At 46.1% G+C, this 72,089-nt stretch overlaps 2 protein-coding genes across 5 annotated transcripts; both read left to right on the top strand.

Annotated features, from left to right (window-relative positions):
- Nucleotides 1-19,769: 19,769 nt before the first annotated feature.
- Nucleotides 19,770-27,988, top strand: LOC100383807 (uncharacterized). 4 transcript variants are annotated; one of them, XR_004857608.1, is made up of 9 exons: nucleotides 19,770-20,238; nucleotides 22,275-22,405; nucleotides 22,736-22,918; nucleotides 23,006-23,118; nucleotides 23,411-23,524; nucleotides 23,651-23,765; nucleotides 23,855-24,070; nucleotides 24,280-25,002; nucleotides 25,140-25,525. XR_004857608.1 is itself a non-coding variant. In NM_001362147.1 (8 exons), the coding sequence occupies exons 1-8, from the start codon at nucleotides 19,952-19,954 to the stop codon at nucleotides 24,912-24,914; spliced, it is 1,794 nt and encodes a 597-aa protein (NP_001349076.1). In that variant the 5' UTR covers nucleotides 19,818-19,951; the 3' UTR covers nucleotides 24,915-25,344. The 4 variants fall into 4 exon arrangements, 2 of the variants coding, with proteins under 2 accessions (NP_001349076.1, XP_035822950.1); XR_002268642.3 differs by having other exon boundaries at nucleotides 25,249-25,486; NM_001362147.1 differs by having other exon boundaries at nucleotides 19,818-20,238; nucleotides 24,280-25,344.
- A 17,585-nt stretch (nucleotides 27,989-45,573) lies between these two features.
- On the top strand, nucleotides 45,574-46,936 carry LOC100193030 (CCR4-NOT transcription complex subunit 8). Its single transcript, NM_001138198.1, has one exon. The coding sequence runs from the start codon at nucleotides 45,961-45,963 to the stop codon at nucleotides 46,801-46,803; it is 843 nt and encodes a 280-aa protein (NP_001131670.1). The 5' UTR covers nucleotides 45,574-45,960; the 3' UTR covers nucleotides 46,804-46,936.
- Nucleotides 46,937-72,089: the final 25,153 nt, after the last annotated feature.

The following is a 72,089-nucleotide window of genomic DNA, read 5'->3' as shown; positions in this document are numbered from 1 at the left end:
ATAAAATAGGTAAAAAGAAAACCCTAGTGGTTAAAGAATATTTAATCTTATGAGATTAATAATTTGTATTACATGAATTTGTCTCTGGTGTAACTTTTATTTCTCATTAAAATGAATAGAATCAGATTATGTAACCATGGAGATAGACATCACTTAAGGAGTAATCAACTACTTAGTGATTTTAGTCTACCCTATAACTTAAACTTCCTTTTGAGTTTATACTTTTCTATTTGAGATGTGTTCCCATGTTTGTACATGATTGATGTGTTGTTTATTTGTCATTTACCAAATGTATTGAATGCATGATGGCACAGCAGTTCCTCGGCGGCCCAGCACGGTGGCGCGGCCAGGCACAGCAGCCAGCCCGCATAGCCAGCGCGGCTCGTAGCCCGCAGTGCGGCGCGTAGCCAGAGTGCGACCGTCGCGGCCTGCCCACGACTAGGTCCCAGCGCGGCTCGCCTGGTGCGCCTGGCGCGGCCCTCACGCGCGTCGGCGCGACCCACTGTCCGCGGCCAGGTTGTGCTCCAGCGAGGCCCGTGCATGTGCCCCCGACGCGGCCTCACGCTCGCGTTCGGCGCGGCCCGTGCGTGTGCCCTCGGCACGGCCTGCGTGTGGCTGGCGTGCCCGACGCAACCTCGCGCGCATCCTGCGTGGCGTAGCGGCAGCCTCGTCGTCGCTTCGCATCGTGCGCGCAGCACGTCCTCGTGCTTTGCCACGAGCTCGTCCGGCCGTCCGCCGTCGTCGCAGGGTGAGCATTGTCTACGTGTGTCGGGTACAGTAATTAGGGGTACCCCCAATACTCCTAATCTCGGCTGGAAAACATCTTCAAAACAGACCGTGATGACTAGCAAGCACAGCTCAAAGTTAAAGCCTCATCTACCAAGGGACGCGACCTCTTCTCGCCCAAGCCCGGCCTCGGGCAAGAACAGTAGTCTCGGACGGATTCACGCCTCGCCCGAGGACCTCCTCAGGCAGTGGGCGCACCCCCGGCTAAGCTCAGGCAAACTTTGTCGTACAGCGACCTCGGCCAAATCACCTTACCAACCGACGGTATCGCATGCGCATTTAATGCGAGGATCGCTTGAAACCTTATCCTGACACGTGCGCCTCAGTCGGCAAGGTCGAAATGACCGCAGTCACTTCGCCCCTTTACTGATCGTTTTGACAGGAAAACAACACTATTCACCCCGTTCCGACTACTGTGTCAACCACCAGGGTAAAACTAACGACATTAAGTCACGACCTCCCCCGAGTTCAGCCTCGGGCGCAACAGGGAGCTCCGCCTCGCCTGACCCCAGGCCTCGGCCTCAGCCTCGGCCTCGGGAGAAGGTCTCCGCCTCGCCCGTCCTCGGGCCTCGGGAGGAGTCACAACCTCGCCCGACCTCAGCCTCAGCCTCAGGAGAAGTCTCTGCCTCGCCCGACCTCGGCCTCGGACCGACTATGCCACAGGGGATACATCATTACCCTACCCCTAGCTAGCTGCCTCATGCTATAAAGGAACAAAACCGGTGTCCCATCTAGATTACTCCGGCAACAGGTAATGATGGTTCCCTGCATGCGTCCATGACGTCGGTTGTTCTCAACTCTCTACGAAGGCAAAGAAACGTCAGTAGGACTCCGGGCCGCAACGCCAGCTACGCTTCTACAGGGCTCAAGCACTTCTTCGCCTGCCACGTTAGCGCACAGCTACACCCCCATATGTACAGCTGGATCATTTCCTTGTATCTATAAAAGGGGATGTCCAGGGCCTTCCCAGCGGGGGGGAGAAGGAGAGAAAAGGCAGAGAAGGCTAACTCAGACGGCTCACCTCAAGGGCACACTCCCTCTCTCTCTCTCTCTCTCGCAACGCTTGTAACCCCTACTACGAGCACCCCGGTGCAAGATAATATAAGCCTCATCCTCCCTCTTGTGTTTCATCTTGCATCAACCCATCTGGGTAGGGACACGCAGCGTCAAATTCACTAGTCGGTCGAGGGTCCTCGCGGGTCCGAAACGTCGACAGTTGGTGCGCCAGGTAGGGGCCCTGCTGCGTTTTGACAAATACTTTCCCGGTGAGTTCCAGATGGACAATCTTCAGCAGCTTCTTCGACCCGGGATGGTGCTCTGCTTCGGGAGTCTCGAGTTCATGTCCCGCGATGGCAGCTACGACATGGTACTCCTCCCCCCGTAGCACGACAACAACGACGGTCGTCGGCTCGCCCGGCGGAGGCGAACTCAACGACGGCATCTCCCCGCGGTAGAAGGGGAACATCCGGGTTTGCCCCGCCACCCTCCTCGCCGGAGAAGGAGAAGACGGAGCAACCGTGGCCAGGCAAGAGGCGGCACCTCGTCAGCTGTCGGACCAGAGCGAGCTGACAACACCGGCACCCCTGCGGGGGACATGTTGGGTGTTGTCCTCGCACCTGAGACAACGACGGGTGTCGGTTCCCAGCAACGTGCCAACCCCAGGCGGACTGATGACGTCGGCACCCTTGCGAGGGACTTGTCGGACATTAGTCTCGCACCTGAGATAACGACACATTCCATCCCCGATGCGACTTCACCACCGCCCATCAACCAGGAGGTACCATCAGTTTTCCACCCTATTCCCTTTAGATTCAGCTTCGATCCACTGAGCGACCCCGCTTCGGTGAGCGCTTTTGCGAGGGCTTATCCTGACCTTTCGGGGTACCATATGTGGTCAACTTGGGACCGAATGACGGTCGTCTCAACCTCCGAACCCGCGGGTTCTGAGGAAGAGGACGACCCCAACTTCGGCTGGGATTTCTCCGGACTCCGTGATCCCAGTGCCATGCGAGACTTCATGTTCGCATGTGACCACTGCCTCTCCAGCTACTCTGACGATGACCATAGCCTTGGCGACGAGGGTCACGACCCAACTTGCGAGTGCTTCCACATCGATCAGGGGGATCACGACGAAGACAACCACCTCGGCATGCCAGGAAATGACGACGCCCCTGCGCCTGTGTCTCGCGTTGAGATCCCGCGGGAGCTAGCTGTGGTCTGAGTCCCTGCGGGGGGTCAGGGCACACAGCTCGGGCAACTCCGCGAGATGCAAGCCAAGCTCGACGAAGAAACGGGACGACTTGTGCAACTCCGACAAAACATCGAGTAGGAGTGGGCAGGCCGAGCACTCGCTGGAGGAGTGCGTCATCGGGCCCGGGACATCCAGCGCCGTATCATTGACGATGCCAGGGCAGGGCTGCCCCCGGCCTTCAGCGGGGCCGGCCAGAACCTAGCTACAGCAGCGATGCTACTTTGAACAATGTCGGAGCCATCCACCACCGAGGGGCGACGTATCCAGGGCGAACTAAAGAACCTCCTGGAAAACGCCGCTGTCCGACGAGCCAAGAGCTCTGCCTCCCGAAGCCGAGGGTGCCCCTCGGAGCATCGTGCAGCGTCCTCCTGACGCATGCGGGAGGCCTCGGTCTACACCGAGCGCACAGGGGATGGGACGCCTGCAGCCCCGGACCGCCTCAGCAGCGAGCAACACCGCCGCGACCGTCGAGCCTGCCTCGAGGAAAGGGTGCGCCGAGGCTACCACCCTAGGCGCGGGGGATGATACGACAGTGAGGAGGATCGGAGCCCCTCGCCCGAACCACTAGGTCTGCGGGTCTTCAGCCGGGCCATACGACGGGCGCCGTTCCCGGCCCGGTTCCGAGCCCCGACTACCATTACCAAGTACTCAGGGGAGACGAGGCCAGAGTTGTGGCTTGCGGATTACCGGCTGGCGTGCCAGTTGGGAGGGACGGATGACGACAACCTCATCATCCGCAACCTCCCCCTTTTCCTCTCCGATGCTGCCCGGGCCTGGCTGGAGCATCTGCCTCCTGCGCAGATCTTCGGCTGGGACGACCTAGTCAAGGCCTTCGCTGGAAATTTCCAAGGTACGTACGTGCGCCCTGGGAACTCGTGGGATCTCCGGAGCTGCTGCCAGCAGCCAGAGGAATCCCTGCGAGAGTACATCCAGCGGTTTTCAAAGCAGTGCACCGAGTTGCCCAACATCACCGACTCGGACGTCATCGAGGCATTCCTCGCCGGCACCACTTGTCGGGACCTGGTGAGCAAACTGGGACGCAAGACACCCACCAAGGCGAGCGAATTGATGAACATAGCCGCCAAGTTCGCCTCTGGTCAGGAGGCGGTCGAAGCCATCTTCCGAAAGGACAAGCAACCTCAGGGAAGACAGAAGGAAGACGCCCCTGAGGCATCCGTCCAGCGTGGCGCGAAGAAGAAGACCAGGAAGAAGGCGCAAGCAAAATGCGATGTCGTTGACGTGGATCTCGTCACTGCTGCCGAGCACAGGAATCCTCGGAAGCCTCCTGGAGGGGCCAACATGTTCGACAAGATGCTCAAGGAGTCGTGCCCCTATCATAGAGGTCCCGTCAAGCACACCCTTGAAGAGTGCGACATGCTCCGGCATTACTTCAATAAGGCAGGACCCTCGGCAGAAGGTGGCAAGGACCAAGGCAACAACAAGAAGGGGGGCGACAAGGAAGAAGAGTTCTTGGAGGTCCACAACTGCTTCATGATCTACGGTGGGCAAGTGGCGAATGCTTCGGCTCGACACCGCAAGCAAGAGCGCCGGGAGGTCTGCTCGGTGAAGGTAGCAACGCCAGTCTACCTAGACTGGTCCGACAAACCCATTACCTTCGATCAAGGCGACCACCCCAACTGCGTACCAAGCCCAGGAAGGTACCCGCTTGTCGTCGACCCCATCATCGACAACGCTAGGCTCACCAAGGTCCTCATGGACGGAGGCAGCAGCCTCAACATCATCTATGCCGAGACCCTAGGGCTCTTGGGGGCCGATCTGTCCATGATCCGGGCCGGCGCAGCACCTTTTCACGGGATTGTCCACGGCAAGCGTGTCCTGCCCCTTAGGCAACTTGATTTGCCCGTCTGCTTCGGAACTCCCTCCAACTTCCGAAAGGAAACCCTCACTTTCGAGGTGGTCGGGTTCCAAGGGACCTATCACGCGGTGCTTGGAAGACCGTGCTACACCAAGTTCATGGTCGTCCCCAACTACACGTACCTCAAGCTCAAGATGTCAGGCCCCAAGGGAACCATCACCGTCGGATCCACATACCGCCATGCTTACGAGTGCGACGTGGAATGTGTGGAGTACGCCGAGGCCATCGCCAAGTCCGAAGCCCTCATCGTCGACCTAGATTGCCTCTCCAAAGAGGTGCCCGATGCGAAGCGCCACACCGGCAACTTCGAACCAGCCGAGGCGGTTAAGTCTGTCCCTCTCGATCCCAGCAACAACGCCGGCAAGAAAGTCCGGATCGGCTCCGAGCTCGACCCCAAATAGGAAGCAGTGCTCGTCGACTTTCTCCATGCAAACGCCAAAGTTTTTGCGTGGAGTCCCTCGGACATGCCGGGCATACCGAGGGATGTCGCCGAGCACTCACTGGACATTCGAGCCGGTGCCCGACCTGTGAAACAGCACCTGCGCCGTTTTGATGAAGAAAAGCGCAGGGCCATAGGCGAGGAGGTCCACAAGCTAATGGTTGCAGGGTTCATCAAAGAGGTATTCCATCCAGAATAGTTAGCTAACCCTGTGCTTGTAAAGAAAAAAGGTGGGAAATGGAGGATGTGTGTAGACTACACTGGGTTAAATAAAGCATGTCCAAACGTTCCCTACCCTCTGCCTCGCATCGATCAAATTGTGGAGTCCACCGCTGGGTGCGAGACCCTGTCTTTCCTCGATGCCTATTCAGGCTATCACCAAATCAAGATGAAAGAATCCGACCAGCTCGCGACTTCTTTTATCACACCTTTTGGCATGTATTGTTATACTACTATGCCATTTGGCTTGAGGAATGCAGGTGCAACATATCAAAGGTGCATGAACCATGTGTTCGGAGAACACATCAGCAGAACGGTTGAGGCTTATGTCGATGACATCATTGTCAAAACAAGGAAAACCTCTGTCCTCCTCTCTGACCTTGAGATAACATTCAGGTGTCTAAGAGTGAAGGGCGTAAAACTCAACCCCGAGAAGTGTGTGTTTGGAGTCCCCCGAGGCATGCTCCAAGGGTTCATCGTCTCCGAACGAGGCATCGAGGCCAACCCGGAGAAAATTGCGGCCATCACCAACATGGGACCCATCAAAGATTTAAAAGGGGTACAAAGGGTCATGGGATGCCTTGCGGCTCTGAGCCGCTTCATCTTGCGCCTTGGTGAGAAAGGATTGCCCTTGTACTGCCTCTTAAGGAAGGCCGAGCGCTTTACTTGGACTCCCGAGGCAGAAGAAGCCCTCGAAAACTTAAAGGCACTTCTTACTAATGCGCCCATCTTGGTGCCCCCCGTTGCGGGAGAAGCCCTCTTGATTTACGTAGCCGCAACCACTCAGGTGGTCAACACTGAGGTCATAGTCGAGAGACGAGAAGAGGGGCATACACTGCTCATCCAGAGGCCAGTCTACTTCATCAGCGAGGTGCTATCTGAGACCAAAATTCGCTACCCGCAAATCCAGAAGCTATTGTACGCGGTGATTCTGACACGGTGAAAGTTGCGACACTACTTCGAGTCTCATCCGACAACTGTGGTGTCATCCTTCCCCCTGGGAGAGATCATCCAGTGCCAAGAGGCCTCGGGTAGGATAGCAAAATGGGCGGTGGAACTCATGGGGGAAACACTTTCATTCGCTCCTCGGAAGGCCATAAAGTCCCAAGTCCTGGCTGACTTCCTTGCTGAATGGGTCGACACCCAATTGCCAACAGCTCCAATCCAGGCCGAACTTTGGACCATGTACTTCGATGGGTCGCTTATGAAATCCGGAGCAGGAGCTGGCTTGCTCTTCATCTCACCCCTCGGGAAACATGTGTGCTACGTGATACGACTCCATTTTCCGGCGTCAAACAACGTGGCCGAGTACGAGGCCTTGGTTAATGGGTTGCACATCGCCGTCGAGCTAGGGGTTCGGCACCTCGACGCTCGTGGCGACTCACAGCTTGTTATTGACCAAGTCATGAAGAACTCTCACTGCCGCGATCGGAAGATGGAGGCCTACTGCGACGAAGTTCAGCGCTTGGAAGATAAGTTCTATGGGCTGGAACTCAACCATGTGGCTCGACGGTACAATGATCTCCCCCGTCTGATCTCTATCGCAAGGCCCGTATCGCGGGATACCGCTTTGCGCATGCGCGCCCTACACCGGACCCACTTGTCGGTCGCCTGTGCCCCTGGCACCGGGCCCGGCCAGTCAGTCCGCCCTCCCCGCCTCGGTCGCTGACCGCCCTGGCCCACTGGTCAGTGCACGCCCGCGCGCTCGCCCGCAGATCTAATCTTAGCCGTTGATTTTAGATCTAATGGTTGAGTGGATCCCATAGCCCTTCGCGTGGTAATTTTGTTAAAGAGACCCTCAGATTTTAGGAAATGAACCCGCCGTCCCTGGTTTTCACACGCAGGTCTCTGTAATCTTGCAGATTGAACCATAGGCTTTTAAATAATTATAGAATTAGACCTATTTTCATATTTTAAACTCCCAAACTTGTTTATTTCATATCTTTTGCATATGAACTCCAAATTTAGTGGTTCAAATTGCAAAATGTTTATAGGAATATTCTTTGTTTAAATAAATTAGTTCCATTCACAATCTATACAATCTAATTTTTATGTTTAACTATGGTTTAATATATGTATTGAATTTTTCACTTAACAAAATAGGTAAAAAGAAAACCCTAGTGGTTAAAGAATATTTAATCTTGTGAGATTAATAATATGTATTACATGAATTTATCTTTGGTGTAACTTTTATGTCTCATTAAAATGAATATAATCATATTATGTAACCATGGAGATAGACATCACTTAAGGAGCAATCAACTACTTAGTGAGATTAGTCTACCCTATAACTTAAACTCCCTTTTGAGTTTATACTTTTCTCTTTGAGATGTGTTCCCATGTTTGTACATGATTGATGTGTTGTTTATTTGTCATTTACCAAATGTATTGAATGCATGATGGTTTTATTTAGACACCGAGCAGTCCGTGGTTCCTAAGTGTGTTGCTGAAGATCTTCCTGAGCAACAACCTGGTGAAAGTAAGTGTCCTCTGACCCATTATGTCCTACATACTTATAATTCACTGTCCCGCATTACATTATTAAAACCTAAGGATTGACTAGTCTATATTTACCTTATCCTTGTTTACCTTTTTGGGGTTATCATGGTTAGCCTTATGCTATTGCTTTAACTTAATCAATGAACATGATGTGATTATTTATGATACGATGATGTTATCCCGATGATGATATTGTGATACTCTAGGGGGCTCAGACCTTTTTCCTGAGTACCTCTCTGTAAGGACCTGTTCGTCGAGTGACCACTCGAGATGATAGTGCAACCATGAGGGTGGAATGGGACGCCCTTAGCTGATTAATTAGATGAACCTGGGGGTGTAGTTGGCTTTGCCTGAGGGTCGTCAATGGGGGCTGGGGCGTAGTGCTCGCTCTGCCAAGACGGGTGCAGAGTTTCATTCGATTTGGTTTTGTTAGTCACCCACCTTGGGGAGGTGTACTGCGTTTGTACGACTGGCAAAACCTAACGAGCAGCTATGCACCAAGGGAGTCTTTGTAAAGGCTACGTAGTGTATCCCTGGCCATTCACCTCGGTAGTGAAGATCGAGTCTGTACAACCAAGGCCGGAAAGGGATCACGACTTGTGGGTAAAGTGTACAACCTCTGCAGAGTGTTAGAAACTAGTATATCAGCCAAGCCTCACGGTTAAGAGTAGCCTTGGGATCCTCTTTGATTAGAAGAACATTGATTACTTTTTGATGATGGTTAAGAATGTTGGTTATAATTCTGATCTCTGGTATTTCCTCTTGGAAAGAGTACTATTGGGTAATAACCGAGTTTATTACTAAAACTTGACTATACTAATAGTAATAAATGTTTGACCAACTAAAAGCAACTACTTAACCTCAACCCCACATACATCTAGTCCACTTTAGCCAAACGGGCATTTGCTGAGTACGTTTGAAAGGGAAATGTGCCCTTGGGCCATTTCTAAGTATTTTGGTGAGCAAGTGCCCAACACAAATGGTTTAAGTGCAAAGTGTGCAAAATGGTGGATGAAGTGCGAAACATCAAGAAGGTATGTTTCTAGACTTAGTACATTGTTTTGAAGACTAATGTATTGTGTCTAAGTGCTAGAAACAGGAGAAAACAATTTGGAAAAGAGTTGGCTGTGTACAGCTAAAGACAGCTTCGGTCTGGGTGCACCGGACTGTCCGGTGGTACACCGGACAGTGTCCGGTGGAGCACCGGACAGTGTCCGATGCGCCAGGACCAGTCTCGGTGAACAGTCCGCTCTTGGGACTCGACGGCGGTGTACGGCTATAAATCACCGGACTGTCCGGTGGTGCACCGGACTGTCCGGTGAGCCATCCACGGCGAAGTCGTCGCTCTCGGGAAGCGATCAACGACGTACGGCTACAATTCACCGGACTGTTCGGTGGTGCACCGGACTATCCGGTGAGCCAACGGTCGGCCGAGCAATCCGCGCGTGACGCGTGGCCGAACCAACGGTCAGATGGGGGCACCGGACTGTCCGGTGTGCACCAGACAGTGTCCGGTGCGCCAACGGCTCCAAATCTTCAACGGTCGGCTGTGCCAAAATAGGAAGGCTATCTGCACCGGACAGTGAACAGGAGATGTCCGGTGGTGCACCGGACTATCCGGTGCACCACCCGACAGAAGGCAAGTATTGCCTACCAAGAATGCCTCCAACGACTCCTAGCTGCCTTGGGGCTATAAAAGGGACCCCTAGGCGCATGGAGGAGTACACCAAGCATACCTTGATCATTCTTAATCATTCACACTCCGTCTTTGCGCACTCGATTGACATTCTTAGTTATTTGAGCTCTATTCTAGTGGTGAACTTTGTGCTATTCATTTGAGCTCAAGTCTTGGATGTGTGTCTGTGTGCGTATTGCTGTGGATTTGTGTGTGTTGCTTCCCTCCCTTACTCTAGTGCTTTCACTTTGATCCTTATTGTAAGGGTGAGAGACTCCAAGTTGTGGAGATTCCTCGCAAACGGGAAAGAGTAAAGAAAGAAGAACACCGTGGTATTCAAGTTGATCATTGGATCACTTGAGAGGAGTTGAGTGCAACTCTCGTCCATTGGGACGCCACAACGTGGAGTAGGCAAGTGTTATACTTGGCCGAACCACGGGATAAATCATCGTGTCTCTTGTGCTTGTTCTCACCGTGTCTATTATGTTTCATAAGAGCTTGGTCCTTAGCCACTTGATTTAATTGTACTTACACTTAATCAAGTTTTGTGGCTTTAAGTTTTAAGTTTTTACAGGATCACCTATTCACCCCCCCCCCCCTCTAGGTGCTCTTAATTGGTATCAGAGCCGTTCTCTTCAAGAAAGGGACTAATCGCCCAAAGAGATGGATCCTAAGGGAAAGGGGATGGCGGTCAACGACAATGAGAAGGAGTCCATCTTCAACGAGCCAAGGGACGACAAAGCCAATGACTCCGGCTCGAGTCAAAAGAAGAAGGATGGAAAGAAGAAGAGGCGCATCAAGAAGATTGTCTACTACGACAGTGATGAATCTTCCTCTTCTCAAAAGGACGACGAATACGAGGAGAAAAAGAAAACGGTTAACTCGACCTTTTCTTTCGATTATTCTCGTATTCCGCATAATTCCAATGCTCATTTGCTTTCCATTCCACTTAGTAAACCTCCACACTTTGATGGAGAGGTCTACAGATTTTGGAGTCACAAAATGCATAGTCACTTGTTCTCTCTTCATCCAAGTATATGGGAGATAGTAGAAAATGGAATGCGATTTGATAGTTCAGATAACTCCATGTTTATCAATGAACAAATCCATAAAAATGCACAAGCTACTACTGCTCTTTTAGCATCCTTGTGCAGGGAAGAGTACAATAAGGTGAGCGGCTTGGACAACGCCAAGCAGATTTGGGACACCCTCAAGATCTCGCATGAGGGGAATGACGCCACCATGCTCACCAAGATGGAGTTGGTGGAAGGCGAACTAGGAGGGTTCGCGATGATCAGGGGAGAGGAGCCAACTCAAACGTACAATAGGCTCAAGACCCTGGTCAACAAGATAAGGAGCTATGGGAGCATGAGATGGACGGACCACGACGTCGTCCGACTTATGCTAAGGTCATTCGCTGTCCTTGATCCTCATCTTGTAAACTCTATTCGTGAGAATCCTAGGTACATCAAGATGACACCCGAGGAAATACTCGGAAAGTTCGTAAGTGGGCGAATGATGATCAAGGAGGCAAGATATGTTGATGAGGCGTTGAATGGCCCAATGCCGATCCACGAGCCTCAAACCGTTGCTCTCAAAGCAACAAGTAGCAGGGAGACGCTACCTAGCAAGGTGGCGCAAGTTGAGGCGGCCGGGCTAAATGAGAATGAAATGGCCCTCATCATCAAGCGCTTCAAGACGGCGCTCAAAGGTCGCAAGGAGCATCCCAACAAGAGCAAGACGAAGGGAAAGCGCTCCTGCTTCAAGTGTGGTAAGATTGGTCACTTTATTGCTAACTGTCCCGACAACGATAGTGACCAGGAACAAGGAAAGAATGGGAAGAGAGAGAACAAGAAGGTTTACAAGAAGGCTAAGGGCGAGGCACACCTTGGAAAAGAATGGGACTCGGATTGTTCTTCGTCCGACTCCGACGACGAAGGACTCGCCGCCACAGCCTTCAACAAATCGTCTCTCTTCCCCAACGAGCATCACACATGCCTCATGGCAAAGGAGAAGGTAAATACTCAAAGTACTATTACGTATGCTTCTTCAAGTGATGATGAGTCTAGTGATGATGAAGTAGACTACGCAAGCTTATTCAAAGGTCTAGATAGAACTAAAATTGATAAGATCAATGAATTAATTGATGCTTTGAATGAGAAGAATAGATTGTTAGAGAAGCAAGAGGATCTTTTATATGAAGAGCATGATAAATTTGTTAGTGCGCAAAATTCTCTTGCTTTAGAAGTTAAAAGAAATGAAATGCTTTCATGTGAATTATCTACATACCATGAATCTATTTCTAGCTTAAAGAGTATTAATGATGATTTAAATACTAAGTTAGAAATAGCTAATAAATCAAGCTCTTGTGTAGAACATGTTGTGATTTGCAATAGGTGTAAGGATTTTAATGTTGATGATTGTAGTGAACACTTAATTTTCATTTCCAAATTAAATGATGAAGTGGCTAGTCTTAATGCCCAACTTAAGACTAGCAAGAATGAATTTGACAAACTAAAATTTGCAAGGGATGCCTTCACTATTGGTAGACACCCCTCAATTAAGGATGGGCTTGGCTTCAAGAGAGAAGCCAAGAACTTAACAAGCCAAAGAGCTCCCATTTTCAACAAGGAAAAGGGGAAGGCTCCTATGGCCAACAGTAGTCAAAAGAATCATGCATTTATTTATGATAGAAAATTTTCTAGAAATATTCATCATGATAGGAGTTGTAATGCTTATGATTCAAATGCCATGTTTGCTTCAAGTTCTTCCTTTGTGCATGGTAGAGATATGCCTAGGAGAAATGTTGTACCTAGGAAAGAAAATAATGAACCTTTTATAATTTACCATGCTTGCAATGCTTCTTTTACAATTTATAGGAAGAATAAGAAAGTAATTGCTAAGAAATTAGGGGCAAAATGCAAAGGTGATAAAACTTGCATTTGGGTCCCTAAGGCTATTGTTACTAACCTTGTAGGACCCAACAAGAGTTGGGTACCTAAAACCCAAGCCTAAATTGCCTTGCAGGTTTATGCATCCGGGGGCTCAAGCTGGATTATCGACAGCGGATGCACAAACCATATGAAAGGGGAGAAGAAGATGTTCATCTCCACCGTCAAGAACAAAGATTCCCAAGATTCAATCATATTCGGTGACGGGAATCAAGGCAAGGTTAAAGGACTAGGAAAAATAGCTATTTCAATTCATCCGAGCATTCCATCTCTAATGTGTTTTTAGTTGAATCGCTCGGGTATAACTTGTTGTCCGTTAGTCAACTTTGTAATATGGGTTATAATTGCTTATTTACTAATGTAGATGTGTATGTTTTAGAAGGAGTGATGGTTCATTAGCTTTTAAGGGTGTACTAGACGGCAAACTCTATTTAGTTGATTTTGCAAAGGAAGAGGCCGGTCTAGATGCATGCTTAATTGCTAAGACTAGCATGGGCTGGCTGTGGCATCGCCATTTAGCACATGTGGGGATGAAGAACCTTCACAAACTTCTAAAGGGAGAACATGTGTTAGGTCTAACAAATGTGACTTTCGAAAAAGACAGACCTTGTGTAGCTTGTCAAGCAGGTAAACAGGTGGGAAGTGCTCATCACAACAAGAATGTGATGACCACATCAAGACCTCTGGAGCTACTTCATATGGATCTCTTCGGACCCATCGCCTACCTCAACATCGGGGGAAGTAAGTATGGTCTTGTTATAGTGAATGATTTTTCCCGCTTCACTTGGGTATTCTTTTTGAAGGATAAATCTGAAACCCAAGGGACCCTCAAGCGCTTCCTAAGGAGAGATCAAAATGAATTTGAGCTCAAAGTGAAGAAAATTAGGAGCGACAACAGGTCTGAGTTCAAGAACCTTCAAGTGGAGGAGTACCTTGAGGAGGAAGGAATCAAGCACGAGTTCTCTGCTCCCTACACACCACAGCAAAACGGTGTGGTAGAGAGGAAGAACAGGACACTCATAGACATGGCAAGGATGATGCTTGGAGAGTTCAAGACACCCGAGCGGTTTTGGTCGGAGTCCGTGAATACGGCTTGCCACGCCATAAACCGGGTCTACCTTCATCGCCTCCTCAAGAAGACGTCGTACGAACTCCTAATCGGTAACAAACCCAATGTTTCATATTTTCGTGTATTTGGGAGTAAATGCTACATTCTAGTGAAGAAAGGTAGGAAATCTAAATTTGCTCCCAAAGCCGTAGAAGGGTTTTTGTTAGGTTATGACTCAAATACAAAGGCGTATAGAGTCTTCAACAAATCATCGGGTTTGGTTGAAGTCTCTAGCGATGTTGTATTTGATGAGACTAATGGCTCTCCAAGAGAGTAAGCTGATCTTGATGATATAGATGAAGATGATGTTCCAACGGCCGCAATACGCACCATGGCGATTGGAGATGTGCGACCACAGGAACAAAAGGAGCAAGATCAATCTTCTTCCTCAACAATGGTGCATCCCCCAACTCAAGAAGATGAACAGGTTCATCAAGAAGAGGCGTGCGATCAAGGGGGAGCACAAGATAATCAAGTTATGGAGGAAGAAGCACCACAGGCCCCTCCAACTCAAGTCCGAGCGACGATTCAAAGAAATCATCCCGTCGATCAAATTTTGGGTGATATAAGCAAGGGAGTAACTACTCGCTCTAGATTAGCTAATTTTTGTGAGCATTACTCTTTTGTCTCTTCTATTGAGCCTTTCAGGGTAGAAGAGGCCTTGCTAGATCCGGACTGGATGTTGGCCATGCAGGAAGAGCTTAATAACTTCAAGCGAAATGAAGTTTGGACACTGGTGCCACGTCCCAAGCAAAACGTTGTGGGAACCAAGTGGGTGTTCCGCAACAAACAGGACGAGCATGGGGTGGTGACAAGGAACAAGGCTAGACTTGTGGCAAAAGGTTATGCCCAAGTCGCAGGTTTGGACTTTGAGGAGACTTTTGCTCCTGTGGCTAGGCTAGAGTCTATTCGCATTTTGTTAGCCTATGCCGCTCACCATTCTTTCAGGTTGTTCCAAATGGATGTGAAGAGCGCCTTCCTCAACGGGCCAATCAAGGAGGAGGTGTACGTAGAGCAACCCCCTGGCTTTGAGGATGAACGGTACCATGACCACGTGTGTAAGCTCTCTAAGGCGCTCTATGGACTTAAGCAAGCCCCAAGAGCATGGTATGAATGCCTTAGAGATTTTCTAATTGCTAATGCTTTCAAGGTTGGGAAAGCCGATCCAACTTTATTTACTAAGACTTGTGATGGTGACTTATTTGTGTGCTAAATTTATGTCGATGACATAATATTTGGTTCTACTAACCAAAAGTCTTGTGAAGAGTTTAGCAGGGTGATGACACAAAAATTTTTGATGTCGATGATGGGCGAGTTGAACTACTTGCTTGGGTTCCAAGTGAAGCAACTCAAGGACGACACTTTCATCTCCCAAACGAAGTACACGCAAGATTTGATCAAGCGGTTTGGGATGAAGGACGCCAAGCCCGCAAAGACTCCAATGGGAATTGATGGACATGTCGACCTCAACAAAGGAGCTAAGTCCGTTGATAAAAAGGCATACCAGTCTATGATAGGGTCTTTACTTTATTTATGTGCTAGTAGACCGGATATTATGCTAAGTGTATGCATGTGTGCTAGATTTCAATCCGATCCAAGGGAGTGTCACCTTGTGGCTGTTAAGCGAATCCTTAGATATTTATTTGCTACGCCTTGCTTCGGGATCTGGTATCCAAAGGGGTCAACCTTTGACTTGATTGGATACTCAGACTCCGATTATGCTGGATGCAAGGTTGATAGGAAGAGTACATTAGGGACGTGCCAATTCTTAGGAAGGTCCCTGATGTCTTGGAGTTCTAAGAAACAAACTTTTGTTGCCCTATCCACCACTGAGGTCGAGTATGTTGCCGCAGGACAGTGTTGCGCGCAACTACTTTGGATGAGGCAAACCCTCAGGGACTTTGGCTACAATCTGAGCAAAGTCTCACTCCTATGTGATAATGAGAGTGTTATCCGCATGGCGGATAATCCTGTTGAACACAGCCGCACTAAGCACATAGACATCCGGCATCACTTTTTGAGAGACCACCAGCAAAAAGGAGATATCAAAGTGTTTTATGTTAGCACCGAGAACCAGCTAGCCGATATCTTTACCAAGCCTCTAGATGAGTCAACCTTTTGCAGGCTGCGTAGTGAGCTAAATGTCTTATATTCGCGTAACTTGGATTGATCTAGAGCATACATGTGTTTATGCCTTTGATCATGTTCTTTATGCATATTGTTGCTTACTTATGGTGCTCAAGTTGTACACATGATCCCCGGACCTCACAAGTCCATTTGCGAGTGATGCACTTATTTAGGGGGAGACATGCTACAACTTGACACTTTGAGACTCACCTTGTGTTTGAGTTTACTTGTTTTAGTCTCAAAAGTAGATTGAAAGGGAAAGGTGGACTTGGACCATGAAAGACTTCCACTGCACTCCGATGAGAGAGTAACTAATTCCAAGTTCATCTCCATGCTCTTATTGCCTTTTTACTCTTAATTGAAGATTTTGGTGAGGCAATGGGGTTAAAGGGCCAACAATGATCCCGTTTTGGTGCTTGATGCCAAAGGGGGATAAATTAAGGCTAAAGCAAATGGATCAGCTACCACTTGAGAATTTTAAAAATAGTAGAGTTAGAACTTTTGTTTTGTCAAAATACTCTAAGTGTCTCTTTTTGTCAAAAGTTGGTCTCTTGTGGGGAGAATGTTTGATTATGGGAAAAAGGGTTTTGAATCTTTGATCAATTTCTCTTGGAATACCTCTCTTTATGTCTCAACAAGTGTGTTTGACTTAGAGATAGGAATTTGAGTTTGATTTACAAAAACAAACCAAGTGGTGGCAAAGAATGATCCAAATATGCCAAATTTGAATCAAAAACAAATCTTGATCTCATTTGCATTGATGTTGCACTTCTATGTGTTGCTTTTTGTTGTGTTGGCATAAATCACCAAAAAGGGGGAGATTGAAAGGGAAATGTGCCCTTGGGCCATTTCTAAGTATTTTGGTGAGTAAGTGCCCAACACAAATGGTTTAAGTGCAAAGTGTGCAAAATGGTGGATGAAGTGTGAAACATCAAGAAGGTATGTTTCTAGACTTAGTACATTGTTTTGAAGACTAATGTATTGTGTCTAAGTGCTAGAAACAGGAGAAAACAATTTGGAAAAGAGTTGGTTGTGTACAGCTAAAGACAGCTTCGGTCTGGGTGCACCGGACTGTCCGGTGAGGCATCCACGGCGAAGTCGTCGCTCTCGGGAAGCGATCAACGGCGTACGGCTATAATTCACCGGACTGTCCGGTGGTGCACCAGACTGTCCGGTGAGCCAACGGTCGGCCGCGCAATCCGCGCGTGACGCGTGGACGAGCCAATGGTCAGATGGGGGCACCGGACTGTCCGGTGCGCCAACGGCTCCAAATCTTCAACGGTCGGCTGCGCCAAAATAGGAAGGCTATCTGCACCGGACAGTAAACAGGGGATGTCCGGTGGTACACCGGACTGTCCGGTGCACCACCCAACAGAAGGCAAGTATTGCCTACCAAGAATGCCTCCAACGGCTCCTAGCTGCCTTAGGGCTATAAAAGGGACCCCTAGGCGCATGGAGGAGTACACCAAGCATACCTTGATCATTCTTAATCATTCACACTCCGTCTTTGCACACTCGATTGACATTCTTAGTGATTTGAGCTCTATTCTAGTGGTGAACTTTGTGCTATTCATTTGAGCTCACGTCTTGGCTGTGTGTGTGCGTATTGCTGTGGATTTGTGTGTGTTGCTTCCCGCCCTTACTCTAGTGCTTTCACTTTGATCCTTATTGTAAGGGCGAGAGACTCCAAGTTGTGGAGATTCCTCACAAACGGGAAAGAGTAAAGAAAGAAGAACACCGTGGTATTCAAGTTGATCATTGGATCACTTGAGAGGAGTTGAGTGCAACTCTCGTCCATTGGGATGCCACAACGTGGAGTAGGCAAGTGTTATACTTGGCCGAACCACGAGATAAATCATTGTGTCTCTTGTGCTTGTTCTCACTGTGTCTATTGTGTTTCACAAGAGCTCGGTCCTTAGCCACTTGATTTAATTGTACTAACACTTAATCAAGTTTTGTGGCTTTAAATTTTAAGTTTTTACAGGATCACCTATTCATCCCCCTCTAGGTGCTCTCAACGTTGATGTGTACTCACCCTTGCTTTACAAACCACCCCCACCTCAGGGTGTCCCCACTGTATTCAGTGCTCAGGAGGAGATGCTGGCAACATGGAGGACTTTGAGGAGCTCCAGGACTACGATGAGTTCTAGTTTTTCTTAGTGGCAAACCCCCAGTCAGCTACCTGTGTAGGCTTATCCTCTACGTTTCGTATTTCCGCACTTTGATATTAATGTTGAAGACTATGGCTATGTATTAGACTCTGTGGATGTCTCGGACATCTTATTGTAATAAAGTATCTTTCCGCTATTTACTTTGAGCATTGTGTGATGATGTCCAATTATGTAATCGTTGTGTACGCGAGTTTCTGATCTTGGCACGTACATGGTTCGCATTCGGTTTGCCTTTCAAAACCGGGTGTGACAGACATTTACCATGTCCATGTTGATTGAACTCTAACGTGGCTAGCGTGTGGCGTACCACATGTACAAAAAATAGATTATTTATTTAAACTTTTCTAATGTAACAATAATGTTGGTCACTTGTTCTCAAATGTTGTGAATCAAGAACAAGGCAACACAATTGTTAAAGATTAAGAACCTTCGTCCTTCGAAACATTATCTCCTTTCGAATATAACGATCTTTGGATGAAGGTCATGAAGGACACACCTTCATCATTCATAAGAATAATAGTTCATAGAGACAATATATGTTGTTCATTCATTCATTCATATATTTATTTTATGATATACATATGAACATTAACAAAAATTTATATTATGTTGATACTTTCGGCTTGTTTGAAGGTGCCAATGCGAGAGCAATTACAATCCAGCGTGAACAGTACGGGGTACTGTTCATCTATTTATAGGCAACCACAATGGTTCATACGCTATTACATTTATGCCCTCAACGATTACATACAGAGTTTACAAAATATCACAAGGTAACATCACCATTTGTATTTAATAACTTGAGCAACACCTCCTTGCATTGTCTCATTGCTTCGTCGTGACGAAGCTTGCTTGATGAAGCGTGCTTCGTTATACTTCTCTTTCGTTATACCGAAGCCACGTTGTCTACCTGTTTCACCGTGACGAAGCTTGTCAGACGAAGTTTATTTCGCTCCTCTTGTGTTATTCCGAAGCTTTTCTGATGATGAAACTTCTGTAATATTCAGTAGTACGCTGAAAGCAAATGGTTAGTCGTGTTTTTGAGAACCTTCGGAAGAGGAAGGCCCCCAACAAATAATATAATAAGCCGTTTGGATTTATTCATTTTGTAGGAATTAAAGTTTACTTAATAAAGTAGTCTATTTGGCATTTTGGCTTGGAATTTAACATTCCATCACTTTCTAAAGCTCAGATATAAACTTATCTTTAATTTATGGGGTGTAGTATGAGAAATGATTGATCATTTATATATCAACGGAATATGTTTCTACTCTGCAATTTATAAAACACTCTTCGGCTCACTCCTCTATAGTAAAAATATAGCAAATAAATATCTCTCACATATTGCTAATAATAGTATATAAATATATTTCAAAAGAATTCATATTAGCTTAAATGTTTTTTTGTCTTAATTATTATTATTAGAATATAATTCAATTCCAAGGATCAAACGGCTAAGGGTAACGGTAGGAGTTATAATCGGAGAGGTAGCGTTTTTTAAAAATAATAACCAGTTAAATTTCCTGAATTTTAGCGAGGGACTTAGGAGGACGGCCCTGAAATTTACGTTAGGCTACAGCCCAACTCTTCTTATGTTCTCTAGTAGAGAGAAAAGCAGCCCAACTCTTCTGCTCTCAATAGAGAGAAAAGCGGCCCAACTTTGTGCGGCCCGCTACACCACTGACTGGCATTCGGCTCGGCGACTCCGAACGCAACGCCGATCGTGCGCCTCCTCCCTCACCGCGCGCCGCCGTCGCTGCCATCGGTTCCTTTCAACCGGTGGATCACCCCGCTTTCCATAACCGTTTATCCTTGGTTGTGCTCAGCGTCTGGTTCCGCCATTGGTCCCATGGCTGCCCCGCGCGCCGCGGCGGCGTCGGCGAAGCAGGTGACGAGGCAGAACTTTGCGGAGGCCGTGCTGGAGCTGAGGGCCCACCTGGAGGCATGCGACTACGTGGCCGTGGCGGCGCAGAAGACCGGTGCCCCGACGGGATGGCGCCGCGCGTTGCCGGTGGACACTGCGGAAACGGCGTATCTCAAGGCCAAGCTCGCCGCAGAGTCCTTTCAGCCACTCCAGATCGCCGTCTGCCCCTTCAGGCAGCGCAACTCTTACCCGTCTACCCTCGTCGCCTACCCGTAAGGATTTCTCTCTCACTCGTCGTCCACATGAAACATTAACAATTGGCAAGGTGGTTTTGCTATTTGTTTGGGCAATGTTTGTGGACGTGTGGTGCATAAACCTATTGTTGCAGGCTCAGCTTGAGGAATTTCGTCAAACACCTTTTGTATCCATATATGGATGCTGCTGCTTTTTCAGATTGTAGTATGAAACTATGAAACATGAATATTGTAACATCGACATTTTCTGAAGTTTAGTTGGTCTGTAGCAGTTAACGAATACTCTCTGGTCACAAAAAACTGTTTAGGACAAGGTTTGGGCTAGGGATGAAAACGGTAATTATTCGGATATCAATTTTTTTGTCTTTTTTCTTTAATTGTGAATAAATAGAATATAGAATCAACTATGTAAATTCATATTATTGTTTTTATCATTGAGCTTGTAAAGATTCATAAAAATTAAACCACAAATTTATCATATATTTCTCTCAAATGATAGATATAAAATTTGGTATGGATTCGAATACAAATTTGGTTATTTTTTCACCGTTTTTGTTGTATGGGGAAAATAATGCATAAAACAATTTATGCAAAATTTTGTTCATATTTTTAATAATGTGCTTGATAACATAAGAAAAGATTAACATCAAATTTTATATATATCTATTTTAAAATATTAAATTTGTTCTAACAATTCGGATTACCACTTTCATCCCTAATTTGGGCAAAACTTAAAAACTACAAAACATCAATTACTATTACATTTTAGTTTTGAAACCTCTGGGTTAAATGTGTAAATTCATACTTGTTGGGTTCTGACACGTGGACCCAAGCACTCAAGCAGGTGAGAGAACAGTGCTCAACAAAACGGAAAGTGGGGGTGCTCAATGTCTTGTCAAGTGTGTCCCATCCGAGAGCTGGACAGGGTATTTCTAGGGTAACTATGGGGCTAGTGCCTAAAGTACATTTGTACCCTTAGTTACCTACTACATCCTTGGAATATACTATACAACGGGGTAATTATGAAATAATAGTAGCCTAGATCTAGTTACAGCAAGTGTTGTACCCACGGGTGTGACTGACGGGTGGGCCTGCCTTGCATGCAGAGGACCCACCAAGCCTCCGCTACCCATCTTAGCCTTCTAGTCCCAAGTCTTGGAGGCCTTCGTCTTAGAGGTCGCTCCGTCAGCCCGTCCTCTGATTTGATGCCGAGGGTAGACGATTACCTTTCGTTTCATCCGGGTCCTCACCTCGGTCTCCGCAGACCGCATCAGAGGAAAGACATGTTAGGGGCGAAGCCCTCGAGGTCTTCGATCTCTTGAGCCCGAAGCCCCAACTGTGGATCTAGCCTTCATTGCCCACAGACCCTGACTAGGATCAGTGGACCCTTCGTGCCTTCGTTGCCCGCAGACCCCGACTGGGATCAGCTGACCCATCGCGCCATAGGAGGGGGACTTCGCATACACGGCGAAGTCCTTGTTCTTGGACTTGTCCATATTGTGTTGATGTCGTGCATTCATAGACAAGGTTAGTGTGCGGTTAGAGTGGGATGATCGAGATCTAGTTCGGCCTTCGTCCCAACGATACTCAAAATACTTGCAAGTCTCTTAGAATTTGAAGGATTTTGAAAACGTTTTCTTAAAGAACGTAGTGGTCAAAGATACACATCAAATGCTGTGCAAAGTCAAATGTGTATAGTATTTTTGACTGGAGGTAGTACATCCATATTATGTCTGAAGAGGTTTAGCTAGATTTGCTATGTGAGAAACTGCTATGCATGGGAGTTGACTTGAGGCCACTAGATTGTGTCCTTTGCTATTTTTTCGTACAATCATATTTTCCTTGTTTCCTGAGAACAGATTCCAGGATGACCAATCATATTTTTTGGTACAATCATATTTTCCTTCTTCATATGGTTTCTTATAGTTTGATGAACAGATGACCAATCGACCTTTTCACTTGATAACATTGATGTATATTTTCTTACTTCAGCCTTATCATTTTTATTTTGTCATCACTGATTCTGTGTGCCTGTGGGTGCTTTGGTTATGCAGGTACAATTTTCACTTATTTCCTAGAGATGAACTACAGCTCGGAATGCCTTCATACAGTTTCTCTTGTCAACCATGTTATTTATCAACTATAGCTAATGATGGTTTTGATTTCAATATGTGCATATATGATGGTGAGTAGTAAGATATGGTGCCAAAACAACTACACCTTCTGTTCGTATTAAGGATTCAATAAAGTCAAACTTCATAAAGTTTGAGCAACAATTATTCAAAATATACACATGGTTTTTAGATAAAAATTGTATCACTAGATTCAAATATCTGTTAATAAGGTCTTTTGTAGCAATTGGTGATTTATTGTAAGAATAATTGGTGGTCAAAGACAAGTACACTTATATTCTAGAGATTCTCCAATTTCAAATATGCCTTATAAAAACAAACTGAGGTAGTAGTAAGGTTGTTTGATATACAAAGGAATAATTTTTGGTTGATTATATTGGCAGGTATTTCTTATCTATCAAGGGTTCAAGAATCCTTAGCAAGGGAAAAGATCTTTACTCCTCGTCCTCACCAATTGTTGTCATCACCAAACACATCAGTTGCTGACTCAGTTTTCATGAATAGAATAAAGTCTAGGATAGTGAACTGGCGAAAAAGATATGCTGACCCAAGTAAAAAACATGATGGTAGTAATACTTTGAGTTTTGACAAATGCTTACAGCTCACCGCCCTTGCATTTCACTTTGATGGCTCTTAGTCTTCTTATTGTGCAGGCTCTTTGGTTAGTTCCCTTAGCAGATTAATATTGGGTGCTGAAACGTATGGTTCCAGGCCCAGTATGAGTATTGATGTCTGCAGTGATCGGCAAGTTCAATTGGTCTTGGAGGTGTGATTGTACAACACAAGTTTGATGTTTTCTCTAGTTAAGGAAGAAATGGTTTTGTACTTAAGGAAGCAAAATATGAGTCCCTAGCTCAGGTTCTTTGGTGCGGTTATCAATCCTGCAAAGAGTTGAATGATCAAAATTTCATGTCATGCTTTTAATATGAAGATGTAGTTGAAATAAGCTGCATTGCTGAAAAATTGTTTGCTCCAAATGTCGCTTTTGAATTACCTCTTCTTTACAGATGAAATGGTAATCCCACTCTACTGGTTTAACCATTTGAGTTATTCTGCAGGCAGTAAACCATATCTCTGATGACCTTGTATCTCTCGTTCCACACAAAGCTGGAGTTGGTAGGGCTGTGCGTGTGATCTTTACTAATTCGAAAGAGGATAAGAATCTTCTCCTGGTTTGAATCTCTGCTTCTCTAGAAATCAGCAGCATTATGTATTTATGTACAATGTATGTATAAAGACAATAAGATGTCAAAAACCACAACTTAGTTAAAGTCCATTATCTGCTGACTCACTTGCAGATGGATATCCAGAAATTAGAAGATGAACAAAACTTTAAATTCCGTGGGTTTCGAGAAGTTATTGATCTACTATCATCTTCACAGAAGCCAATCATATCATACAGTTGCTTGAATGGTAAGTTGACACATAACCAATTCACACAATCATATGGCTTGTTAACCTCTTGATATGTTCACATGTCATTTTTCTTCCTTTTTTCTCAGATCTGACAATGCTGCACACCAAATTCATTGCACCTCTTCCGCCAAACATGCATGAATTTATGTGTTCTCTAAAAATGGTCTTCCCTAATGTTGTTGATATCAGCCACCTGTGGAGGCAAATTGGCCCTTTGAGAAAAGCGAAGAATATACAAGCCGCTCTCAGTTACTTACAAAGACAGTACTTTGTGCCAATTGAAATAGAAATACCACAGCAAGGTACTAGTTCCAGCTAACATCATTCATACATATTGTTTTTTAGTAAACCATGCCTTACAGTCTCCATCATACTTTAGCAAATAGAATGTAGAGTATGTTTTTGGTAATTAGTAACATGAGCATCAAACTTTATCGATATACAGTGTTTCCTCACTAGCTTTTCAATTAAGCTCTCTTTCTCTTTCTCTCTCTCTTTTACTTTTGCACAGATGGTACAAGCAGTATAACAAAAAATGAGCAAAATGTTCTGAGAATAACAAAGTTATTTGCTAAACTAAGCAATTTACTGAAAATCAGTCCTGAGTGCCAACTGCAATCTCGTGAACAGTGCACTGCAGTTGAAGAGTATTGTAACATCTTCTATCCAAGTTGTGTGGTCGGAGGTTCTGACGATGCTAACTTTGCTTTTGAGTCAGACACCACAGAAACTGTGAGCACTGATAACATCATCTTCTTGTGGGGCTTTAGGGAAAAATCTGTGAAGGAGTTAAAATCGTACCTTATTGGCTTACATCAAGCCTTTTCAGAGGATTTTGAGGTCAAGTTGTTGGATAAGACATGCTCAGCTTTGATATTCCGTGATTCTAATACTGCAATGCAGTTACTAAAAGAAATAGGCTCAGAAGGCCCCTCACTAAACAGATTCTTCTCAGAAGGTCTGAAAGCTGCAGGTTTTGAAGTGTACAAAAAGGTCTGCAGGTTAGGACTTTGGGATTCAGATTTAGCTGAGGTCCTCGAGGATGTTTCATCTGAGCTAGGTGTTCCGACACTTCCTGAGTGCAGCACCTCTCAGATATACTGGAATAGTGAATTAATGCTGGATCTGAAGGAGTATCTGGAATGATAGAACATTATATAGCCCTTAATATATTTTTACCAGGTTCTAAGATTAATGAGAGCTCCCCTCAAGAAGCAGTAGCAGGCCACAGCAGGTGAGTGAAGCCAGAGGTGAAGCTTGCATTTTCAGGACATTTGATATTCAGTTTGGGTCAAACTTGATTTTTTTGGCATTGTTACAAGATATGAGCAAGGGTTTCAGCATAATGGTTGGCCTATCTTTGAACTGCAGGCACCTCCATGTTCAAAGATGATTATTGCTTTATTATGATGTTACATGACTGGCTTGAATGTCATCATTTTGGAGTGTCTGACCTATATGCTTCTCTTGCTTTGTGCAGCCCGAATAGTAGCATTGATATTCTGGCATCAGTCCGGCTTAAATGAACAGTATGTATGTACGAGGGCAGTGAGGTACCTTGTGACGACCACGGAGATATAGAGAGTTTGTATTGTATTCTTCATCTGTGTTGGGCTTTGGTTAGCTAAGTCATTAGCAGTAATCTCGTGTATTTGGGCCTAGGTTTAGCCGGCCCAACGTTTTCGTATAAAGAGTCTGTAATAGGGAGGATTTGAACAGAATAGAAAATACAGAAAGAAAAGGCAGTTGAACCTCCATACCTGAGTTTTGTCGGGTCGGTGGATGTGGCTCACGCCTCGGCGACTTCAGCCGGCGGCCAGGGGCGTTACAGTGGTATCAGATTCGGCGATTCTCGGCGAGCGAAGATCGGTGCACGACGGCGCCAGTCATCAAACCGTCGGCGCAAACCCGTTTCATCCTGGAAGCGATGGCGAATCGAGAGAAGGAAGGACTGGATCGATGGGAAGCGATGATGATGAAGGTCGATCGGTTGACGGAGGTGCAGGAACGTCTGGTCATGCAGACGGAGTTGTCGGCGACCATGGCGAAGAGGGCGATGGAGGAGCGGGTCCGTCTCGCGCAGCAGCTCGAGCAGGTCGAGAAGGAGGTGGCCGGGTTTCGTCTAGAACAACAGGCGCGGGAGATGGAACACGACAGTCATGGGCAGAACCGCAAGGATGATGCTCAACAGGAGGCGGAACCAAGTCACAGGTATCGTGACCAGTTATATCAGCGTTCCAGGGAGGAGACAAATCGGAGATCCGAGGAGAGGGAGTTTCAGCAGGCTCCTCTGCCGAGGATGGGATTTCCGAGGTTCGAAGGTGGGGAACCCAAGATTTGGCTCAAGAAATGTGTGGATTACTTCCACCTCTGCCATGTTCCTGAAACAGTATGGGTCATGTCTGCATCACTGCATATGGAGGAAAACGCAGCGCGATGGTTTCAGGTGTATACGCTTCGGAATGGATTGAGTTCCTGGGAAGAATTTGCACAGGCGGTGTTGCAGAAATTTGGGACGGGAGATTATTTTCAGGCCATGGATAATCTGTTGGAATTGCGTCAGAAAGGGACAGTGGATGAATACCTAAAGGAGTTCGAGGTGATTAGGTATGCGGCAGCTATCCACAACCCACAGTTGGACGAGACCATGTTCGTCGCACATTTCATCAAGGGTTTGAAGCAAGAATTACAAGGGCATGTGCAGTCTCATGTTCCAGCTACGGTGGATAGAGCGGCGTTTCTGGCGCGGATTCAACGAAATGTTTTGGAAAAGCAAAGACAGAAGTATCTGAAGTTTGGAGGGCAGGGTAAAATCAATAACTCTGCTGTTCGGCAAGAAAATAAGGCAGTTCTGGCGGGTCAAGATCTGTCCAAGGAGAAACTGGTCAGAGAGTACCGAAGACAGAACGAGTTGTGTTTTACTTGCGGGGACAAGTTCGATCCGGGGCATCAAAACAAATGTCCTAAGAAGGTACAAATGCAGTTGAATGTTCTGTCAACTGATGAACTGAAGATGACTTTGACAGACGAAGTGCTGGACAGATTGGAGCAGGAGGAGCTGGTAGCAGAGGAGTGTTTCAAGTTGTCGTTGCATGCAATCAGTGGCACTACGGCTGAAGATTGTATGGGGGTCAGGGCACTGTTGCAGAACCAAGTGTTACTGATACTAGTGGACTCAGGAAGTTCGGCTAGTTTCATTAGCCAGACTATGGTGGATCGAGTAGGATTACCCACACAACAGTGTTCATTGGCGAAGGTTAAAGTGGCAAATGGGGAGATCTTGAAAAGTGACAGAGTGGTAAAATCGATGGAATGGTGGGCTAATGGCCACACCTATAGAAATGACATGAGGGTGCTGGAGTTAGGAGCTTATGATGCAATATTGGGATATGATTGGTTAAGAAGACATAGTCCTATGCAATGTGATTGGGAAGGGAAGATCATAAGCTTTGAGGATAATGGGGAGGAGGTTCAGTTGATGGGAACTGCTGGTCAGCAGGGAGAGGTGATGGGAATTTCTACGGTGCAATTGGAGAAGATGATAAAGGGTAATGATATTTGGGCTTTTGCAGTATTGGAGACAGTCACAGAAGTGGAGCAGTTCAATGAAGGAGAATTACAGTTTTTACTGGAGGAATATAAAGATGTGTTTGATGCTCCAACATCTTTGCCTCCGTCAAGACCATTCGATCATCATATTCCACTACTTCCAGATGCTATACCGGTGAACTCCAAGCCCTATCGTTATTCACCATTCCACAAAACTGAAATAGAGAAGCAAGTCTCTGAGCTTTTGAAAAGTGGACTTATAATTCCCAGTGTCAGTCCATTTGCTTCACCAGTATTGTTGGTGCAAAAGAAAGATGGGTCATGGCGATTTTGTGTGGACTACAGAAAATTGAACAATATGACCATAAAAACAGATTTCCGATGCCGGTGGTAGAGGAGATTTTGGATGAACTAGCAGGGACTCAATACTTCTCTAGCATGGACATGACAGCGGGATATCATCAAGTAAGAATGGGGGAGGGTGAAGAGTACAAGACTGCGTTTAAAACTCATCAAGGACATTATCAATTTAGGGTAATGCCTTTTGGTCTCACAAACGCTCCTGCAACTTTTCAGTGTGCAATGAACTTGGTGTTGGCACCTTTCCTTCGCAAATTTGTGATGGTTTTCCTGGACGATATATTGGTGTATAGTCCCAGTTGGCAAAAACACTTGGAACATCTCAAACTGGTGTTCGAAACCTTGAGAGAGCAGCAATTCTATCTCAAAAGGAAGAAGTGTGTTTTTGGGAGAAAGGAGTTGACATATCTGGGACATATAATATCAGCAACAGGGGTATCTACAGACCCAATGAAAACAGCAGCCATGAAGGAATGGCAACAACCTACAAATGTGACTGAACTTCGTGGTTTCTTGTGGCTGACAGGTTACTACAGGAGGTTTGTCAAAAATTATGGAATTATTGCGAGACCTTTGACAAATTTGCTTAAAAAGGGAGAATTTCATTGGAACAAGGAAGCTACTACAGCTTTTCATGCACTGAAGACAGCTATGAGCACTACTCCGGTGTTGGCATTACCAGATTTCAGTCTACCATTTGTTGTGGAAACTGATGCATGTGATGAGGGATTAGGAGCAGTTTTGATGCAACAAGGGAGGCCCATAGCATTTCTGAGTAAAGCTCTGGGGATAAAGAACAAACAGCTATCTATCTATGAGAAGGAATTTCTTGCTCTCATAATGGCTGTGGACAAATGGAGACCATATTTGCAAAGAACTGAGTTCGAGATTAGGACTGATCACAAGGCTCTCAGTTTTTTGGGGGATCAAGAGTTACATTCTGAGTTGCAGAGGAAAGCAATGACCAAGTTGATGGGTCTGCAATTTAGAGTGGTCTATAAGCAGGGCAAGGACAACGTAGTGGCTGATGCGTTGTCTAGAATGGCTCATGTGATGGCCATGACTTCGGTTAGTGAAGTACAACCGATGTGGATTCAAGAAGTGTTGAACTCGTACACTACAGACAACGAGGCACAAGAATGGTTAGCCAAGTTAAGCATTCAAAGTCCAGACGAAATGGGATATCGGTTGCAGCGGGGATTGATCAGGAAGGGCAATCTGATATGGGTGGGCAACAATACAACGCTCAGAACGAAGATAGTGGCAGCTATGCATGATAGTGTGTTGGGGGGTCACTCAGGCATACATGCTACTTATCATCGACTGAAGAAATTGTTCATTTGGAAAGGTATGAAGGTGGATGTGCAGTCTTACATTCAGCAGTGCATCATTTGTCAGAAAGCTAAATGTGAAAGACTTCATCCAGCCGGTTTATTACAGCCTCTACCAGTACCTCAGGGTGCCTGGCAAGATCTTACTATGGACTTCATCGAGAAACTACCTAAGTCAGAAGGTTATGACACAATCATGGTGGTGGTTGATCGTTTCTCGAAGTATGCGCACTTTATGCCTTTGAAACATCCTTTCTCGGCTCCATCTGTTGCTCAAATATTTTTGGATCAGGTGGTGAAATTACATGGCCTTCCCAAGTCTATTGTGAGTGATAGAGACAAGATCTTCACTAGTTCTTTTTGGACTCAACTCTTCAAGTTGATGGGTACTCAACTCAATCTGAGTACAGCTTATCATCCACAGACGGATGGGCAAAGTGAAAGAGTAAATCAGTGCGTGGAAATGTATTTGCGATGTGCTGTTCACGCTCAACCTCACAGGTGGAAAGCTTGGTTATCACTTGCGGAGTTTTGGTACAACACATCATATCATTCAGTTTTGGGCTATTCTCCTTTCAAGGTTCTTTATGGATATGATCCACCATTTGCTGCTGCACCGATGGTTCCAGTTGGGACTGATGAGGATGTATCAGCTCTATTAGCTGATAGAGCAAGGTTTACTGAGCTGTTGAAGGGCAAGTTGGTTGAGGCTCGTAACCGCATGAAATTGTATGCTGACAAGCTTCGGACTGAACGACAGTTTCAAGTTGGGGAAATGGTTCTACTGAAGCTACAGCCGTATGTGCAGCATTCTGTGGTGAACAGATCATGTCCCAAGTTGGCTTTCAAGTTTTATGGTCCTTATAAGGTGCTTGAACGAATTGGGGAAGTGGCTTATAGATTGGAACTGCCAGCCGAAGCGCAGGTGCACCCGGTGTTTCACATTTCTCAGCTCAAAGCTTTCACTCCTAACCATGTGCCTGTCTTCTCCACCTTGCCAAGATATGAGGATTTGAGTAAACAAGGTGTGGTTCCTTTGGAGATTTTAGACCGCAGATTGGTCAAAAAGGGAAACAAGGCAGTGTCTCAGGTGCTTATTCGATGGAGCAACATTCCTCATGAATCGGCCACATGGGAGGATTACTATGTGCTCCGTCAGAAGTTTCCGGATGCAAGAGCTTGGGGACAAGCAGGTTCTGTGGAGGGGGCAAATGTGACGACCACGGAGATATAGAGAGTTTGTATTGTATTCTTCATCTGTGTTGGGCTTTGGTTAGCTAAGTCATTAGCAGTAATCTCGTGTATTTGGGCCTAGGTTTAGCCGGCCCAACGTTTTCGTATAAAGAGTCTGTAATAAGGAGGATTTGAACAGAATAGAAAATACAGAAAGAAAAGGCAGTTGAACCTCTGTACCTGAGTTTTGTCGGGTCGGTGGATGTGGCTCACGCCTCGGCGACTTCAGCCGGCGGCCAGGGGCGTTACATACCTCTGTGTGGCTCCATATGAAACACTGACCTTGTTCACGGCATCACGCATGGAATCCCAGTTGGTTTCTATAGCAATCGGGCAGTTGTGAACACCGGCTACTTTTTTCTCCTGCCAAACTGCCTTTTTGTTTTTGTTTTTTTTGTGCTTGGAATTTGAAAGCACGTGATGTCGATAGGGACCTTGCAATTGTATGCAATGTAACATATGCAATATTAAAGTCGCCTTTTGATGTCAAGGGCAGGTTCAGGCAGCCAGCATGGCAAAAGTATGGTTTAATCATGCTTTTGCATCATCACGTCCTTTTGCCATGACACGTATTCGTTATACACCTAACCAGTGGCCTGTTTAGAATTTGACTGTTTCCACGAATGATTTGTCACTTAGATCCATCACAAAAAATGGAACAAAGAGTTACATGTGCTGAGCAATATATCTAATAACCACAACCTTTCCTGGTGCTACTTCCATAGATCGAGTAGTTTAAATATAAGATATCAATACCATATGGGTTTAACCAAATCCTAACCCCTTCTTTTTCTTTTTCTTTTTGAAAAATATTCTATTACTCACGCAACAGAAATACAAAGAGTCCAGAAGTATCGGACAGAGACAGAAATAATAGAAGCTGCTAGGCAGATTTACTCTACGGCAGTGACCTGATTCAGATTTGCCCAAAAGGAAACCCAGCAAACATCAACCATAGTTTGCCAAGGAATGACCAAGGCGACCAGAATTACAATAGGAGACTGTTCACACTAGACCATGATATACCCACCAGAAGGTTCAACTCTCGTAACAAACAGACAAGGATCAACCAAAACCCAGTCCGCCATAGATTCATTCAGCTTCATCATGAGATGGAGCAGCACCAGTTTCGACATCATCAGAGCCCAAAATCTGGGTATCCATCCTTGCGTTGTAAGCATGAACCAGCAATGTTGTCCTTCCTGTAGCTGATCTTGCAACTCCCTCTTGCTTAGACCTGCCCATAACACAATTAGAGCATAAGCATGACAAAGTAATATCAGCTGGAGAGTTGATCAAGATTTTATCAAAACACATCTTATTCCTTGCTTTCCACAAACCCCAGCAAATAGAAGATACTCCGACAATATGAGCCTCTTTAATTTTTGGCCAAAAAAAAAATTTAAGCCATATCGAAAGTCGCTTAGAGGGCGTGAGTAGACGAAACCTGAAATTTAATACTTAATAAAAAAACTTGAACTCTGGTTAGGCATTAGAATGAGAAATAATACGTTTGGAGTGAGGAGAGCCTTAGAATAGAAGGAGAACACAAATCGCAGATGAACACACACAAAAGACATGAACAATTTGGTTACTGAGGTCCGGTTCCAAAGAATCTATGTCTTCGTCGAGGTGTCCCTATCATATAAAATTGTTGTATGTGTTTTCTTGAATATAAGTTTGGTATTCGATTTTTACCCAAAAACCGAAGTAAAAAACCAAAACCGAACTTCACGATTTTTTATTTCCTAGAAAACCGATCGGTTTCTAATATCTGAAAAACCGAAGTTTTTTAAAACCGAAAAACCGAACCGAAGTTTAAAAAAGCGAATGCCTAGCCCTACACATCGAGTTGTGTAGAAGCTGAGCTCGAACGAGGACTAAGGTTTGAGAGCCTAACATACTAACAAGTTAGAGCTCGTTTTAACATTTCGTTAGACATGAAATCATTATAGGTGGGATGGGTTTTGTCATTTTTATAGTTTGGTACTTTCGAGATTTATTTTGATTATTACATTAGCTAAAAAAGCATAAGTAATGCTCAATACATAATGAAAAAACTCGTGCTTCGGCGTATGTTCGTGAAAAAATAAAACAAATCACTGCAATGACTAGTTTAGAAGCCATAAAATTGGAGGGGTTATAATCCCCTTCTTCTTCAAAATTGAATAAGAAGAGAATTCTAGCCTTCTAACGCCCTCTAGTTTTGTGACTCCAAAACTAGCCTTTAAAGTAAGAGTTTCGTCACGTGTTGTCTTACTCCCCACGCGCGAGCGTGTCAACAAAATATATAAAAAAGCGTCCGCTAGGATTTAAATCATGGTCTTTACAAACAAAGTGCTTACCTCTCACTAATGTGACTTGTGTTGATTTATATTGTACAAAGAAACTATATGTAATGCTCTCTCTGTATTAAATTAGTAGTCGTTTTAGATTTTCATATTTATGTCTATATTTAAATAAATAATAATAAATTTAAATACATATACAAAACGACTGACAAGAGAGCCGACATCGAAAGCACCTTGGTCCGGGTTATATATGTCCAAATGGGTGGGCCGGGCCAGCCCGGCACGGCATGACATCGTCGTGCCCAGGCACGGCACGCCAGTGTCACGGGCCGGGCCGGGCTGGCACGTGGGCCAAACTCACTACCCAGGCACGACACGCCCAATGTTAATCGGGTCAGGCCAGGTCGGGGGCACGGCCAGCCCGTTAGTGCCGTGCCGGGCTTGGGCCAGTAACATAATACACATAATACATCAAATTTAACAGAAAACATTACATTCAATCCATTATCCAACTAGTCATTCAAACCAACATAGGACAAGGCAAATAGGCTACAAAATAGTCTTTAAATATTTTGGAGCTTTAGTGCAATGTTGCCTCATTAAAAACCTTCCTAGGTAAAAACTCACACTTCGTGAGAAAACCCAATGAAGGAAAAGAGTATAGCTAGCTCCTTAAAGTATTTATAAGTTCATAGTTCATTGTTCAGTCCACAGTCCATATGAACATATTACAGATAAGAGAAGTAGAGAACATAAAAAGGTAGAAACAGAGAGAATAAGTTCATAGTTCAGTCCTTCTTGAACTTTGTGGTGCTGCTTCCTTTCTTTTGTTCCCTGGTGATACTCGCTGCTCATCATCTAGGTACATATCCTCAAAGGTTGCTTCAAGGTCTTTGGTTTCCTTCTCCACAGCATGCTGCTTGTGCTGGTCAACCAACTCCCAATCTTTGATACAAGAGAGCACCTCCACCATGTCTGTCGTCAACCGTCGTCGTCGCTCCTCGAGCACCCTGCTAGCTAGACTGAAAGTAGATTCTGAAGATATTGTAGAAACAGGGACAGTCAACACATCTTTAGCTAGTATAGAAAGAATAGGATAAGTTTGATTGTGGCGTTGCCACCACATAAGAATGTTGAAATCAGGCCCAAATTTAGTTTCGGTGTCACTGTCAAGGTAAGAAGTTAACTCAGATAAACCAGTAGATGTACCAGATGTACCACCTGTACCAGCATTGCTATAACTTTCATCATCACCATATATATCATCCCATGCCTCTGTGGCCTTACTAGAACCACTACCTGACTGTGGTTGAGGAGTCAAGCAAATACCTCCAAATTTGGCCTCATAAATTTGATACATCTTAGTTAATTTGGTTCTAATACATGAAGGATATCTACTATAATCAGTCCCATTACGAGAAGATAATCTTTGAAGAATTTTATGAAAGCCCCTCATCTTTGCTCTAGGATCAAGAATGAAAGCAAATGGATAAAGAATGGGTATGTCCCTCCAATATTTCAGAAATTTTGTTTTCATAGGCACAACAACAGTTCTTAAAAGTTCATGGTTCTCATATGCATTTAGATGTCTAGCAATTTTCAAAATATGGTGCAACATTAAGGGTGATGTAGGGTAATATATTCCAGATAGTGCAACAGTTAAGTCATAGAATAACTAAAAGAAAGACAATAATTTTTCTGCAACAACCCAATGATTATCACTCAATAAACAAGACCCATCATCTTTGCCAGGATAATTAGTTCTAATCCACACAGAGAAAGTGCTATGATAAGGAACTAAATGTTTAAGCATCAGGAATGTTGAATTCCATCTAACATCCATATCTACTCCAAATTTACGTGGTCTAACACCAACACTCACGCAATATTGTTTATAAGAAGCAATTCTTTGATTTGAAGAGTTTACAAATGTTATAGTGAAAGGGAATTAGGCCTACACCTATTTCCTAATTGATTTTGGTGGTTGAATTGCCCAACACAAATAATTGGACTAACTAGTTTGCTCTAGTCTATAAGTTCTACAGGTGCCAAAGGTTCACAAAAAGCCAATAAAAAGACCAAGAAAAGGGTTCAACAAAGAGAGCAAGGGACAACCGAAGTGTGCCCTGGTCTGGCGCACCGGACAGTGTCCGGTGCACTAGGGGACTCCAAGCTGAACTCTTCACCTTCGGGAATTCTCAGAGGCGCTCCGCTATAATTCACCGGACTGTCCGGTGCCCCAGGGGAGAGCGACTCTGAACTTGCCAGCTTCGGGAATCTTCTCCGCTAAGATTCACCGAACTGTCCGGTGTAACACCGGACTGTCCGGTGAGCCAGCGGAGCAACGGCTACTTCGCGCGCAACGGTCGACTGCAGCGCATTAAATGCGGTCCTGCGCGCGTAGTGGACAGAGCACGCGTGGGTGGCACACCGGACAGTCTATAGGACTTGTCCGGTGCACCACCGGACAGCCAAGCGGGCCCACAAGTCAGAGCTCCAACGGTCGGAACCCTACGGCCAGGTGACGTGGCTGGCGCACCGGACAGTGTCCGGTGGCGCACCGGACTGTCCGGTGCGCCATGCGACAGAAGCCTTCACCAAACGGCTAGTTTGGTGGTTGGGGTTATAAATACCCCCAACCACCCCACATTCAAGTCATCCAAGTTTCTACACTTCTACACCTTACAAGAGCTATATCATTCAATACTAGACACACCAAATAGATCATATCCTCTCCCAATTCCACACAAAGCTTTAGTGATTAGTGAGAGAGATTTGTTGTGTTCACTTGAGCTCTTGCGCTTGGATTGCTTCTTGCTTTCATTCTTTCTTGCGAACAACTCAATTGTAACCAAGGCAAGAGACACCAATTGTGTGGTGGTCCTTGCGGGGAAGTTTGTTCCCGTTTGATTGAGAAGAGAAGCTCACTCGGTCCGAGGGACCGTTTGAGAGAGGGAAAGGGTTGAAAGAGACCCGGTCTTTGTGACCACCTCAACGGGGAGTAGGTTTGCAAGAACCGAACCTCGGTAAAACAAATCATCGTGTCTTGCTCTTTATTCGCTCACGATTTGTTTTGCGCCCTCTCTCTCGGACTCGCTTATATTTCTAACGCTAACCCGGCTTGTAGTTGTGATTAAGTTTGTAAATTTCAATTCGCCCTATTCACCCCCACCCTCTAGGCGACTTTCAATTGGTATCAGAGCCTGGTGCTTCATTAGAGCCTAACCGCTCGAAGTGATGTCGGGAGATCACGCCAAGAAGGAGATGGTGACCGGCGAGAAGCCCGCTACAAGCCACGGAAAGGCTCCATCGGGAGAGTCCTACAACAAAGGGAAGGGGAAGGAAAAGGAATCCCCTTCACACAAGTCGCGTCGGAGCGGTGACAAGAAGAAGATGATGAGGAAGGTGGTCTACTACGAGACTGACTCCTCGTCGCCATCCACCTCCGGCTCCGACACGCCGTCCGTAACTTCTAAGCACCATGAGCGCAAGAAGTTTAGTAAGATCCATCTATGTTATCCTCGCATTCCTAAACATACGCCTTTACTTTCCGTCCCATTAGGCAAACCACCAACGTTTGATGGTGAAGATTATGCTAGGTGGAGTGATATAATGCGGTCTCACCTAACCTCACTCCACAAAAGTATATGGGATGTTGTTGAGTTTGGTGTACAGGTACCATCCGTAGAGGATGGAGATTATGATGAGGACGAAGTGGCCCAAATCGTGCACTTCAACTCCCAAGCCACAACTATACTCCTCGCCTCTCTAAGTCGAGAGGAGTATAATAAGGTGCAAGGGTTGAAGAGCGCAAAGGAGATTTGGGATGTGCTAAAGACCGCGCACGAAGGAGACGAGGTGACCAAGATCACCAAGCGGGAGATGATCGAAGGGGACCTCGGTCGCTTCCGACTTCGCCAAGGGGAGGAGCCACAAGATATGTACAACCGGCTCAAGGCCTTTGGTGAACCAAGTGCGCAACCTCGGGAGCAAGAAATGGGATGACCACAAATGGTTAAAGTTATTCTTAGATCACTTGTTTTCCTTAACCCTACACAAGTGCAATTAATTCGTGGAAATCCTAGATATACACTAATGTCCCCCGAGGAAGTGATAGAAAATTTTTTGAGCTTTGAATTGATGATCAAAGGCTCAAAGAAGATCAACGAGCTAGATGGCCCCTCCACGTCCGAAGCACAACCGGTCGCATTCAAGGCGACGGAGGAGAAGAAGGAAGAGTCTACATCAAGTAGACAACCCATCGACGCCTCTAAGCTCGACAACGAGGAAATGGCGCTCATCATCAAGAGCTTCCGCCAAATCCTCAAGCAAAGGAGGGGGAAAGACTACAAGCCCCGCTCCAAGAAAGTGTGCTACAAATGTGGTAAGCCCGGTCATTTTATTGCAAAATGTCCACTATCTAGTGACAGTGACAGGGGCGACAACAAGAAGGGGAGAAGAAAGGAGAAGAAGAGGTACTACAAGAAGAAGGGCGGCGATGCCCATGTTTGCCGGGAATGGGACTCCGACGAGAGCTCCTCCGACTCCTCCTCCGACGAGGACGCCGCCAACATCGCCGTCACAAAGGGACTTCTCTTCCCCAACGTTGGCCACAAGTGCCTCATGGCAAAGGACGGCAAAAGGAAGAAGGTAAAATCAAGATCCTCCACTAAATATGAAACCTCTAGTGATGAGGATAATGCTAGTAATGAGGAGGATAACTTGCGCATCCTTTTTGCCAACCTAAACATGTAACAAAAAGAAAAGTTAAATGAATTGATTAGTGCTATTCATGAGAAGGATGATCTCTTGGACACCCAAGAGGACTTCCTTATTAAAGAAAACAAGAAGCATGTTAAGGTTAAAAATGCTTACGCTCTAGAAGTAAAAAAATGTGAAAAACTATCTAGTGAGCTAAGCACTTGCCATGACATTATTACCAACCTTAGAAATGAGAATGCAAATTTAATTGCTAAGGTTGATTCAAATGTTTGTGATGTTTCAATTCCCAATCTTAGAAATGAAAATGTTGATTTGCCTGCTAAGATTGAAGAATTGAATGTCTCTCTTGCTAGCCTTAGGATTGAAAATGAAAAATTGCTTGCTAAGGCTAAAGAATTAGATGTTTGCAATGCATCCATTTCCGATCTTAGAGATAACAATGATATTTTGCGTGCTAAGATCGTTGAACTTAATTCTTGCAAACCCTCTACATCTACCACTGAGCATGTCACTATTTGCACTAGATGTAGAGATATTAACATTGATGCTATTCATGATCATATGGCTTTAATTAAACAACAAAATGATCATATAGCAAAATTAGATGCAAAAATTGCTGAGCATTACTTAGAAAACGAAAAATTTAAATTTGCTAGAAGCATGCTCTATAGTGGGAGACGCCCTGACATAAAGGATGGCATTGGCTTCCAAAAGGGGGACAATGTCAAACTTAATGCCCCTCCTAAAAGATTGTCAAATTTTGTTAAGGGCAAGGCTCCCATGCCTCAGGATAACGAGGGTTACATTTTGTACCCTGCCAGTTATCCCGAGAGCAAAATTAGGAGAATTCATTCTAGGAAGTCTCACTCTGGCCCTAATCATGCTTTTATGTATAAGGGTGAGACATCTAGCTCTAGGCAACCAACCCGTGCTAAGTTGCCTAAGAAGAAAACTCCTAGTGCATCAAATGACCATAGCATTTCATTTAAAACTTTTGATGCTTCTTATGTGTTAACTAACAAATTCGGCAAAATAGTTGCCAAGTATGTTGGGGGCAAACACAAGAGCTCCAAGACTTGTGTTTGGGTACCCAAAGTTCTTGCATCTAATGCCAAAGGACCCAAAACAGTTTGGGTACCTAAAATCAAGAACTAAATTTGTTTTGTCGGTTTATGCATCCGGGGGCTCAAGCTGGATTATTGATAGCGGGTGCACAAACCACATGACTGGGGAGAAGAAGATGTTCTCCTCCTATGAGAAAACCAGGATCCCCAACGAGCTATCACATTCGGGGATGGAAACCAAGGTTTGGTCAAAGGATTGGGTAAAATTGCTATATCTCCTGACCATTCCATTTCCAATGTTTTTCTTGTAGATTCTCTAGATTACAATTTGCTTTCTGTTTCGCAATTATGTCAAATGGGCTACAACTGTCTATTTACTGATGTTGGTGTCACTGTCTTTAGAAGAAGTGATGATTCAGTAGCATTTAAGAGAGTGTTAGAGGGTCAGCTATACTTGGTAGATTTTGATAGAGCTGAACTCGACACTTGCTTAATTGCTAAGACTAACATGGGTTGGCTCTGGCACCGCCGACTAGCCCATGTTGGGATGAAGAATCTTCATAAGCTTCTAAAGGGAGAGCACATTTTAGGATTAACAAATGTTCATTTTGAGAAAGACAGGATTTGTAGCGCATGCCAAGCAGGGAAGCAAGTTGGTACTCATCATCCGCATAAGAACATCATGACGACTGACAAGCCACTGGAGCTCCTACACATGGATCTATTCGGCCCGATAGCTTACATAAGCATCGGCGGGAGTAAGTACTGTCTAGTTATTGTGGATGACTACTCTCGCTTCACTTGTGTATTCTTTTTGCAGGAAAAATCTCATACCCAAGAGACCTTAAAGGGATTCTTGAGACGGGCTCAAAATGAGTTCGGCTTGAGGATCAAGAAAATAAGAAGCGACAACGGAACGGAGTTCAAGAACTCTCAAATTGAAGGTTTCCTTAAGGAGGAAGGCATCAAGCATGAGTTCTCTTCTCCCTACACCCCACAACAAAATGGTGTAGTGGAGAGGAAGAATAGAACTCTATTGGACATGGCAAGAACCATGCTTGATGAGTACAAGACTTCAGATCGGTTTTGGGCCGAGGCGGTCAACACCGCCTGCTATGCTATCAACCGGTTGTATCTACACCGAATACTCAAGAAGACATCATACAAACTTCTAACCAGTAAAAAGCCCAATATTTCATATTTTAGAGTCTTTGGTAGCAAATGCTTTATTCTTGTTAAAAGAGGTAAAAAATCCAAATTTGCTCCTAAGACTGTAGAAGGCTTTTTACTAGGATATGATCCAAACACAAGGGCATATAGAGTCTTTAACAAGTCCTCAGGACTAGTTGAAATTTCTTGTGACGTTGTGTTCGATGAAACTAACGGCTCTCAAGTAGAGCAAGTTGATCTTGATGAGATAGGTAATGAAGAGGCTCCATGCGTCGCGCTAAGGAACATGTCCATTGGGGATGTGTGTCCTAAGGAATCCGAAGAGCCTCCAAATGCACAAGATCAACCATCCTCCTCCACCCAAGCATCTCCACCAACTCAAAATAAGGATGAGGCTCAAGTTGATGAAGGAGAAAATCAACAAGATGAGCCACCTCAAGATGACGGCAATAATCAAGGGGGAGATGCAAATGATCAAGAAAAGGAGGATGAAGAAACAAGGCCACCACGCCCAAGAGTCCACCAAGCCATCCAACGAGATCACCCCGTCAACACCATCCTCGGCGGTATTCATAAGGGGGTAACCACTAGATCTTGTGTTGCACATTTTTGTGAGCATTACTCTTTTGTTTCCTCTATTGAGCCACATAGGGTAGAGGAAGCACTTCAAGATTCGGATTGGGTGGTGGCGATGCAAGAGGAGCTCAACAACTTCACTAGGAACGAGGTATGGCATTTAGTTCCACGTCCTAATCAAAATGTTGTAGGAACCAAGTGGGTCTTCCGCAACAAGCAAGATGAGCATGGTGCGGTAACAAGGAACAAAGCCCGACTTGTAGCCAAGGGATATTCACAAGTCGAAGGTTTGGATTTCGGCGAAACCTATGCACCCGTAGCTAGGCTTGAGTCAATTCGTATATTATTAGCCTATGCTACTTACCATGGCTTTAAGCTTTACCAAATGGACGTGAAAAATGCCTTCCTCAATGGACCAATCAAGGAAGAGGTCTATGTTGAGCAACCTCCCGGCTTTGAAGATAGTGAGTACCCTAACTATGTTTATAAACTCTCTAAGGCGCTTTATGGGTTCAAGCAAGCCCCAAGAGCATGGTATGAATGCCTAAGAGATTTTCTTATCACTAATGGCTTCAAAGTCGGAAAGGCCGATCCTACTTTATTTACTAAAACTCTTGACAAAGATTTGTTTGTATGCCAACTTTATGTTGATGATATCATATTTGGGTCTACTAACGAATCCACATGTGAAGAATTTAGTAGGATCATGACACAAAAATTCGAGATGTCTATGATGGGGGGAGTTGAAGTACTTCTTAGGATTTCAAGTGAAGCAACTCCAAGAGGGCACCTTCATTAGCTAAACGAAGTATATTCAAGACATTCTAAGCAAATTTGGGATGAAGGATGCCAAACCCATCAAGACACCCATGGGAACCAATGGGCATCTCCACCTCGACACGGGAGGTAAATCCGTTGATCAAAAGGTATACCGGTCGATGATAGGTTCTTTACTCTATCTATGTGCATCTCGACCGGACATTATGCTTTCCGTATGCATGTGTGCAAGATTCCAAGCCGACCCTAAGGAAGCTCACCTTACGGTCGTAAAACGAATCTTGAGATATTTAGTTTATACTCCTAAGTTTGGGCTTTGGTATCCTAGGGGATCCACTTTTGATTTAATTGGTTATTCGGATGCCGATTGGGCGGGTTGTAAAATTAATAGAAAGAGCACATCGGGGACTTGCCAGTTCTTGGGAAGATCCTTGGTGTCTTGGGCTTCAAAGAAGCAAAATTCCATCGCTCTTTCTACCGCCGAAGCCGAGTATATTGTCGCAGGCCATTGTTGCGCGTAATTGCTTTGGATGAGGCAAACCCTTAGGGACTATGGTTACAAATTAACCAAAGTTCCTCTTCTATGTGATAATGAGAGTGCAATCCGCATGGCGGATAATCCCGTTGAGCATAGCCGCACTAAACACATAGCCATTCGGTATCACTTTCTAAGGGATCACCAACAAAGGGAGATATCGAGATTGCATACATTAACACTAAGGAACAATTAGCTGATATCTTTACCAAGCCACTAGATGAACAAACCTTTAACAAACTTAGGCATGAGCTAAATATTCTTGATTCTAGGAATTTCTTTTGATGTTTTGCACACATAGCTCATAAATATATCTTTGATCATGTCTCTTTCATATGCTATGACTAATGTGTTTTCAAGTGAATTTCAAACCAAGTCATAGGTGTATTGAAAGGGAATTGGAGTCTTCGGCAAAGACAAAGGCTTCCACTCCACTCCATAACTCATCCTTCGCCGTCGCTCCAAGCAACTCTCTAACTTTGGTATAATCTTCACTTATATTTTGTTTACAAAAGGGGGAGAAAGTAATTTGAAGGGCTTATATTTCACTCTAAGTATCTGTTTTTGGCGATTCATGCCAAAGGGGGAGAAAGTATTAGCCCAAAGCAAAAGGACCGCACCACCACCTAATTTTAAATGATTTTCAAAATTGGTATCTTATTGTGTTCAAAAGGGGGAGAAAGTAGTATTTTCGAAATTGATATCTTAAAACCCTCTTGAATACTAAGAGGAGAATTCTATTAAGGGGGAGTTTTGTTTAGTCAAAGGAAAAGCATTTGAAACAGGGGGAGAAATTTTCAAATCTTATAAATGCTTCTCAAAACTCTTATTCATTTATCTTTGACTATTTGCAAAAGGACTTTGAAAAGGATTTACAAAAGAATTTGCAAAAACAAAACATGTGGTGCAAGCGTGGTCCAAAATGTTAAAATTATAAAGAAACAATCCATGCATATCTTATGAGAATTTATATTGGCTCAATTCTAAGTAACCTTTGCACTTACAATTATGCAAACTAGTTCAATTATGCACTTCTATACTTGCTTTGGTTTGTGTTGGCATCAATCACCAAAAAGGGGGAGATTGAAAGGGAATTAGGCTTACACCTATTTCCTAATTGATTTTGGTGGTTGAATTGCCCAACACAAATAATTGGACTAACTAGTTTGCTCTAGTCTATAAGTTCTACAGGTGCCAAAGGTTCACAAAAAGCCAATAAAAATACCAAGAAAAGGGTTCAACAAAGAGAGCAAGGGACAACCGAAGTGTGCCCTGGTCTGGCGCACCGGACTGTACAGTGTGCCACCGGACAGTGTCCGGTGCACCAGGGGACTCCAAGCTGAACTCTTCACCTTCGGGAATTCTCAAAGGCGCTCCGCTATAATTCACCGGACTGTCCGGTGCCCCAGGGGAGAGCGACTCTGAACTTGCCAGCTTCAGGAATCCGCTCCGCTAAAATTCACCGGACTGTCCGGTGTAACACCGAACTGTCCGGTGAGCCAGCGGAGCAACGGCTACTTCACGCGCAACGGTCGACTGCAGCGCATTAAATGCGGGCCTGCGCGCGCAGAGGACAGAGCACGCGCGGGTGGCACACCGGACAGTCTATAGGACTTGTCCGGTGCACCACCGGACAGCCAGGCGGGCCCACAAGTCAGAGCTCCAACGGTCGGAACCCTACGACCAGGTGACGTGGCTGGCGCACCGGACAGTGTCCGGTGCGCCATGCGACAGAAGCCTTCACCAAACGGCTAGTTTGGTGGTTGGGGTTATAAATACCCCCAACCACCCCACATTCAAGTCATCCAAGTTTCTACACTTCTACACCTTACAAGAGCTATAACATTCAATACTAGACACACCAAATAGATCAAATCCTCTCCCAATTCCACACAAAGCTTTAGTGATTAGTGAGAGAGATTTGTTGTGTTCACTTGAGCTCTTGCGCTTGGATTGCTTCTTTCTTTCATTCTTTCTTGCGAACAACTCAATTGTAACCAAGGCAAGAGACACCAATTATGTGGTGGTCCTTGCGAGGAAGTTTGTTCCCGTTTGATTGAGAAGAGATGCTCACTCGGTCCGAGGGACCGTTTGAGAGAGGGAAAGGGTTGAAAGAGACCCGGTCTTTGTGACCACCTCAACAGGGAGTAGGTTTGCAAGAACCGAACCTCGGTAAAACAAATCATCGTGTCTTGCTCTTTATTCGCTCAAGATTTGTTTTGCGCCCTCTCTCTCGGACTCGCTTATATTTCTAACGCTAACCCGGCTTGTAGTTGTGATTAAGTTTGTAAATTTCAGATTCGCCCTATTCACCCCCTCTAGGCGACTTTCATATAGCAGTCCTAAAGTCTTCAAGATATGGTTGTAAACGTTTCAAACAACTTTTAACAATCAGATTAATAATATGGCAAGCACAACGCTGATGCAAAAATATATTACTCAAATCACTCTCATTCCTAGTAGGTGCAGGTATCAAATGCCCAATATAACCAGCAAAGACACGTTTCAGAACATCAATAACTGTTTTGTTAGATGAGGCATTATCAAGCACAATGGCAAAAATCTTATCAGTAATGCTATAGTCATTTGCAACCATTTCAACACGCTCAACAATGTTAAGACCTGTATGAGCTACCTCTATAGGTCTAAGACCAAGTAATCTCTTTTCTAAACACCAATCAGAGTTCACAAAATGAGCAACAACACTTATATAGTCCTCTTTAGCTTTACCAGACCATATATCAGATGTCAAAGCAACAGATGAAACATGTTTAAGTACTTCAATCAGTAGTTCAACACGATCATTAAACAGTCGGATCAAGTCTCTAGCAGTAGTTTGCCTAGAAGATTTAATAAACCTTGGATTATGGGCATGGGTTATATACTCCTGAAAAGCTCTAGATTCACCAAAACAAAGTGGCGGGTCTAGCCTAGCTATTAAACGACAAAGCTCAGTTCTAGCAACAGAAGGGGAATACTCCCAGTGATTAACAAATCCATCTGCATTATATTTAAGCAAAGACTGAGTTTTTCTAGATCTATCTTTTTCTTTCTTAGCAGGGCAAACATCGAGGTGTCGAATCAAATGGCCAGTTCCAGATGAAGATTTAGCATACATGTTATTCTTGAAGTGAAGACAAATGGAAGATACTCTTACCTCCTTACTATTTTGAATCACAGTTACCTCCTCAAAGTGTAGCCACACCTTAGAGGTCGGACCTCTCCTTCTAGAACGTTTACCAGGCACAGGGACAGAGGTGCTCGCGTCGGCCGTCGGGCTTGTGGAGCCCGTCCCCGTTTGTGCACCGGCGCCGTCCAGATCGATGGCACCAGCGGAGGTGGTACCAAGGAGGAGGCACCGGGCATCGTCTGCCTCGTTCTGTGCTTCAAGCCTCCGCTCCTCGACCACCGCATCGAGACTGAGCTCGTCGTCACCCAAGGCTGTGGACATGGCCACCGCCTCGGTCGGCTTCTCTGGCTCCTTACGGCGCGCGACACACACACACACGGTGCACACCTCAACGAATCGAAGCAAAAGGTCAAGAACAAGAAGACTAGGACTAGGATTAAGAGAGAGACCGAGAGCAAGACCAAGAAGACCTTACCTGCAACACCGGAGCACCGGATCCACCAACCAAATGGCAGACGACAGAGGCAGAGGAGCGAGCTTGGCGAAGATCGAGTTTTAGGGTTAGGGTTAGCGAGGGAGAGATGTAGAGAGTTCACAGAGAGGATGGAGCAAGAGAGGAGAGGAGCAGGACACGAAGACCAGCAATGGCGACTTGTCTTGCCGGTGTACAGCTCCGTTGACACCGGAGGCGAGGCCGCACGAGAAAGCGAGCGCCGAGTCACCGCCACAGCCCAGAGGCCGAGAGAGGAAAAGTGGAAAACAAATGCTAGGGTTACGTACGGAGAGGAGCCGCGCCCCGCGTCGCGTTTATGCGGCTTTTTTAACGGACCGGCGCCGTGCCGCGGCGTACGCGGGCCGTGCTCGTGCCTGCACCGCGGGCCCACCTGGCAGCCCAAGCACGACACGTGTACCGAGCCGGGCTGGCACGAGCACAGCGGCTGTCGTGCCGGACCAGGCCTATCCCGTGCTTGGACGTGCCGGGCGCCGAGCTGCACCACGGGCCGGCCCGCTTTGGACATGTATATAGTCCGGGTTCGTGTTGGGTTCGAGCCTCGACTCCAGGGTGGCTCAAGGTCGGCTCGTTGAGTCGTTGACAGCCGTAGCCCCCACCCCCAGCACGCCGTCCCCGCTTTCCTCTCGCCATCTTCCCCAGAATTCCGACCCGCTAGATCCGCACCCTGTTCTTTCGCCTCGCTCCTCGGCACCTGCCCGTCTCCCATGGGCTCTTGCCGCCGCTGACACTGGGGCCCAACGCTCTCCTCCGCGTCCGCACCCGCCTCCGCCTCCGCCTCCTCTCCCTCCCCTTCCACCTCCTCCTATTGCCTCCACTAAACCTAGCCGACCGCCTCCGCCCGCCGACATCGGAAGCCCTAGTTGCTGCGGGAACCGCCCTGCCGGCCCGCCGCTCCTCCGCCCCAAGTGTCCCTGGTTTCTTGGATGCACCGACTGCTCCGATGGATGCCCCTGCGCCCGCCGTGGAGATCCGCGAAGTCTGGGCGAGCAACCTGGAGGAGGAGTTCGAGGTGATCCGCGACGTCGTCGACGCGTACCCGTACGTCGGCATGGACACGGAGTTCCCCGGCTTCGTGGTGCAGCCGATCGCCGAGTACCGGTTCACCTGCGACCGCATCTACGCCGGCCTCGAGGGCAACGTCAACGTGCTCAAGCTCATTCAGCTTGGCCTCACCTTCTCCAACGAGGCAGGCACACTCCCACCGTGTGGCACGGGGGGACAGTGCTGCATCTGGCAGTTCAATTTCCGGGGCTTCAACCCGCACACAGACCCTTACAGCCCCGACTCCATCGACCTGCTCCGCCGCAGCGGCATCGACTTCGACCTCTTTGCGGTGGAGGGGGTCGATTCCACCCGCTTCGCCGAGCTGATGATGTCGTCTGGGATCGTGCTGAACGACGATGTCCAGTGGGTGACCTTCCACGGTAGCCACGACTTCGGCTACCTCCTCAGGTTGCTCACCGGACGGGAAATGCCCAACACCTTGGATGAGTTCTTGAAGCTCACCAAGATCTTCTTTCCGGTGATGTACGACGTCAAGCATCTCATGAAGTTCTGTGGCCCTGGCCTATATGGTGGGCTGAGCAGACTTGGGAAGCTGCTCAAGGTCGAGCGTGTTGGGACCGGCCATCAGGCTGGTTCTGATTGTCTGCTGACCCTGCAGTGCTTCATGAAGCTCAAGCAGTTGTACTTAAAGGAGTCTGTCAAGTTGTATGATGGTTTGTTGTTTGGGCTTATTCCTGGGGAAGTGGAGATCAAAACTGCTCCCCCGCCCATTGGATGAGTAATGGTAGTTAAATAACAAGATTCTGATTGAGAAAAATAGGGAACAAAATCTATCATCGGCGAATATATGACTGATCTGAGGATTTCCTGTGCTTGTTATGATATATGCCTTCTCTCCTGGCTATTCTTCCCATTAGTCACTTCAATCCATGCTTCTTTGTGTTGCGTACTCATCTTGCTAGGTTTACCTAATAGTTGACATCAACATTTGTTTGAAATCGAGTAGCAAATGCTGCTGTATCACGCCACTGAAAGTTCCTTCATCCTGTGTATTTATCTGTAGGTTAGCTTGCTCATGTTCAATATTTTGATATTAGTGATCGAAAGCATGTGTAGGAACTAGGAACTATTGATTTTGTGATCTTGAGTAACCTTGCCTGGTGGGCTATTGAGTAACTGCTTGTTTGGGGGCATCATTCCTGATAAAATGGGCGATTTCTAGCTTCTCTTTCTTTTGCAGCTGTGTCACTTTTTGTGCAATCTGGTAACTGTAAGAATGTCAATATGTCATTGTTGATTGTTGCCATGTGTTAACTTTTTCTATTCCATTCTTCAGTAATTCAGTAAGTGGTAAGTTTTCATAGTGCTGTACAGCAGTTTAGCTGCAAAAACATGCTTTTCTGCATTCCAATTCTTTTGCTTGATGCTACTTTGAGCCTGTTTAGATGGACTAACAATCCTGCACTATTGTTTGATATTTGATCTGTTGCTTGAGTGAAATTTTGTCCAGGGGTGCTAAATGTTTCTAACCTTGTGTTGCTTGTAAAAGATCATGTATATTGTCCTATGGGTCTGCAGTTGTTGAAGCAAGAACAATGCTATGCAAGGTTTTAAGTCGAGTCGACAAGGTACCGATTTGGCGACTAGTGGATAAGTCAGTCGACTAGTCGTCGACTTGTCAATATAGTGGTTGTTTTGTCTATATAATGGCTTCATATAGATAATATAGCATTTATATATGAAGAAAGGGCATGTTTTACCTCATTTGAAGCCTAAAATTGAACGAAATTGAAATAAACAGCAAGTCTTATCTCATTTGAAGCCTCAAACTGAACCAAATCAGCCACATAAGTGATAAGTTATAAACTCATAAGTCATAACAACCATATATAGACATATAGTTCAAATTGGAAATCAAATAGCAACAAAATATAGTTCAAACTTGAAAGGAAATGTAACATTCCAGTGTTACCTAGGGTTTGCCCCAGTGCCCCAACTTGTGACTATTATCACATCTGATTTTAATTAAGCAAGAGACATCTTACTTAAGGAACTAAAACCTAAGTTAAGTCTCTTTCGTCTCATAAACCACATTCTAAACATATCATACACCTCAAGTGAGAAAAACATCTAAATCCCTAACACCTTTCTAATGAGCCATTTAAGCACATAAAGGAAATTGGACAAAAACTTGGGAAAAATACAAAATTTTGATATGAACCAATTAACAAAGTTTTAGTGCACTAGATAACCTACAAAATGTAGTAAGGAAGTTTGGTCATTTGAATTTTCCAAAATCCCCAAACCAGCCCTTGAAGTGATGCCCTATGGAAAATTTCAGAAATTCAGAAATCTGAATTTCAGCCCCTTTTCAAAGACCGACTGTGTTCTCTGCTTTTCAAAACTTGAATCAAATAAGTCCAAATATAAAGATGGCGCCAAACTACCTTGGTCATGTCCTGGAAAAACTTGGGAGCAGGACTCGACCGTTCGACATGATCTTGGCAGGGATTTACCTCGGAACTCGGCCTTCTGACACTGGCACATTGGCGAGGCGACAACTCTCTGCCCTTGACCTGAAATCGCTCGGCTCCACGCGCAAACGACAGAGCTCAGTCGGGAGAACAAATCTTACGCAACGATCTTGCCCAAATTCGCGAAGATCTGCACCCTATCAGCGTTAGAACTCGGGCAGAAACAATGGCGCCACGTGTTCGATCACGGCTGACATGCCCGGTTCACGCCAGTCCGCGCACCCGCACCAAGCCGTGCGCGCCCGCGCTGGTCCACGCCCGACCGTGCACTGCTCCTGCGTCTATAAGAACAGGGAAGCCTCGGTCGTACTCCCTCTGCACCTCACCTGACTCCCCAAGTCCAGCACTTAGCTCCGACGAGCTCTGCGCCGCCCGCCAAGCAGCCTGAGCCCTCGGCCACCGTGGCCAGACCACTCCCGGCCATCTCCGCTCAATCCCGTGCCTCGACCAGTTTCTCCATAGCCCCATAGAGCTCCCCAAAGCAAGAAACCAGATGTTGCTTCACCAGAGAAGCCGTTCCACCCTCGTCGGAGTTGTTCTCTCCGCCGGTGCGCGTGGCCACGACTAGCCGGTAAGCCATAGTCCAATTCCTCGCGCCTACACCTTCCCTAGCACCTGGTGAAGCTCTCTGACCAGTTTAATTGAACTCTACCGCCCTGGTTAGGCTGGAGCCCTCGCCGCCGACGAGCTCACCCGCCTGCGCACGTGGACCGGCCTACCCCGACCATCCCCGGAGACGATCTGCACATCGGCGTGACCGTCACGACCTCCCCTACACCCTCGGCCACCTCACCAGAGCAATCTCGCCGCCGGTAAGCCCCTCCGCCCTTTCCTTCGTCGTGGTTACTGTTTCATTAGGGGAAGGACCACATAGTTAATTTAGAATCACCCAGGGGGTTTTCTGCATAGTCAGAGACTCATGTGAATAGTAACCCGAGGACTAGCCTGTAAGGAAACCTAGAAACTTTTGCCAGGGACCCCGAGCTGCGGATTGGACACCACTTCACCGGAGACGCCGAATCGACGTCGCCGGACTTCAACCGACCGCCGTCGCACGTAGACCGAGCCACACAGTAAGCCATTCGTCGATTCCTTATGTCTACGACATCCTTGACCTCCAGTGAGTCTGTAACACTTTGATTTTGGGGTATAAAATTTCTTTCTAATTATCACCCAAAATCATGTGTTACTCTTCCTTTTCTCACTCTAGGCTTTCTCTCTCTCTAGATTCTTTCTCTCTTTTTCCTTTTTGATTAGAGATAGCCTAAACTAGCGGAGGTTAATTATTTATTTTTGCTAAAACCTTATGAGTCATGACATGTTGCATCATGCTGAGTTTAAAATATTCTTTGAAGTGTTGCACAAGTTTGAATTTATTTGAATTTGAAACCTAGTTTGAATTTGGATTTGAAAAACCCTATAGAAAAAAGAAATAGAAAAGAAATTAGAAAATCTAGAGAAAAAAGGAGAAAGCAGCCCAGTCGGCCCACTAAGCCCAGCCAGACCGCGCGCCCGCGCCGCCTAACAGGCGGACCCCACCTGTCAGCGGCAGTTCTCCCTCGCGCGCGCCCTCCCTCTCTCGCTCGCTGCCCAGTGGGGCCGATCTGTCGGCGCAAGTTTCCTTCACCCGCGTGCTCTCTCTCTCTGTCTCGCGGGCCCGGATCGCCAGTCGCCGAGCCGTTGCCCCGCGCGTCCCCTTTTCTCTCTCTGCGCCGTGGGCCTGCCTTGTGAGTTCCGCCTTCCCCGCTCTCGCCGTGGACCGGCGGGTGCGCACTCGCGCACGTCGCCGGGTTTCTCGGCCACGACGCCGCCCACGCGCCCAGCTCCCTTCTTAGAGCCCCGCCAGTGCCCCGCGCACACCCCTCACCTCATTTCGCTCAGCTTCACCCTCTCTCGCGCTCTACCCACGCTGCCAGCCGCCGCCGAAGACCTGCGCCCGTGTTCCCAGCCATCCAGCTCGCCGGAGACCGCTCCAAGCCTCCCCGAGATCCGCCCCGAGGTGAGACACCCGTCCCCGTGCCCAATTTCCCTTATAGCGCCATGTGCTCGACCAATTGCACCTTCGCCGGTGCTCGGCCGTGGCGGTCCGCCGTGCTCGCGCGGTGGTTGGCCGATTTAGCCCGATCTAGTTCACCGGAGTAGGTCCCTGTGTCACCCCTGCCTCTGCTGAAGCTAGCGCAGACCTTAGCGCGCCTTAGGACCCCTCCCTATGGCCGGAATGGCTCACCGGAGTTCCTCCGGCCCGCCTGAGACCTTCTCACCGCCGTTCTCCCTTCTCTGCCCGTGGAATCATGGCCTTTTCCCCGCCATTGAGTTCGCTGTGGTGCCCTCTCCCTCTCGCGCGATCTAATCTCAGCCGTCGTTTTCTGATCCAACGGTTGAGGAGCCCGATACCCCTTCGCGTGGCTGTTTTGCTTAAGAAACCCCCTGGTTTTAGGAAATCAACCTGCCGTCCTCTGTTTTAGCGCATAGGTCCCTGGTTTGTTTTAATTAGACCCCTGGACTTTTATTTAATCACTGATTTAGCCCTAATTTCATATTTCAAACTTCAAAACTTGTTTATTTCATATCTTTTTTCATATGAACTCCGAATTTAGTGGTTCAAATTGCAAAATGTTCACCAAATTATTCTCTGTTCAAATAAACTATGACCAACTGTAATGTACACTTAAATTTTTACACTTAGAATATAGTATTAAAGTATATGTTGATTTATTTAATAAAAATAAATAAAAGGAGAACCCTAGGAATAAAGTATATTCAATCTTGTGAGATTAGTGTTATGCATTACTTGGATTTATTTCTGGCTTAACCTCTAGGCCTTAATGACATAAATAGAATTAGGAATGTAATTATGGATAATACTTAAAAGATAATCAAATTTCTAAATGAGAGTAGTTTATCTTATAATTCTAGCTTCATTTGTTTTATTCACTACTTAACCTTTTTGAGCTATGTTCCAAACATTTAGAGAATAATCAATTCCCCAATTAGGATTAGTCCATTTTTATAACTTGACCTCATTCCTCTGTACTTAATACTGTACCTTCTTGAGTTGTGTGCCAATATTTGTACATGTGTGATGTGATGTTCATTTTTACCTTCCAAATGTATTGAATGTATGCTCGCTTTACTTAGACAACGAGCAACTCATGGTTCCTAAGTGTGTTGCCGAAGATCCCTCTGAGCAACAACCTGGTGAAGGCAAGTGTCCTCAGACCTATCATGTCCTACTTTACTTTATAATTCACTGTCCCGCATTACTTTATTGAAACCTAAGGATTGACTAGTTTGTATTTCCCTTACCCTCGTTTACCTTTTTGGGTTAATCATGGTTAGCTTATGCTATTGCTTAAACTTAATCAATGAACATGATGTGATCTTTTATGATACGATGATGTTATCTCGATGGGGTCCTTGTGATTACTTTAGGGGGCTCAGGCTCTTTCCTGAGTACCTCTCTGTAAGGACCTGTTTGAGGAGTGACAACCCGGGATAACATTGCAACCATGAGGGTGGAATGGGACGCCCTTAGCTGATTAATTAGAGGAACCAGAGGAGTAGTTGGCTTCGCCGTAGGGCCATCAATGGGGTCCGGGCACAGTACTTGCTCTGCCGAGGTTGGTTGCAAAGGTTCTTTGATTTGGTTTTGTTAGTCACCCTTCCTTTTGGGGAGATGTACTATTTTTATCAAACTGGAGAAACCTAACGGGCGGCTATGACCTCTGGGAAATCTTTGTAAAGGCTACGTAGTGAGACCCTGCTAGGTCACCTTGGTAGTGATCAATGGGGAGGCTAGAACCCCGGGCAAAATGGGAATCATGGCTTGTGGTAAAGTGTGCAACCTCTGCAGAGTGTTAGAAACTGGTATATCAGCCGTGCTCACGGTTATGAGCAGCCCTGGGATCCTCTTCGATTAGAAGAACAATGGTTACTTTTATGATGATGATTAACAATGGTGATTATAATCCTGATCTCTGGTATTTCCTCTTGGAGGGAGTGCCTCTGGGTAATAACTGGGTTATTACTAAAACTTGGCTTTACTTTTAAGTAATAAAACTTGACCAACTAAAAGCAACTGCTTAACTTTAAACTTCACATACAGCTAGTCCGCTTTAGCCAAACGGGACATTTGCTGAGTACGTTGAAGTGTACTCACCCTTGCTTTACAAACCACCCCACCCCAGGTTGTCCCCATTGTTCCCAATGCTCAGGAAGCGAAGCTGGCAACATGGATGACTTCGAGGAGTTCCAGGAATACGATGAGTTCTAGTTTATCTTAGTGGCAAACCCCCATTTAGCTACCTGTGTAGGCTTACATTCTATGTTTCGATACTCCGCACTTTGATGTTATTGTTAAACACTATGGTTATGTATTAGACTCTGTGGATGGCTTGGACATCTTGATGTAATAAAGTACCTTTCCGCTATTTATTTCGAGAATTGTGTGATGATGTCCAATTATGTAATCGCTGTGTACGTGAGTTTCTGATCCTGGCACGTACATGGTCCACATTCGGTTTGCCTTCCAAAACCGGGTGTGACATAAGTGGTATCAGAGGCCTTGCTGACTGTAGGACCGCTAACCTAGACTAGAATGGCCGCCCTAAGGACTATAGACCCTTACTCTTACCTTGACCTTAAAGTTTTTTCAAAAGGTTGTCATCTTGACCAACTCTATGTTATCTACTTATCTCAAAAAGTTTTGTCTAACTTTTCTTTCTGTTTACTTCCTGGTCTAATAGTTCTACTCTTACTCTTGTGCTTACGATGTCTTCTGTAGATGGCCCGTATCAGGTGCACTGCACGTAAGTCTGTGATTACCTTTTTGCCTTCTCGCCTGGAGGAGCATCCCCTGCGTCGCACGGTGCCAGATCAGTCCCGTCACCTGGAGAGACTGCATCATCGCCTGCACGAGGAGCAGGAGCGCCGACGCCAGGAGTAGGAGCAGGAGCAGCAGGACTCTTCCCCCTCACCTCAGCAGGAGGTGGAGTCTGAGTGGCCGCCTTCCCCTGCACCTCAGCCAGAGATGCCCCCTGCACCACCTAAGGGCATCCCGACTGCTGGAGGATACCCTGACGGAGACGGAGACGATGACAACACCGGTGGAAGTTTGAGCCATGGCACGGAGCTTTTGGAGGAGCCGGAGCCGGAGGGATGGATCGCTAGACCCATCACTCGTGACGCTGCTCGCGGGTGTCACTTCCGCGACGCTCTCGATACCTTGTTGCGTTGGGCCTTCGACCGACACACCTGGTCTATCGAGTACCATTGTGTAGTCTACCAACATCGTCGCGGGCTATACCCGGACTAGTGGGAGGCTACTTGCTTGGTGCGCCGTCCGGACGATGATCTCCGGGGTGTAGAGGCCTTCTCAGAGCACTATTCTATCACTGAGAGGGATACTGCCGAGGCAGCCATGCAAGATACAACACGACAGACACTTTCTCAGTATTGCTCGTTGTTCAGCGGGGTAGCTGATGGCCTCGACCTGAAGTACTACCCTCGCCGTTCGACCGATAGTGCTGGAGGTGTGATTGTCTCGCCAGTTGGTGAGGGCAATCCCAGGCTGAGTTGCATGGTCAACTTGGTCATCGTGCTCAACACAGAGTTGGACCACGCCCTTGATGAGTTGGGCAAGGTTCGGGCAGAGGTTGCAGAATTGCGTGCTGAATGCGCGACATGCCACTATCTTGATGGTGGTTCTCCCGCCCCTGTAGGGATTTAGCACCCTTACCGTTCACCGCCCCGTGGTCGCTTCGACTATGGTGCCCCAGACTGCAGGACCCGCATAGATTTAGATCCATAGATCGGTGGAGTCGGAGTCTGTAATAATGAATTCAGTGCCTTAGTCTAGTTAGTCTTAGTTCGAGTTAGTTTGCTTATCGTATGTTGGAATGTTTGTCATGATGCACATGTAATGAAGTTGGATCTTTGTAATGATTGTCACCAAGGGGTGGGTATATCCTACAACTTAGTGTAGTTATTAATAAAGTCAGTTATTTAGTGGGGTAATCCATTTATTTCCACTTTCCTTTTTATCTGAGAAGTTGTCAGTGAAGATGATCAATTGTTTAGTGCTGTGAAGATTTCCGTATATCTTTTCTTATGCTGAAAGACTGCAGAATCAGATCTGATATGTGTGTGATTCCTACAGATGTCTGAGAACAGGCGCAGAGGTGCGAGGCATGCACAGCCAGAGCAGCAGGCACCCCAAGAGGAAGCAGCTCCGCAGCAGCATTTGCCACCGCCACCCCCGATGACCATTGAGCAGATGTTCTTGATGCAGACACAGGCAGTTCAGGCAATTGGTCAGACATTAGTAGCGATGCAGCAAGCTCAGCAGCAGCCACCACCACCTCAGCCTCTAGTGCAAGTCCAGATGCCACAAGTGCCAGAGACAAGCGGGCAGAATTCATGAGGGGCATCCCCCTATTTTTGCCCACTCTGCTGACCACATGGACGCAGAAGATTGGCTGTGTACCGTGTAGCGTGAGTTGCACACTGCCCAGTGCAATGACCGTGAGGTGTTGTATGGTCCCTGACAGCTGAGGGGAGCAGCACAATCTTGGTGGGAGTCCTACCTCGCCACCCATGCCAACCTTGAAGCCATTACTTGGGAGGAGTTCAGGGACAACTTCCGTCGCTACCATGTGCCCGAGGGACTGATGATAGTGAGGAAGGAGGAATTTCTCGCCCTGAAGCAAGGTCCCCTGTCCGTCAGTGAGTACGTGGATAAGTTTTTGCAGTTGTCACGTTACGCCCCAAAAGACGTCAACACAGATGCCAAGAGGCAGTACCGCTTTCTGAGAGGATTGGTTGATCCCCTCCATTATCAGTTGATGAACCACACTTTCCCCACCTTCCAGCATTTGATCGACAGAGCAATCATGACTGAAAGGAAGCGTCGAGAGATGGAGGATAGGAAGCGCAAGATCGGTGGACCTCAGGCCGAGAGTAGCAGTCGTCCCCGCTACTCAGGCAACTCGCCACAACAATTCAAGCAAGGCCACCCGCACCAGCACCAGCATCAGCGTCAGCACCAGCACCAGTATCAGAGGCAGTTTCCTCAGCAACAACAGCGGCAGTACCGTCAGAACACTCAGATGGGAGGAAATCAGTACCAACGTCAGAACAACCAGGCAGTTCATCTTCCTGCCCCCGCAACCAACCAGAATGGCCAAGCAGCCCCAACACAAGTAGGAGGTCGTGCATGCTTCTACTGTGGAGAACAAAATCACTGGGCGAAGAATTGTCCAAAGAAAGCAGCTCATCGGCCGCCAGCAGTCAATGCCCTAGCAAGACAAGGAGCGCCACAGCAAGCACCATGAGTCCGTGGTCAGGCCTACAACTGTGGAAAGGTGAACCACCTAGAGGCCGAAGCAATCCAGGATGCTCAGGACGTGGCAGTAGGTATGTTTCCAGTCGAATCCTACCCAGCAAAAGTATTATTTGATACTGGTGCCACACATTCTTTTGTTTTTGCATCTTGGGTAGAATCACATAACATCCCCATAGAACCAATGATCCCACCTTTGAGAGTTAATTCAGTTGGGGGAAAAGTTCAGTCCGATAGGATTTATTCGAATCTAAGGATTGAAATAAGGGGGATAGCCTTCCTCGCTAGCCTAGTAGTCATGTGAACTCAAGGGTTAGATGTCATCCTAGGGATGAACTGGCTAAACAGAAATCAAGCCACTGTCAGTTCTGACAAGAGAACAGTTAAGTTAGTGTCCCCATCCGGAAAGGAAGTAGTAACCAAGCTGTACTTATCTGAACAAGAAGAAGGAGCTTGTCACCATTTATCAGTAGATGACAAGGAGTCCAATCCGATTGAGGCAATTAGGATTGTGTCAGAATTCCCTGATGTATTCCCTGAAGAGTTACCAGGCATGCCACCTGAAAGGAAAGTTGAATTTGCCATAGAGCTTATCCCAGGCACCGCCCCTATTTCCAAGAGAGCTTATCGAGTGTCCGGACCAGAGTTGGTGGAACTCAAGAAGCAGATTGATGAGTTGTTAGAGAAAGGCTACATCAGACCAAGTATGTAACACCCCTGGTGTTACTATTACTAAATTTGAGCATAACATCGTAAGCATTGGCATATCATGTGTTTGTCACACTTAGAGTGCATTCACTAGGCAAAAGTTCAAACAAGTTGTATTGATGTGACATGTTACTAGTGAAACCCTAGGGTACAATGTTTAACCCTAGATTGGGCTTAAAGGGGTAACCAAAGCCTAAACAAGAGAAAACTTCAAAACTCAATTGGAATAACCATATAATGTCACCATGAATAGACATACATGGTATTCAAACCCTAGAAGTATCAAAAGCCCTAAATAGAACCCTAGAAAGCCCTAAACTTAAACCCTAGGGGGCTAAATGCAAAATTAGTGCACTTTTGGACTAAAGTGCAAAAACCATGAAAGTAAGGAACCTTAAGTACTATGGTTCACAAGTATGTGGATTTGCAACTTAAACCCTAAGTTTTGGACTTATTTGCAAAAAAGCCACACTTATACTCCAATGGCTATGTTTGAATTTCAGAGAATTGGCTCAACTTTGGGACCCTATATCTTCCAAATTATTGAGAATTTACCTAGGGTCAACACATCAAAAGCCTAGAGCTATTATAGGAGAATAACTTTGATGCAGACATCCTCTTTAGTTGTTATACAAAAATTAAAGAAATGGCAGCCCAAAGTCACTCTGTCAGAGTGGTGTTGAATAACTGAAACTGAATTTGAAAACAGAAATGGTCACAGTGGAATGGAGCCAATTTGGACGCGCCATATCTTTGGATTCACTCGATTTTGACCCAAATATCCTATAGTAAGTTTGAAGATGGTTGATAGGTGAACAAACTCTATTAATGAAGTTTGCTCTGTCCTTAACAAGAATCAAGAGATTGAGTGGATGGAAGGGGGTCGGTTCAGACAAACTCTGAAGATCCAGTGCACTGAAATATCTGAAGAACACATGGAAAAGATCTATGGCACTGTTGAATCAGATGAGCTCGAGTGATCCAGTGGGGGGGTCGATCCGGGGGAGGGTAACTTTGGACGTGGCATCATCCCGCGAGCTCAGTCGTGCGTGGCCGGAGATATTCATCGGCGGTCGCCGTCACTCAGTGCTTTCCGCCGCGGTGTCACCCATGCCTTGCTCCTCCCTTACTGTACCTCTTCTATACGTGGTTACCATGCGTAAGCAAAGCCTTCCGTGGTCGCTGATCGTTAGCCGGACCGCCGTGGCTATAAATAGCGCTATGAACCACGACGAGGTATTCACATCTCCACCAGTGAGTTGATTGAAGCCCAAAATTCACACTGCCTCTGCCACCTCTTCCCAAATTGAGTGTGCACGGTTAAACTATAGTTCCTTACGGCCGTGTAGCCCCAATCTCACCTCCCAATTCCACCCAGAGTTGTCGCGGTGCCATTTTCCCCTTTTTCTGTCACTGGGAAGCACAAGTTCTCCGCGCTCCGTGGCCGGACCACTCTGTTAGGGCTCTACACCTCTCGAGTGTTGTTTTAGCAGCTCTGTATACCCATGAAGCTCATCGTAGCAGCCATTTGACCAATTCGGGCGTGAGTGAATGGGAACGCGGGCTCGACGTCACGGTTTCTGCCGTGCGCATGGGTAGAACGTTCTCTTAGTGTACAAACCAAAATTAAAGGCTGTTCTCGAGTCGCCTGGGGTCGGAAATGCTCACCCCATAGCTAATTGGGATAGCCACCGCCGGCCATGGCCAGTACAAGTCGTGGGGTAATCGACGGCGAGCGCGCCGTGCCAGGGGTCTATTTGGAGAAGAAACAGAAGTCGGGGGACATCTGTGTAATTGTCAGAGAGAGGATGAATAGTGGTTTTGGGTTCTTAACGTATTATTCAAGTAAGCAAGGGTCTCTGTGCAAAACTGCCAGCGCGAGCGCGCGCGTGGGCGCTTTCCTCTTATAGTGGGCTGACTTGGGCCGGATTCGGTCGAATACTGTTCATGCCTTTTCTTTTTCCTTTTCTGCCAGAGCTAAAGAAATTCTAGAAAATTGTAGAAAAATCCTAAAAATACCATACCAATTTTGCTAGGCTTCTAATTTCCTATAGGATTTAATAGAAATAGTTTCATGATTTTTAGTCCAAATAGGAAATTATAGAGCATTTAAAATAGCCAAAAACCATGCTTCTGGATTTTTAGGGAATAAATAATAAATCCAAAATTCACTAAACTTTTAGGATAAACTCTATATAATATTTAGAGGACTTGGGTAAAATTTGGTATGTTTTGGACCATGTTTGATACTTAGAACCCAAAACCCTACCCCCTGCCCTTTGAACTTCACTATTGACTCCGAAAACCCTAAGTTCTCAGAGATCCGTGAAGGAAAGTTGTATTCAAGACCTTAGATAATAAACTTTTATTGTCTTTGCATCTTCATGAGCACTACATGAGCATTCGTTATTGTACTTGGCTATATTTAGAAAATGAGGAGGAAGTAGAAGTCGAAGAGACAAGGACTTCATCACCACCACCACCCGAGGAACATCAGGCAAGCAACTGTTTCTATTTTGATATCTACGGAACGAGCCAGATTCACCAGTAACACAAGGCAAGCCCCGGTGCATTTGCCACCTCCTTGTTCCTTTTAAAATCTTTTTCACTTGCTTGATGCATTAGGTGATAGGAGTTGTGTGCTAAACCAATTCCTGCATTTCCTTCCTTGGATTTGAATAATTCCCCTTAAATCCCTGTTTTACAAAAGGTTTTTCTTATGCTTAGCCTTGCTCTAGCAAAACAAAATGTTTTGTTTTCACAAAAAGATGATGTTGGGGGCCTTCGTCTTCCAAAGGTCCTCAAAAACATGATTTAACAATGTTTTCGGAGTGTAATACATGAATAGGTACCTTCGGGCTCGGATCAGAACCACAGTGTGAGAAGCACAAAGAATACGAAGGTTGACGCAGCGCCGAAGCTACACGCAAGGGAGCTTCGGCATGACAGCAGAAAAGGGAACCGACTTAAAAGGGAAAAGGCTATTTAGACCTTGATGGATCACTATATAGTCATTAGCAAATGTAAAGGGCATGAATGTAATTTTACATGGGCTGCGTCCTGTGCCTATAAATAGATGAACATTGCTCCCATACTATTCACGCTGACTTAGCATTTGCTTTTGCGTCACGCTTGTACCTTTGTTGTCTATCAAGTCAAAGGTACCAAATGTAATTCAATATTGTCCTCATGTTGATTTGCGTTTATATGATAAGAAATATATGTATGATAATGTTATTGTTCACATTGTTTCTTATGTTTTATATGCTTCATTCGTTGTTAATAATCATATATTTATGTATGAAGAATTCATGAAGGTATGCCCTTCATGCCCTTCGTCCGAAGATCATTATAGACTTAGGGAAATGATGTTTCGGAGGACGAAGGGCGTTAACATTTAACATTTTATGTTGCCTTGTTCTTGATTCATAGCATTTGAGAACAAGTCCCCAACATTGGCGCCCACCTCCGGTGAATCCTTTTCGACCACCTTCGGCAAGCACTGACCTTCGTCATGCCACAGAAGAAAGCTTTAGCAACAGGGGCTGCTGCTCTGCAGCCACTGGATCCAAACCAGGAGACCCTTTCTCTTCGAGAGGCCCGAAGCCAGAAGAGGAAGGCCACTAGTCCAACACTCCAGGAGGAGAAGTTGGACCAAGAAATCAGAAACATGGAGATGCTTCATCAACAAGTACAAAGGAAGAAGGAGAAGATGGCTCGACTAGCTGATCTTCAAAGGTAGATTGACGAAGCCACTGAAGAAGTACGCCATCTTGCTCAAGACGAACAAGAACGAAGGCCCCAACATAGGGAGCTTCACCAAGAAGGCTTCTTCAACGAGGATGGATGGTATGATGATTCTAATCATGATACCTTTACCTTTGACGATGCTTCTCCCTTGGCAGCAGAGCTGCAGGCTATCCCATGGCCTCCATCATACAAACCACCTCAGCTCCCCATGTATGATGGACATTCAGACCCGAAGAAGTTTTTGATGAGTTATGAAGCAACTATATCTTCATACGGAGGCAATGCAGCTGTCATGGCCAAGTCCTTCGTCATGGCAGTTAAGAATGTGGCCCAAACGTGGTATTCTTCTCTTCGGCCAGGAACTATTACATCATGGCAGAAGCTCAAGGATATGCTGGTGAAAAGTTTACAGGGCTTTTAGATGAAGCCAGTCATAGCTCAGGCTCTATTTCAATGCACGCAAGATCATGAGGAGTATCTCCAGGCATACGTCCGAAGGTTCTTGAGTTTGAGAGCACAAGCGCCTACAGTGCCCAATGAAATTGTCATTGAGGCCATGATCAAGGGGCTTCGTCCAGGACCTACTGCCCAGTATTTTGCTAGAAAGCCTCCACAGACTTTGGAGAAGCTGCTTCAAAAGATGGATGAATACATCCGGGCTGACAATGACTTTTGCCAAAGAAGGGAGAAAGCCTACAGGTTCTCTGAGATGACCAGGGGCTTCGGAGGAAGAATCCACCCAAGGCATGTCAGGTCAATCCACTCCACCTAGAGTGACGACAGAGGAAGTCAACAACAAAGGCCACAATATTCCTCGCAAGCTTCGGGGTAGCAACAAAGCTCTTTCTGGCCGCCAACTCCAAGAGGCAGAGGCGCCAGGGGCTTCGGAGGAAGGTTTGGGGATCAGCCTAGGAAAATTTATTGCTTATTCTGTGGTGAGGACAAGGGCCATACTACAAGGATGTGCCATGTCACCATTCAGAAACAAAAGGAAATAGCAGAAGCCGCAGCTCAGCAGAACCAGCCGAAGCAGGTCATGCACACTGCTTCGTATCACTCACCCTACATACCAGAGTATGTGGGTAACTATCCTGCAGCTTCTGTTGCTTCGGCTAGCCAGCCACAGGCATCTTGGCCATAGCCTCCACCTCCACCACCACTACAACCTGCATATTCACGAGGCCAGCAGCCAGAAGGGAGCTAGCATAGAGCGTGTTCGGCTGGTCTACTTCGGCTGGAATCAAAAAGGCCCAGCCGTTCGGCTGGTGGGCTGCAGCCGTTCGGCTGGCCTGCTACGGCGACAACACGCTAGGTTTTCCCGCGGATGGCCCTAGCCTCGCCCTCCCTCTCCCCGCGCCTCTCCTCGCACTCCGCCGCTCGCGACGCCCTACCGCGCCCTCCGCCCCCAGCGCGCCTCTCTCCTCGCCGACGCCCTACCGCGCCCTCCGCCCCCAGCGCGCCTCTCTCCTCGCCGACGCCCTACCGCGCGCTCCTCGCGCCTCCCTTCCTCGTCGTTGCCGGATCCCTCCCTTCGTCGGCGTAGCCGAGGTGAAGGAGGAGGACACGGCCGTCGACCGTCTCCAGACGGCAACACGCAGATCCGGCCTCCCTTCATCTTGCACGGTCCTTCCTGCCGTTCACTGCTTCCGGATCTGCCTGCGACGCTCGGATCCACGGTCCGTCAACGTCGTCCGCGCGTCCACGTTCTCCGTCGCACCGACCTCACCGCAGATTCGGCCGCTCACCCAGCTTCCTTCGCCCCGCCGTTCGCCACTGCGTGAATAAGCAGGTTAGTTCCTATGTCACCGCATATCTTGTCTGTCTTCTACATGCATATGTTTTCATTTCCACTTAGGATTACTTGTGGCTTCTTCGCTTACTCGCTTCAATGTTTCCTTTACCTAGCCGGATTCCGATTCCCGGATTGGTTGCATGATTTCAGAACCGGCCCCTATTGTTACTTTCTTACACCATTTGTAAAATTACTCATAAACGGTTTATGTTTATCTATACACAACTACCGGTAGGTAAAAAATAATATATTTTCAGCTTTTCACTACTAGGTTATTACCAGATTTCAAATTTGTACCATGCTAGAGATGAGTTTATGCTTATCTGTACACGATTTCAGGAAACATGTTTATGTTTCTCTGTACACAATTTACTTTATGCATATTCCAATCAATATATACTTATTCGATAACATTTATGTGTCATGCACTCCATTTTTCAGCAGTTGTTGTATAAGGTTGCCCAACCTGGCAGCTTCATCCACTGATTCTTGCTCTCCGGATAAACCTACACAGTACAACCTACGCCACAAGCGTGCCAAGACAACTGCCATGGCAAGTTCTTATATGCTTTACTTAGCTACCTTCTTACTTGTACAACATGTCCGATGTTTTATAAATTATTAGAAACTATTTGTATACATACCAATTAGTTTCGTGCATGTTCATCTTTACCACAGATGAGTCCGAACCGTGCCAATTGGGATGAGGCGACAACTAAAATTTTCCTTGACCTATGCATCGTTGAGAAGAACCTTACGAACTGGAACAGCTTGGGGTTAACTAAGCAGGGATGGCAACATGTGTATCGCAGCTTCAAAGAGCAGACTGGTCTAAATTATGACCACAAACAAATGCAAAACAAACTTAGCACGCTTCGAAGGTCTTTCTTGCATTGGCGTTCTTTGCAGACCCATACTGGTTTGGGTCGTGACTCAAATACTGGTGCTATAGAGGCTGATGATTCCTACTGGGGGACCCAGCAAGGGGTACGTTCAATCACAAAACCACATTTCGTTAGCACACGTATTGTTTATAACCTTTTTTGTGCTGTAGACCATACTAAATCTGCACCATCTTCACACGCAGGATCCTAGTACTCCACAGGCCAATCGAGGCAAACCACCACCATTTCTTGATGAGCTGCACACTTTGTTCGGTCGAACCACCCAGGATAGGGGGAACTTAATTAGTGCCGGAGGTGTCCGGGATGCCTCACTCAACTATGGAAGCGAGGATACTCCACCATACTTGTCTGACGACCACGCAGGTTGCTCTAATATTAGAGCATCGTCCAAAAGGCCAATCAGGGAACAAGAAGTTGATAGCCCCCCTAAGAAAAAGATGAGTTTGGAAGAACACATCGCTAATATTTCTGAGAACATTACCATGAGAAACCAGAGACAGCTCAGTCGGGCACAACAAGAGCTTGATGAGGTCATCATGCTGTTACAGGAAGATGGGATAGGAGAAGACACTGATTTGTACTGCATGGCACTTCTTCTATGCAACAAAGAACTGAATAGGAGGGCTTTCCTTTCTATGAAATCTAAAGAGGGACGCCTCCATTGGATTAGGTTCAACTGGGCTAACAAATAAAGGGCAAGAGACACATTTCCAAGTAGCTTGTCTCTGTTGTAGTTCAAATAATGGATTGATGTATGCGTGCACTATTATGTAATTTGTGGCCTCTGGCCTTAATCCAGTTTGTCTAAAACATTTGTGTAGATGTTGAATAGGAGGGCTTTCCTTTCTATGAAAACTAAGGAATAACTTGTGTTTCCCTGCTTACATGTCCAAATGATGCAGGATCCGCTGCGCCGAAAAATAACCACATTGTAGACTTGGAGATAATAAGGTCATCTGAGAACTCTTAGTTAAGGTATGTGTTCTATTTTAATGCTTGAATGTATGTACTGTACAACTACTAATGTTGAAATGGTTTTGTTGCAGTACTACGACAGTCCACAATGAGCAGTCAACAAGAATCGAGCCAGAGCGACACATCAAGCGATGCTAGCTCAATTATTTATCAGCTAGCTGGAGCAGCAGCAGCAATTGCAGCTTATGGTTCTGGTTCGTCTTCTCCGGATCCTGTCCTTAATCCTACACCTCCTTTCCCGCAAGTCACGGGACGACAATGGGTCGAAACAAATTTGCGGGACATGCGGAAATGTTACGACAACTTCCGTATGTATCCAGATGCATTTGTAGAGTTGCATGATTATTTAGTGAGATATCATGGTTTAGTTTCCACACAAGAGGTCGAGTCCATTGAGGCATTAGGGATGTTCATATGGGCTTGTGGGACACAACAAGCCACTCGACAAATTGTAGATAGATTTGGGAGGTCTTTAGATACAATTAGTAGGAAAATTGGTATGGTGGCAGATGCTATGTTTTCTTTTGCACAAACTATTATTTGTCCCAAGGATCCAACATACAGCCAAGTGAATCACAAACTCACACCTTATGCTCCTTTCTTTGACGGGTGCATAGGGGCGTTAGATGGAACACACATTCCGGCTTTAGTGTGTCAGGAGTCACGCTTGGACTTTGTAAACCGAAAAGGATGGCCAAGCTACAATGTGTTAGGGATAGTAGACATGGATATGCGATTCACGTTTGTAGGTGCTGGAAGGGCGGGTTCGTGTCATGACATGGCTGTGCTCAGAGACTGCATGAGACAGCCAAATTACCCACATCCACCTCCAGGTATGGTCTCGTGTTATAAAGTTCATGAACATAGTGTCTAGTACAGGATGATATGTAATTGTTAGTGTCATTTGTTTTGTGTAGGTAGGTATTATTTAGTGGACTCTGGTTATGCAGTGCGCGAAGGATACTTGGCCCCGTATCGCAATAATAGGTATCATCTAGAGGAGTTTAGGCGAAGAGGAGCAGAAACAGTAGAGGAGAAGTTTAATTACGTGCACTCAAGTCTGCGTAATGTGGTGGAACGTGCATTTGGAGTTATGAAATCAAGGTGGCATGTCCTGCGAGGCCTTCCATTGTACGAACGCGAAAGGCAAATCAAGATTGTGATTGCATGTTTCGCATTGCATAACTTTTTATTGGACCGAGGCTACGGCGGTGGATCGAGGTGCAGCATGAGTCGACCAGCGGATTACAATATGTCGGAGTGGGTTGCAGCGAATTCAACTGATGACATGTCAGCCGTGCGAGATTGGATCGCTGCGGGTGTGTCCTTGATGTAGTTCGTAGGTAAGAAAGTGATATAGAGATGTCGTATATTATGCTTTTTGCAGAAAACTCAGACATATTCTTTTTGTTGCAGGTGGCGATCTAATGCTGAGGAACAATGACATCCTGAGAGTTAGGTAGTGGTATGTGTTTGGCATGTAATGTATTGTACCCTTGTGCTGCCATGTATGTGTATGTCATTTATGTTCATGAGTGCTGCGGAATGTGTATGCCAAGTAATTGTGTTTGAGAACTGGCGCCATTTGTTTGAAAACTGACGCTATTCTGTTTAAAACTGGCGCCATTTGTTTGAAAATTGAATATTGCTGCCGCTGCAGCTGCTGTAGCCCCTACAGGGCCGGCTGGAAGCCGAACAGCTACTGTATCTGCAGCTGCAGCGGCTTTTCAAGCAGCCGAACAAGACCATACTCATCAGCAGTGAGATTTCAGGGAGGAGTCCGAAGCTCGCACAGTCAACAGTACTGTGCTAGAATCGAAACATACCTATTGAGAGATATCCTACCCCTGAACAGTTTTTACATTCATTGCCATTTTTCTTTTTTAATAAGGAACAATTATTCTAAGCTTAGTTTTCTTGCCAATTTTCAATTCCTTGTAATAACTTCGTTCTTGCCATAGTGAAATATGTTTTTCCCACAGACTCACGAAGTCCAAAAATTGTTGAAGCTCAAAAGTCGTTCCTAAGGGAATGCTGGGCTAAAAATCACATTGCAAGTATCATTGAAGCTACAAAAAGTCATTCCTTAGGAACGCAGTGTAATTTTGCCAAAGCTACAAAAAGTCGTTCCTAAGGGAGCGCAGTGTAAGTTTTCTGCTCAAAAGTCGTTCCAAAGGGAATGCAGAGCCAAATACCGCCGAAATATAAGGCGAAGCGCGAAAAGTCAACGCGAATACCGCCGAAATAGAAGGCGAAGAAGTTCAAAATACGTTCCTAAGGGAATGCAGAACTTACAGCGAAAAGTCAGCGCTGATGCACCGAAAAATAAGCGGTGAAGCCGAAAAATAAGCGGCAAAAATGATCGTGTATTCCACTATGGGGGTGTGAGTGTGTGTCTTCGGCATAAACATCATTTCGCATAACATAACATCATCACATCATTTCACATAACATAACATCATACATCATATTGCATCAATGGCACAAGAAGGGCATACAATGTTGATCTTTGGAGAATGCTTCGGAAAAGTGAAAATTGTGCTAAGGCACAAAATAAGTTTTGAAGAAGTACAGCTTCATCAGCTCTGATGTGGAGGAAGAAATCTATTGTTCACGAAGCATTAAAGTTTTTACGACACTTGGATGTTCATTACAAAGCATGAATATTCCCACGGGATATAAAAGTTGTTCTTCACGAAGCATGAAAAGAAGGGAAGGTGTTTTTTCGCCGAAGGCTCAAAAACGGTATGTACATAAAGTTTCATGCATCGTAAAGAATTGAATTACAAACGATTTACATATTCCATTCAAAGATACAAACATCGAATATTATAGACTTAGTTCAGCAAATATTACATTAGTATCTTAAAAATGTTTTTACAATAGCTATTCTTCTTCCTTCAGAACTTTTTCAGCAGTTTCAGTTAGCAGCTTGGTGACAACTTCATCCACAATAGTTTCAGCCATATTAATAATCTCTATTGTCTTCTCTGTTTCTGGGTCGGCTAGTGGATTGAATGGCTCTGGGAGAGGATATAGTTCAGCTGTGGTAGAAGACATAGATTAGTTCGAAGTCACAAAAATAAATAACAAAGTTAAAGGCCATAAAATAATACCTATCCGTCTTTCGAGTTCCACAGCTTTTTCAGCTGCTTTTGTTGCTTCTCGGGCGTCATGAATGTCTTTTTTGCTCTTCTTCATTATTTCATGGGCCATCCCTCGGCCGCCATTTTCCCATATGTCAGTGAAAATTTTTCCGCCTATTAAGCTTGCTTCGGCCGAGGGGTCCTTCGTATCATCAATGGAGAAGGCAGCTTCGGCCTGAGCCAAGGTTTTAACATGCTCACAACCTGACTTCTCCAAAATAGCTGCAACTCCCCTTGCACCAGAGAAGGCACAGACGTCCCCGCGGTCACTCAAAATCTCTTCAAAGGCTTCGGCCTCAGCGCTGATCCACTCAATTACGCCCTCAGGATCACCCAGTATAAAGTTGTCTTCACTCGAGTATGCGCCCACGTTGGCGAAGCTAGTCTTTATCTTTCTAACGCACTCCACAGATTTTTCAAAACATCTTTCTTTTGATGAGCGAAGTTCTGCAACTGTTTTTTCACAATATTTTTTCTAGTAATCACTGGCATCTCATTCAGCTTCGGCAACAACGCATTTTAATTTGGTTTCAGCCAATTCCTTTTGAAGGTTTTCGATTTCATTCCTTTGGATTTCAGATTGAGCTTTGAAGTTAGCTTCATTCCTCTTTACTTTGTCCACTAATGTAAGTAGAACTTTGTCTTTTTCCAAGGCTTCGTTTCTCAGCTTGATAACCTCTGTTTGAAGGTTGTTAAGAGCAATGGTGCAGCTCTCATCTTCAGCATTCTTTTGCGCTCTTAAGGCGTTGCTAAGTATTAAGCCCTACACGAAAGAATGAATGGATTAATATAAGAACAAAAAGACTAATTCAAAATTCATAAACTTCCAAATTCACAATTTTCGTACCTTCAGACTGTTGTATGCAAGGCTATTCGCAAGATCGTCCTTCGTCATGGCATAGAGGCCAGCTTCGAGCTTCGGAAAGCCCATACTTTTGGCCATCTCCCGGCAGACAGATAATTCTTTATTGTCTGGCAGGCAATACAAGAGGTCATCTTCGTCTGTACCATTAAACACTAGGGTCCCTTTCGGATACTTCAGTTCTTGAGCATAGTGTTTGGCTTCAAAAATTTCTTCTTCAGATAATCTTTTTCCCGAAGCATGTCGAATGATATAATCAGGATCTCCAGAAGGTGCTTCGGGAGCAGGGGTTTCGACTTCTTTGCCCATATTCCTCTCAAAAGCTATATCAGTATTTGGAGGTATTTCTTTGGCCCTTTGCTCGGCTGTGGCAAGCTTCGTCTCAGCAGGCACTACGGGTTCGGCTTCGGTCCCAGCCTCAATTGCTGCAGTTTTGCCCTTTATCTGCCTAGTATCAGCTTCAGCCTGCGCCTCTGCAATTTCGGCAACCTTCTTTATGGGAGAGGGGCGTTTGGAGTCTGTTGTTTCCAAAATGTCTAAAACATTTACCATCCTTTTCCTTCTAGGGATCATTGCATAACATTTTTCTGCCTTCAGCACTGTTGCTTCTGCTGAAGGACTTAGAATCTCGGGCATCTTTGCTGCTTCTTCAGTGTTTGATCTTTCAGCCTCACCTTCGTCAACCCTTGTTTCAATAAGCTTGATCGAAGGCGCCTTCGGCATTACAGCCGGCTCTTCGATCTTCCGCGTGGGAAGAGCAGGTTTTTTCGTTGCAGTAACTGAAGAAGTTTCCCCGCCATATTCAGGCACTATGGCCGGTTCAATGTAGCGCGGTCTGTGGGTAAGGACCTTCAATTTTTTCCTCTTCGGCGTAGGCTCGCTTGGAGCAGCCGAAACGGCAACTTTTCCAGAGGTTGCACCTTTTCTTTTCTGCCCTCGTGGTGGGTAGCGATAGTCAGGGTACACAAATCCAATAGCATCAAAAACTCTATTTAGCCTTTTCTTTTTTCGGCTCCCGAAGGCCGCAGATAGTGCATTATCTTCAGACTTGGAGTATGCTCCAAGTAGTTCATCAATAGTATTTTCAACACACTTCAGCCAGTCATTGTAACGCCCTGAATTTGGGGGTAGAATTTTTTCTTCTTTTCTTTCACCAAATTCAGGCGTTACCCTTTTCTTTTTCTCGTTCCCTCGCTAAACCTTGATCTTTTCCAAAGCTAAACACGGAGTTCGGCTTGGAATTCCCGTGTAAAGAAAAACCCTAAAATTACTTGATGTTGTTTGATGCACCATGCCGAACTATGCATACTTTGATTTGCTTAGGGATGTAAGTGCATTCATTTAGAAGGATCGGATTTCGAAAAGGAGAAAAACCTTTTTTTTCTTTTTCTTTTTCTTTCTCTCTCTCTTTTTTCTCTCTCCCGCGTCGTGGACCGCCCCTGGCCGGCCCAGCCGCCTCCCGCGCGCCCCCCTTTGGGCCAGTTGGCCCATGCCGCCCCCCTCCCTTTATTTTCCCCAAAACCCCTCTCCCTCTCCCTCCCTTCTCTCATTTTCTCCCTAGCCGCCGCCCCTGCCCTAGCCGCCGCCCCCTGCCCCGTCGCCGGTTCGGCCGCCCCCGCCGTTCGGCCGCCCCGCCGCTCGGCCGCCCCGTCCCCGTCTCCGGTGAGCCCTCCCCTCTCCTCCCTTCCCTCTCCCCTCCTCTCCCCCTCCCCGGCCCAGCCACCGCCCGCTCGGCCGCCCCCTGCAGCGCCGCCGCCCCCTCGGCCGGCTCGGCCGCCCCCTGCCCCGCGCCCTCGGCCGTCTCGGCCGCCCCCTGCCCCGCCCCGCCGGCTCGGCCGCCCCCTGCCCCGCGCCCTCGGCCGGCTCGGCCGCCCCCCTGCCCCGCGCCCCCGCCGGTTCGGCCGCCGCCTTGGCCGGCCCAGCCCCCTGCGGTTCGGCCGCCCCAGCTCGGCCGCCCCTGCGCGCCCCGGCTCGGCCACCCCGCGCCCGCGCCCTGCCCCGCCGCCCCTGCCCCAGGCCGGTTCAACCGCCCCCTGGCCGGTTCAACCGCCCCCCCTCTTTATTTATTTATTTTTTTTATTTTATTTTATTTTCTTTCATTACTGTTATATGTTTTATTTTAAGCAAGTTAATCATTGTTCATGTTATTGAAATAGGAAACTTAATTTAGAAATTCCGTTTCGCTATTGGTTCATGTAATCAATTGTTTATCCAGTTCAATGTTGATCAACTAAAAATGACTAGGTTTCCATTAGTGCATATAACTCAATTCTTTTGTTAGAACCAATTGTAACTAATCATTAGTGCATAAGCTTTAACCCCCCCGCGAGACCCTCTCCCGTTTCTTTCTAACCTTAATGAATGCGATATCGAATGTCATACTTGGTGCATATTCACTTTATTTGTTCCCTTGTATGATGTACTGTTTGTTTCCCAATTTGAATGGATGAATGTATGTATGCTTGCAACCGCATAGAGAACGATCCGGTCGAAGAGCCCGAGGAACTCGCAGGAGAAGCCCCTGAGCAGCAGTCGTTTGGTGGAGGCAAGTGTCCTTTGACCTATCTCTGTCCTATTCATTACTTAATTCACCTCCCGCTTTACACATTTATACCTAAGGATCGACTAGCTTTTGTTATCCATGTCCTTGATTCCTATTTGGGTTGGATTATTATTACCTAGCTTTATGCTATTGCTTAACTCTAATCAATGAACATGATGAGATTATCTATGATACGATGTTTTCCCTCCTCTTATTATGATGTTGTACTTGTGACCTTCAAGGGGACTCGAGCGGTTTCTCGAGTGCCTCTCCGTAAGGACCTGTTCTATGGATGACCGCCCGGGAAAACAGTGCAACCATGAGGGTGGAATGGGGTGCCCTTAGCTGAATAATTAGAGGATCCGGGGTGTAGTTCACTTAGCCGTCGTGCCGTCAATGGGGCTCGGTGTATGCGGCTCGCTCTGCCAAGTTTGGGTTCGCCCCTTGGGGAGGAGTGCAGTGCATTTAGGAAACCTAACGGGTGGCTACAGCCCCGGGGAATCTTTGTAAAGGCTACGTAGTGAAACCCTGCCTATTCACCTTGGTAGTGTTTAAGGGTTTGATCGGCCCGAGGCAAGAGGGAATCACGGCTTGTGGGTAAAGTGCACAACCTCTGCAGAGTGTTTGAAAACTGATATATCAGCCGTGCTCGCGGTTATGAGCGGCCAAGGGAGCTCCAGTGATTAGTGGTACTTGATCAGAGACATTGTGGTACAGGTGGTTATGAGATCGATGGTTCTGGTTATGACTATGGTGCTGGTAAGTGGTATTCTTTCCGTTTGGAAAGGAGTACGTTTGGGTTAATAACTTGGGTTAATGCTAAAACTTGGCTTTCTACTAGTAAGTAATAATCTGACCAACTAAAAGCAACTGCTTGACTTATCCCCACATAAAGCTAGTCCACTACAGCCAAACAGGATACTTGCTGAGTATGTTGATGTGTACTCACCCTTGCTCTACACACCAAACCCCCCCCAGGTTGTCAGCATTGCAGCCACTGCTCAGGCGAAGATGAAGCTGTGGAAGGAGACTTCCAGGAGTTCCAAGACTATGACGAGTTCTAGGTGTGGGTTAGCGGCAACCCCCAGTCGGCTGCCTGTGAAGGCCGCGTTTATCTACGTTTCTTTTCCGCACTTTGATTTATTGTAAGGACTATATGGACGTATCAGACGTATGATGTAATCAACTATTATTCTCTTTTAATACTATTTTGAGCACTGTGTGATGATGTCCATATTATGTAACTGCTGTGTACGTGAATAACTGATCCTGGCACGTACATGGTTCGCATTCGGTTTGCCTTCTAAAAACCGGGTGTGACATAAGTGGTATCAAAGCCGTGCTGACTGTAGGACCGCTAGCCTAGAGTAGAATGGTCGTTCTAAGGACTATGGACCTCTGTCTCTGCCTTGACTTTGATATCCCTTCAAAAGTTGGTCATACAGACCAAACCTATGTTCTACTATATATTATACCTTGCTGAAAAACATGTTTTATTCTAATCCTTCATT

The sequence above is a fragment of the Zea mays genome, chromosome 4 (assembly GCF_902167145.1).
Source record: "Zea mays cultivar B73 chromosome 4, Zm-B73-REFERENCE-NAM-5.0, whole genome shotgun sequence".
NCBI lineage: Eukaryota > Viridiplantae > Streptophyta > Magnoliopsida > Poales > Poaceae > Zea > Zea mays.
Note: the sequence above shows the minus strand (reverse complement) of the source record. Positions and strands in the feature narration are given on the sequence as shown.

What these genes read in the sequence shown, in the direction of transcription:
- LOC100383807 (XM_035967057.1), top strand. Translation starts at nt 25,696, where the DNA reads ATGGCGAATCGAGAGAAGGAAGGACTGGATCGATGGGAAGCGATGATG.
- LOC100193030 (NM_001138198.1), top strand. Translation starts at nt 45,961, where the DNA reads ATGGATGCCCCTGCGCCCGCCGTGGAGATCCGCGAAGTCTGGGCGAGC.